Below are 72089 nucleotides of genomic sequence, written 5' to 3' on the forward strand. Positions count from 1 at the left end.
AAATTAAAAATTCAGGTGAATTGTGTTATCTGTTTTTAGAGTTTGTGCTCATTTCACAAAAATGTTGACTCTGTCAATGTGTCCTTAAGTGAGTAATTGCTTTTTTATATTTCATTTCCACATAAAACCACATGATTTGAGTCTGCCCACAGACATTTCATTAGATTTCAATTTGCTAAAAGAAAAAAATTGTTTTTCAACAAAAAAAATGCTGTGAATGTAGTAATGCAGAGATACCTAATATATAAGGATGACATTCCTTTCAACATTTCAAGCATTTGACATTACGATTACATCATTAACTATTAAACCATTTATGTGTAGTAGTAAAAAAAAAATAGCTATATCCAAAATATCGATGTCTTTTGACAGAGCATTTTACATCCAAATGACAGACCTGTGAAGCAGCTTTGTCACGGATCATGAAGAATAAACTGTTCAACAGATCAGGTTTTTACAAATGTTCTTCAGGCTTAATGCACAACTGACATGAACATTACTTGAATGACTACCAAATGTTTATGAGAAAATTTGAATAGTTAATGCACATTTGAATGTTGAGACAGATTTTATTTTTAATGCGTTTAACCCAGATGATGCCACTCATCATGGCTGTGAGCACTAAATCAAAATCCAGGCATCAAAGCATTTCTTCAGAATTCTCTACAGTTTGGACAACCGTAAAGCTCTGGTTGCATCTTTGCAGTGTTTCTGACCTTTCATGTGATTCTTTAACCTTTCTTGTCCCCGCTATACTAAACCTATATGACATGTGTGATAAGTGTACAGGGTGTGCTAACAGCATTCTCCAAAGGCTATTGTCAAAAACACCAATGATTGACAAATGAGTTGTCAACTATTTAAGTGTTTATTATTGCATTGCTCTGGACGTTTTATGAGAGTTCGGCAGGTTTGGAGTCTCTTTTACAGACAGTATCACATTCAGTTATTAAACAAAAAAAACAACTCAACATCCCCTTTAGATAATAAATGCTACGTGCACAAAGCTAGCTGGAGAGAACTGTGTGGTCCCAAGTTCACATGCTCCATTTCATAAACAGGCTTAAAGGGCACAGAGAAGTCAGTGTCACCTCGTTTTATCCTGGAATGCAACTAGGAAAAGCATAAATACCCTGCAATCGGCCAGAAAATAATAGACTGTGCTCCTGGAAAGAGTGGCTCATTGGTTTGGATTGAGGAATAGCATGTATTTACATGAGACACCCACACAGCCCTCCATAATCAATCTTCCAATCTCTCAGGGTGCAGATTCAGCCAAGAATCAGCGTGCGGGATGGAAGTCATGGTAAACAGCATGAATCGTTGCCAGCAGTCTATTTAAAACCTTTATTTATCCACAGAACTGAATCTTTTCCTGCAGTGTCATACTAAACATTAAAGTTATGCACATGCTGGCATTTGGGGATTTATGTTTGCCATCTTAGCCACAGACAGATGACAAGATTTCCATTTCATCTACGTGTCCACAGAGATAGAATACATAGGTTCGGGATGTGTTAAGCCCCTTCTGGAAGCAGACAAAACATACAAGACATTTCTTATTTACATTTTCTTTATCTTGTTTCCATAATACATCGAAGAGGATTTTCTTTACAGTTTTCTTTACAGTGCGCAAAATTGGGAACTGTTGTCGGAACAGCTGCTGTAGGTCAGGGAATAGCTTCAGTGTGAAAGCTAATTGCTCCTAAATCCACAATCGGGGTGAGAATATGTTGTCAATGAGCCTCTTCCTTCAAACTTGTTGAACGGGGGCAACGACATGTTCTGTCATCATTAAAAAGTGGTATTTTGCTTGTTTGAAATCTGATGTGTCCACAGATTCACTGACATGTAGAAAATAATCCGAAGGCATATTGAGAGATATAACTGGGAGGAAAAACATCAGCCTACCTCATCGCTCATCTCCATTTCTCTGAATGGCCAATGTAAACATCTCTCACCAATGCCAAGAAAGAAGAATATCAGGGGTTCACATGCAGCTGTGGTGACACACTGTCAGACACCAGCTAACTAGAATGCAATTTTCAGTATTTTCCAAGATCACTCTGAAGTACACATCTTATGAGGGAAACTGATGTTGAGCATTGAGAGCAGTACAATAACAGAGTGATCACCTATGGAGAAAAACCGCAGGATTAAGGGATGGAGGAACCGTATGAGAAGCAGAGACGCTAGTGGTCATTTAAAATGAGCAGTCATGAACACTTTAGGGTGAATGAGTTCTCTGGTGCAATTACAAAGCAAATCTCAGTGTGACTCACCAGAGCTTGGCTTTGTTGGCGCAATAATGGGCGACATGAGGGAAACATGAGTGTTCATGTGTAAAAAGTGAATGTTTTCCGTCTGCATAATGGAGATAGGTGGGTGAGAGAGTGGAACAGGTCAATGGTGTCACTAATAATTGCTTATCGCTTGATGTTCTTCTTGCTGTCTCCTTTTCTCTTGAGCTTAATTTTCTGTGACTCTGCTGTCACCTCCTTATGTCTCCCTTTCCTACTCTTTCCTTGTGCTTTCTTTGTCCTTCCCCCTAACTTCAGCGATGGGCAGCTCAGCAGACCATGCTTTTACATAATCTTAAAGCCAAACCACTAGAATTGCCAGTTGATACAGGGAGCTGTGTGCCAAACCGTTCAAACCAGATTTAAGACTTGGCACAATCAGCAGAGCTGACAAACTAATACCTGTTGTCTAATACTTCCAGTATCCAGTTCATTTTCTCATTCACATTTTGCCAAAGACCATTGGCAAATACATTTACAGTTGGTTTTGGCCTGTATGTGGCAGATAGTTGACAGCACTGTGAGCACCAATGAATTCGAATAACCTGCCTGGAAGTACATTGACCTATGACTGAAAGATTTGTTGTTCTTAAAGGTAATTTACAACCATTCGGTATTCCAACATAGTGAAACTCATCAGTTTGGTGGCAAAGAAACCTGTGAGACAAAGATTTTCACTCACAGGTTGTATTGTCATATTGTGTACATCAACAGGCAAAGAGTTCTTGAGTTTGCACTCTGGACTCCATAGTCTGTACGTCTCTCTAGATAAAAGTTGTTAAAATGTTAACATTGCTAATATTGGACCTATGTTTGCAGGGCAGACCAGAACAATTACTATCAATGTATTCAATTTGAGAAAAGAAATGCTGGAATTAGCGGTCCTCCAAATTATGTCTATGGCCTCTTGAATGACACATAGAAGCGTTTTCATTTCAGTCACGGCATAATTTGTCTGTGCCTGCCAAACCCATTAAAGCATTAGGTTAGGCACAAAAACAACTTGCTAAAAGCAACCCACTTGCTCAACTTTTCAAACCATTATAAACATATCTACTTTAAGACATTTTAACAATTTGAGACGAGTGTGAATAATTGAATTAATCTTGAAAACATTTATTTAACATCCATTTTTAAGGATAATTAACATATTCCACTGTCTAAATGCTTTTACATTTCAATGTTGCTTTTTTATATTTTTCTAGCCCAACGTCCACTTAAGTGAAATCTGCTTTGGTCTCTGTCCTTGAGTCTGTTTATTTTCATATCCATGACATTTTTAAGTTTGCTCAAATGAAAAAGTACAATATTTTCTTAATTTGTCCAAAGACTCGTTTGCGTATGTTTACTTCATTTTTTGTCAACCCTCCTGTTCTGGTTCCAGATGGAGCACTGCCAGCCAAGAAAGGTGTTCGTTACAAACCCAGCTGTGTAAATTGTTAATTTTGAATCCGTAAACAAAAACCTGAGTCGTCCGCTGAGGCAAATATGATAATTGTTTGCGGATTATGGAGATCTGGCTGGCAACTCGGTAGAGGCTGTGAGTAAACGGGAAGCAAGCTCAGCTCAAACAAATGCAGTTACTCAGCCAATGGAGCAGTATAAGGCTTATGGCACACACTGGCGTGATCCATGAGGGAATATCCAGCATGTGGGCTCAGGAGGGTTTCTGCTGGGATCATCAAGACACACATGAACATCTAAAAATAACTAGATTCTGTATGGACCCTTAAAGCTAAAAACAATTTTAATCTATGTGGTAAAACACAATCCTCAGATACTGGCAGGACAAAAGGCAGACTGAGAAAATGGCTGTTGTGGAAAAATCTAGAGAAACGAGAAAGGTGGGAAATCATCAACTTAAATTGTAGTATGTACTTGGAAATTAAATTTAGCACACATGGTATAGACGTAAGGAAAGGAAAGGGAAATAAACTGCTAACTAGCATTCAAATGTGCATTTGGATATTCAAGAACAATTTAAAATAGAGGGAATAATCCAACATTTTTGGAAATGCTTAATTTGCTTTCTTGATGAGAGAAGATGGATACCGATCACGTCTATACAGTAAATATTAAGATACAGCTAACACTGGATTAGCTTTTGTGTAAAGACTGTATATAGCTAGCCTGACTGGTGGTGGTTCACATGTTATATCTTGTTTATTTAATTTGTACAAAACTGTAAAAAAAAAAATCGGTTTTACGAGGGTTTATGTGCTGGACTATTTCTTGGCCGGGCACAGTTGCTTCCTGGCAACCAGCACAAACTCCAGGCCAAGAAGTAGTCCCTTACATAAACCCCTTGAAAGCCCCAATGTATCGCTTTTTTCACATTTTGTTTTTGAATAGATTGAACAAAAAATACATAACCTGTCAATTAGGGAAATTTAGAGGCTCTGGTAGGTAATATTTGTTACCTTTGGACAGAGCCAGACTAGCTGTTTCCCCCTGTTTGCAGTCTTTATGCTAAGCTAGGATCCCATCCTGGCCGTAGCTTCACATTTACCATACAGACATGAGTGTGTTATCAATCTTTTTTATCTAACTCTGAACAAGAAAGCTATGCCTATTTTCAAAGAAAGTCTGTTGCTTTAAAGGTGTTTTAAATGGAAATATGCAATATGCAATGGTTGCCAGCTGGAATTAAGTTGCAAAGTCAGGGTTATAATGTGCATCTTAAACTACTCAACCACTGGGACACACAATTGAGTGTTGAGGAAGCAACTTTGAAGTGAATCAACTTTGAGAAATACTGAACAAATTGTCTTCTGTACGCATTTACAATATGGAGTGTTTGCACAACCTGACGTTCGATCGCAAGTGATGCAGTAATATAATAAGTTTAGTGTTGCTGTTGTCATGCACGATCTTAAAGGGCCACACAGTGTTGTTTGGCTTTGTTTATTACGAACAGTATAAAGCTGGCAGTATAGCAGGGGATGGCATCTTCTCTATGACATCAGCCCACTCAAAAAATAATGCAATTCCATTATAAAATACCACAGGGAAAATTGAATCCACACAGAAAGCAACAGTCTGCTATTGGCTGCATAATGCAAACTTAGTCATTTTAAGCATGACTGACATCTTCCAATACAGCATCTACTGACCTTTAAAGTGGTTGTTGTGAATGGCTGCTCTTTAAAGAATAATTGTCTATCTGATCCTTTTCAAGAATTGCGATGGTTCTGTTTAGCGGTGAGACAATCTAATCTCTCCACCACTGGGGCCACATGTCCCAGCAAATCTTTGGATCAAAGCCTACTAGGGACTCCTCAACATGGTATCCCTTGATCGCCTTTTCTATCACAAAAACAAAATGCCCCCTGAGAGTGTGTGAACTGCCCACTCTGGGAAAAATGGAAGAGAGACTTTTATGTATGGATCGACGTAAGTAGAGTTGCTCGACACTCTTGTCATTGACACACAGCCGCTGTTGCTGTCTCTGTGTGAGGCAATGGTCTTCAAGGATGGGTGGTCCGTCTGGGGCTGAAATCGGACGTGTGTGTAGGGGTGTGTGAGTTCCCTTTATGTTAGGGGAGAGGGGCCTTTGTTCTCTTAACCAGAGAGGTGGGACCAACAGATTAAGCCTTTAGAAGTGCAACCGACCACCATGAGGGCACGCCACATGGGAGAATGAGTTTGCATGTTGGTGTGTCTGTGTGTGTGTGTGTGTGTGTGTGTGTGTGTGTTTATGTCTTTGTGTGTATGTATTGTATTTTCTGTATGCATGCACAGTATGGGTTGTGGAATAAGTGCGTAAGTAGTAACAAAAAAAGGAAAAGAGGAGAATATAGAGAAACCGACCAAAAGAAATGGAGGAAAAGTCAGAGTGAGCATTTGTACCAATTTGCATGCGAATTAGCATGAGTTAGTGAGAATCTGATGCAGGTCAGCAGGTCAATAGTTCTTATCCATCTGTCCTTCTGATGGCATGCCTCCCAGGTCAGTTTGATTCCTCTGTGAGGGAGCTAATCTCACCCCAGTGCTCAGTGAGCCTCTACAGCGTCCTCTGATCTGCTCCTTCAAACCCCTCTGCTCCCAACACACACAACAAAATGGGCCTGAGCTGAGGGGAGGAGGGAGACACTCACTCGCACACATACACACACACACTCACTCGCACACATACACACACACACACACACACACACACACACACACACACACACACACACACACACACTCACACATACACAAACAGATGGATAGTTAAGATACTAGTTTTTTTCCAAATGATTGACATGACAAGGTTCAGAATTACTATTTAAACAAAATTAAGACTTAATTAAGATTTCTTTAATGTGGTGCAGACATTTAGTAGCTGTTACTTCGAAAATAATATTTTTGTTAAAGCCTACTTCAAGCATCATCAGGGTTAAGGCCCCCAAAGAAGGACCCTTAAATTTCCTCACACTCTTGTCGTCCTGTGTGGTGTATTTCATCTTTTTAGACACTAAGAAGGTAACAACATATGTTAAGAATTATTTTTATACTGTTCGACCCATGTATGCAGAGAGCAAAGCTTTAGGGAATAGGACAAGCACACCATCTGTGTAGTCCTTCATCAGTCGTCTGTCTCATGAAACAGCTCAACCTCCTCCTCCTCCTCCTCCTCCTCCTCCTCCTCCTCCAGTTCTTCTTCCCTCTCTCTCGTTCTTCAGATTTCTTCCTTCCCAGTGTTCCTCCGTCTGTCATGGCGGCTGTCTGAACAAACAAACACACGAGGGTCCACGGCAAGCCAGACGGCGTGATGTGAGATTGTTTGCTTTGGTTGCTCCCGTGCGGGAGAAAGTTTTCTTAAGAGGCACACTGAGGTCTGGAGCTCTGCGGAGAGACCACAAAACAAATATTTACCCTCCAGCCTCCAGCGCCCGGGCCCTTTGCTATCTTCCTTAGACGAGGAACAAGAGAATGGACCCACTTTTGGTTCTGGATAGAGGAAGAGATGTGGTCAACAGATACAAAGAGGCTTGACTGTCAATTTCTGGGTTTTTATTGGTTTTCTAGATTATCAGTTGGCAGTTAATTCTGAACTCAACATAGAATGATCTTGCCGTCACACACATGATTCCTTGATTCTAAAAGGGACCAAACAACAGGGCTGTAATACTTGTTTTCCAGTCTCTAACCCCTTTCACTCAGTGATTCCTTTAAATATCCTGCCAGTCCTGCCATGCTCTTACTCTCCTACTTATAATCTCTACTCTTTCCATGCCTTCCTGGTATGATCAAACAGAAATCAACAGATATCACTATCCCTCCAATGCAGCCATTAAGCTCAGCCTCTATCTGAATTTAAAGTGTTTCTCCCGGCGCTCCCCTACCTGTAAATATGCACATGTTTGACTGCAGGGTCAGCGAGGAAGACAGGAACTGGGCAGTAATGCCTACTTCCTGGAGGAGACGGCAGCAGCAGGAGGGCTCTACCAATCATGCGTCAGCACAGATACATTCTCGGATGCACGCTGTCACACATCAGAGATGAACAATAAAGCGTATAAGGTGAGTGAGAGGGCGCTCACAGGAAGTGGATGATTTCACTTGTTGAGGTGTGAGGCCTTTGATGGACAGATATGCAGGTGTTAATATCCTGCAGAAAGGAAAGAGTTGTACGCCTTACTGACCTCCACCGAGCAGGTGGAGGTCCTCAGTTTGGGCACAGAATTCTTAATGCCTGGTTCTCCTTCAGACTACATAGTAACGCCAGACAAACTGCTGGGGCAGTGTTGACTATATTTTAGTGGATATATGAAAAATGGTGTGATGCTTTATATGTTTACAGCACAAAGCAGAAAAGACACTGAAACACATCTTTGTTTGTGTTCAACAGCATGGAGACCCTGAAGATCAGCCGAAGAACTGTAGCGCCCTCTTGTGTTATATAGTGGACCAACTTTGTTTCCAGAACCTTGACAGGCAAAGTTAGGCAGCCTGAGCATACCGTGGGCTGAGAGACTTTCTACAGGCAAAAACAAGAGGGGAGGAGTGTTTGGGCAATTTTGTCATCTTTTAGACTAGTGGAAAGAAAACAATTACAAAATACACATTTAGGTGTTTATTTTACTACACGTCTATTCACGCCTAAGTGAGCAACAAATAATGCCAAAGCTAATGAATTGACTTTCAAAGAGCAGATAGCGGATTAATGTTGGTGCCCCATACAGCCAAGTATATCCTCTGATATGCAGTGAAGTCCTCTCTCTATCCAACATCTATTTCAGTGATCTTAAACTTGCTTCACAGAACCACATATGATTCTTTTTCAGGTGTCTTTGATTCTTTTTTTCTACATTGGTTGCTCTCTAAAAAGAGAGTTTCTGTATGTGTTAAAGTCAGAAACTGAATACATGTCACCGTGTATCTTGTATAGTCATAAATTGCCCCCTAGCCTAGTGTTTTGGCCCAAATGCCTTGCAGCAACTGTTTGTGTTCCTTTAAATATTTAAAAGCAATCCAGTCAGAGTCACATCATTTCTTTTTTGTAAAACCGGGTGCTGATATGCCATACTATACTTAATGTTCAAAATATAATAAAGCTAACATGTGTCAAGCAATGGCAATGGTAAAAGAACAGTTAATTTCCATGCAGCTGGATTCCTGTTGCACCAGTGGGGGCAGCATTTCTTCTAGTGAGCTTTGTCCTTCAATCACAGAACCAGGGTTCATTGAACGCTGCTGATTGTCCTTCGACCAGACCAGGGAAGTGTTTCTTTATTTAATCCTGACATCAGATCACCCTGGAGGGTTGCAAACAAGATGAAACCTCCTTACCGGGATCAATAAAATACCTACAGAAAAAAGAGAGAAGTACTGTACAGCAGCTGGTAACTATTTTCACCACTAGGTGTCAGCTTAGTGTTACTGTACCGCAGAGGCACCGGCAAGAGTTTGAAATTATTACAGTTTTCAATGCACATTTTTTTTCAATATTTACATATCATCTACAACTGTCGATGTAAATCATCCATGCTGTACATACAGCATATAGTTATCTTTACATGTACTTACTGCACATAATAATCCAGTTCATGTATATCCATTATAATGTATTTCTTCAATCTGTTGCTTTGTTGTCCTTGTCCCTACTTGTTATTTCTATTTCTATATTTCAAGACTGAAATGAATTGCATTCTGAGGCGGCGTTGCTGGCACAGCTTCTTTCCACTTGCCATCACTCTGATGAACAATAAATAAGTCATACTGCACTACTACCTCTGTTTGCACTATTACCACCACTTGCACTATCACTCAATTCTATTGCCATTGTTGTTTATAGGTTTATGTTCACATGTGTGTGTGTGTGTGTGTATATATATATATATATATATATATATATATACGTATATATATATATATATATATACGTATATATATATATATATATACGTATATATATATATATATATGTATATATATATATATATATATATATATACGTATATATATATATATATATATATATACGTATATATATATATATATATATATATATATATATATATGTATACACTTTCTTTTGGATATATATTTATACTTATATTGTATATAGCTGTTAAATGTTTATACTTACATCTGTTCTACTTTTTTGCTGCCCTTTTTTATTCTTTATATATTTTTTCTTGTTTATTGTAAAATAGTGTTTGTACACTGACAGCGGAGTGGAAACCGGAGTCAAATTCTATGGATGCATATGCACACATGGCCAATAAAGCTGATTCTGATTCTGATTCTGATTCTGACATGCTAATAATTAGACATGTGTCAGACTGTTTGCGTTGGCCCAACTAGTTCACTTGCAATAATCTGAGAGACTCCTTTTTCCACATTCTTGTAATTTCAAAGCAATGAAAGTTCCTGTGTTTGTGGTTCCAGGGAATAAAAAAACAGTGCAACCAGCTCCATTTGGCTATTCTCTGGCTCTCCAAACTTTCTCAAAAATTTCTGTTGTTACAAATTGCATCCCATAGAATGGTGACAGTGGTGTGTCTTCTAGGTACGATGTCAGCGAGCCATGTGATGCTCCCCATTTGACCCCTCTGCACGAGAAAAACCAGAGGTGGTTTGGTTGCCTCCGCCTTGATCCAGTTCAGCACAACAGACACCTTCTGCAGTCAGACCTGACTTACTGGAAAAAAACCTGTGTTCCATCTTTCTCCACGGGTGCCATACCCCCCCCCACCCCACCCCACCCCACCCCACCCCATACTCATTCAAATGTTGTTGGACAGGTTTGGGAAGGCAAAGGTGGATCTGTTCACTTCACGACAGAATGTGTGGTTCTCCATGAACACACAAGACCACTCTCCACTAGGAGTAGATGTCTTCTTTCATAGACCATGGCCCCCCAGCTCCTCTGATTCATCAACTGTTAGCGCACATTCAGGAAGATAATTTAATGGGCACTGCCCTCTAAGCTGTGGGCCCCTCTGGCACCACCTATGGCAGCTAAAGGAATGCTAGTTTAAATTGGGAGCAGAACTATGGTGGTCGCACGGCTGTGCGGATGCGTGAGGGGACCCATGCAGGGGACAAGCCACAAAAAAATCTTAACAACTGCGCATGCGTGCAGGGATGAACCCAATAGTGACAGCTCTTAGAGGGCAACGCCCACACTCATAAAATCAAGAGTTACAGTATGTAACTATGTTTTGAAAAAGTACTCTGGAGATGGTGGGCTGGCAACAGAATCCTTGTATTCTGACACACCAATTACTGACAAGACCAAGAATCGTAAGTGAGAGCAAGAGATACTTATATTTCCCACAAGGGGGACAAACCAGACAGAAAGAAACAGGGAGAGACAGATAAACTAACACAAAGTAGATGTTTTTTCAGGGTAAAAAAAACAAGACAACACTGCATTCTTTGGCTTGTTGGTGGGTCACACACACACACACACACACACACACACACACACACACACACACACACACACACACACACACACACACACACACACACACACACCTCTGTTGTTACCATGGTAACAGACGTCCCTGTGGAAAAGGGTTCTGGCATAATCCCGGAGGCCAGTGTTTGATTGAATGGTTGTCAGGATGCAAGACGAATGATGACGTATAAGAGCACTACTGACAGCCACACTTCACACAGAGGCACAGTTAAAAGCAGTAAAAGGTTTGTGTGTGTGTGAGTATGCACAAGTGCAGGCGAGTGTGTGTAGCCTACATCATGTATTGAGGAGCAGGTCGCTGGGGGGGTTCTAGTAACAATTTTGCTGGTCTGAGAAAATATCAATGTGTCCTTACACTCCTATCTAGCTCATCTTCCTAGGAATACACTTTTGCATATTGTATGGCATTTATTCTCTCGGAATTAATTCATGCATCAATAAGATAACACATCACAACATGTACATGTATTGTAACGGGTGTAGTAAGGACCCAGGAGCAGTACGACAAACACCAGGGATGGTTTGAATCAAAGTTTTATTTTCTTCGGAACACACAACATGTAGAACATTCACAGGAATACAGCGGCAGGTTCTCGGGCCGGTCATGTAGGCCAATAATCCCATGCAATATAGCCCAATTGTGCCCATTCGTCCCCGGTGGGTCGGGATCAATTATGACGATTCGGTTACATCTTTTCTGGGATTCCGAATTGGCCCTTTTGTTCTCATACCTCCCTAACTATTCATAACACTTAGTACAAGTGCTTGGGCTCTCCCTTAGGCCAGTCATCACAACCCAAATGGCCCATTTGTTCTCATTACTCCCCAAATAATCATAGCACCCAGCACCAAAAAGTTACTAAAAGGAATTAACAACTGCACAATGCTCAAAGCAAGGATGCTTAAACTCTAGTGGAAGCATGTCTGGCTGGCTCGATTTCAAAGACTTGGAGTTGGTCCAATCTTTTTCATTTTCATACCATTGGATCTATTCTTTAAGGTGATTGTCCAGTCCAAATTTTAGCTTCCCAACCCAAAGGGTTGTGGAGATTTTAGAGACCCAAACAAGGCAAAGTGTGGCCCGACGATCCTGACCCAAAATGTCCCAATTTTCCCCAAAACATCCATTCCGTACAATTAAGCGTTGGTCCGAGACAGCTATGTTTCAAAGCGGGATATCAAATGGTTGAGGAGATATTGCAGTATAAAATATCGATCCGGCATCCCACATGGCCGCCTCCGAATTGGCCCAATTTGTGCCCATTACTCCCCACCAAATGGCTGTGCCAACATGCACAGGAATACAGCAGCAGGCTCTCGTGGTCAGGGACAGAAGGCTGAGTGAATTACCGGGGCAGAGGCAAGGCGGGGTAGTCCAAGACAGGCAGGGTCGGTAAATCGGGAATCAGTCCAAAGGGAAACGCTGGAAGGTCTTGCATGGAAGCGGAGAACGATCTGGCAGTGAGTGTGTGTGAGGCTGAGGTCTATATAGTCAGTGCAGCAGAGTAAGCAGGTGAGAGTGATGAGCTGATGAGGTGGGCATGACTGGCAGGTGCACTGAATAAACTGACTAGGTGAGTGAGAGATGGAAAAAACAGGATAGTAGTGGCAGAGCTGTGACAGACAAAAAAACCCCACAAAAACATCTCTCACGGGAGGGAGGGCGGTGGGGGCCTCAGAGGAGGGTTAGAACTCCTCCGAGGCCTCAGAGTCAGAGTCCCCAGCCGGGTGGGTGGGGGAGTCTGGTGTTAGGGCTCCTTTACCCTGGAGGAAGAACCCTCATAGTCCACACCAGGAACCTGCTGGGTCTTTCTGGCTGGCGTCTTGGTCCTGGATGGTTGTTCTGGGTGCTGCCGATGAAACCTGGCTATGGTTCAGGGGTCGGCGATGTTACGAGCCGGCACCCATTGCCTCTCTTCCGGACCGTATCCTTCCCAGTCGACCAGGTTTTGGAGACCTCAGCCCAACTCCACCAGCAAGGGTAGGTCCCGAGTTGACAACTAAACCCTCTGACCCACCTGGTTGATGGGGGCTGGAGTGCGGTGTTGATTAGTTGCAGTTGCGTAGCGGTCGGCAGACCGGAGCAGGGTTGCTCGGGCCTTCGTCCAGTATCATGTCAATAATCCCAACCCAAATGGCCCTTTCGTAGTCGAAATGGCCGTTTTTGGACTTATAAGGGATAGTCATAAGGGAACTCCAAAAATGGCTATTTCACATACATTTGTATGGGCCAACCATTTAGGCCAATAACCCCAACCCATGGCCTCTTCGTAGTCGAAATGGCTATTTTTGGATTTATAAGGGATTGTCAAAAAGGCACTTTTAATCCCATTTGTCCCAAGCAATATCTCCAGTGTGCTCTAGAATAGGAGGCTGAAAAGTGGGAAGGGGCATACCTGGGAAAAGCCTCCCAGCCCAAAGGGTTGTAGAGATATTAGAGGCCCAAAATTGGCAAAAAAAGGCATTTCTCCTACATTTGTATGGGCTGACTATTTAGTCCAATAATCCTAACCCAAATGGCCCTTTCGTAGTCGAAATGGCCGTTTTCGAGTTCCCTTAGGACTATTCCTTATAACTCCAAAAATGGCCATTTCTCCCACATTTATAAGGGCTGACCATTTAGTCCAAAAATCCAACCAATATAGCCCTTTTGTTCCCATTCCCCCCAAACAATATCTTCAGTGTGCTCTGGAATAGGAGGCTGAAACTTGGGAAAGGGCATACCTTGGAAAAGCATCCCAGCCCAAAGGGTTGTAGAGATATTAGAGGCCCAAAATTGGCAAAAACTGACAAAATGCCAAAGATTTATGGATGGAATTTCCCAAATCCATTCACACCATTGAATCTATGGGTAAAGAGAAAATGACACTCCAAATATCAGCACCTTAACCCAAATGACAGTGGAGATATTGTTTATGGGGAATGGGAATAAAATGGGATTATTGGCCTACATGACTGGCCCATGGAAATGTAGTCGAAATGGACGTTTTTCGAGTTACCTTAGGACTATCCCTTACAACTTCAAAGACGGCCGATTCTCCTACATTTGTATTGGCCAGTCATGTAGGCCAATAATCCTAACCCAAATGTCCCTTCCGTTGTCGAAATGTTATTACTGGCACGTCTAACCAGTACAGGCACATATTAACATGAATTATGGCACTCCGACCTTTAGCTTTAAATTAATTGATTATAACATATTTGTATCCCTGTTCTTAGGTCATGACGACTCTGGCTAATATCCAAAAAACACTGTCACCAACCATTACATGCAAAATGGAAAAACAAAAGTGTCCAATTCAACAAATAATCCTCCTATCTTATACAATTGCCAATTGCATGAGTGGTTCACTAATGCTATGGTTGATTGTATGACCCCCTAAACAGCCTGTTACATTAGAGGTGAGTGTTGAGCATTGGAAGTTGCATACAGTAGTCTTGCAATGCATTGTGAGACATGAGTCATGAGGAACATGAGCTGAGGAATTCAGTGCATACAAAAGTGTGTCTGTGCATGTCTGTGTCTGCTTTTAGTTTTATTCTGATGGGAACCTGCTTGAGTTTTAGACATTTGTGTATAAGTTTAGTCAAGGTATAGCACTGGCTTTAGGAGTAAAGTTGAAGGTAAGAATTAAAAATATGTATATAGAGTGGATAAAATAGATGAAGTGGAATACTTCTACTATTAGGAGTTATAACATATTAGCTACATATCACGATATGATACTCTACATTTGACATACAGTTCATGTATTTAAAATACTTGTAGTGCTATTTTACCCATATTAAAAAAAGACAGAACTATCTTGTTTGTGCAGATAACTTTGGTGTTATTTGTCCAGGAGGTGAATGGAATTGTGTTTGTGGTGCATACAGCACTGACTACGTATACATTTAATGCATCTACAATCAATATTTTTATATTTTTAAATGGATCACCAGACCACTTTTATGTGAAAGATAACACTTTAAGGGATGAACCTACAGAGTTTTGCAACAATAATGTGGCCAAGGCATCAAAATACAAAAGTACACAATAATATCAATATGAAAATGAACACAACATTACGACATTAATATAATAATGATGTATTTCTATAGAGGTCATTGAGGGGTCGTTAAACTCTTTGAAACAAACACAGACACACACACACACACACACACACACACACACACACACACACACACACACACGTCACAGGCGCCCTCCTTTTTACACATAGATGCACTAAAGTGACCAGAGACGAATGGTGGAGTTGCACACATTATCACCAAACATTGTTTTGTTATTAATTTACTTTATTCAGCTTCAACAAAAACATTGCAAACCGTCGTGTGCTCTCTCATGCTGCCCGGCTCCTCGGAGCACACGCAGTCCAGCGTCCACAATACAGTCAGACTCTGACTCTGACAGACAATTTACAGCTGTGCCAACCAATTAAACTCACCCTGGCACTGTTCCCCTCCACTCCCATACATCTCTCCCCTGAGCACAGACCATGCCCACTACCACAATCTTGCTCAGTTTTTTTGAATGAATTGTGTAAGGCTTTCTGTGGGTGAGGTCTGCAGCACGTAATTCCAGTGAGCGTGAGGGTTTACCAGTCACAGTATTTAAATTGCTTCCAAAACCATGTCTGATTGGAGAAACCGGAGAGACAAGAGAAACAGAAGAAACAGAAAAAAGGGGAGAAACAGATGGAACAGAAGAAACAGGAGAAACAGGAGAGGCTTGTTAACCCACATTGAGGTGCTATAAAACCAAGCTGTTCAGCTGAGAGGTACTGTGGTGAAGACTCTGCAGAGAAAGGTAACGTAGTGTCTCTTCTGAACTTAAGTTTTAGATTGTATTGTAATTTCATAGATACTCTTATTTAACAATGTATGTCTTAGTGTCATTTTTTTAAATTGTGACTATATGTTTGAATGAAAATGTATTTAAAATTGACATGTTAAATAAAGACAATACATTTGAAACATCGTATGTCAATGAATATTCATATTATTTCGTCCACGTCTTATTTTGATAATGGACAATTGTATTCATATTCCTAAATGCAAACAACTTTCCTTACAGGTTTGAAGATCCAGTATCTGCAATCATGATCAACTTGGTAATGTATTATATTTTTCTTTTTTGTCAATGCAGATTTACATGTTCTGTATGCAGTATGCCATATTCTGTGTTTGTAACCCTCTTGTTTTCTTTTATAGTTAAGTGTTGCCATTTTGGCCGGATTCTTCTTCGGTAGGCTCATCTCAATAACTGCAGTGGTCAAGATCAAATGTACAAAGTTTGACTGCTCTATAATCATCAATATACACAGTCACAGTGAACTCTATTTTTCCTAAATTACCTTTAACAGAAAGTGGACAGCAGCAGACTCCTGGCCCCTTGCGTGTCCCCCTAGGTAAGAGATTATTTTCAGTGGCAATCCTGATATTTAAAGTACAAACCAAACCATTCATTGCTTCACTTGGTATAAAGATGTCATTCATTGTTTTGATTTTGTATAACTCCATTCACCGTGGCCTTGCTACTATCCCAAACATATTCATAAGGAGATTCCACCTTTTTGTTTTTACATTTATTTCATCTGTCTTGGTATCTATCTTTTACATTAGACCGATCACAACATGTGCAATTATTGAAAGATGTCAAATGTCTTGTTGGTAATTTGTCTAAATTCAAAATCTTTGGTCCAGAATGCTGGACAGAGTGGTTTGACAGAGATGACCCCAGTGGAACTGGGGACTGGGAAAATCTCGTCAGTCTTCGCAGAGCGAACCCAGGAAAGATCTGTCCAAGACCAGGAAAAATTCAGGTCCAAACTCTAACTGGGCTCACAGTGGCTCAAACAGGGGATGTGATTTATAGGTAAGTTCTGACCGAGTATAAATAATGTCAATGTGTTTAATGCAATTACTCATATTGTGTTCTACTGAATGTGATGCGTTAATGTTGCTACATGATGTGTTTGTGAGACCAAACATATTTCCACATTCTATTCTGTTCTATTGATCAGTCATGTACTTGCTAACCAATGAGCATCAGGAAATGGCAGCATATGTAGAAAAACTATTCATCTACTTCTGTGGTGGAACAATATAAATATTTCTTCTATTAAGAAAGTGACATTTAGTCAATGAGCAGTCACACTAGAATAGTATGTTTGATATTGAATATGTTTCAATTTAAAAAGATATATTCATTTTGTGTTATACCACACTAATAAAACATTAGGCTCTGTGAGGCTGTAGGAACAGTGGTGGTTTGAGCTGAACTCTAACACAATGACAAAGGGAACATGCTGATTATTAAGCAGGTATAATTTTTACAATGTGCATCATCTTAGTTTAGCATGTTTGTTCACATGCTAACATTGGCTAATTATCACTGAACACGTCGTACAGCTGAGGCTGATAAGAATGTCATTAGTTTTGGCCGTTAAATACAAATTTTGACCTGATGATGATGATGATGATGATGATGATGATGATGATGAAGATGGGATCACTAAATTGATTTCACTTAATGAATGTGTTTACTAAATGTAGATGTTATTCGTCCAATAGCTATCAAAATATTACACTCAACACCACGAATGTCAACTTTCTGGTTGCGCTGATGGAAGGTGGTCAGGGGATCACCAAAGTTGGGAGGAATCATCCTCTGGGGACCAGGAATGGTTTTATTAAGTGCCACTGTGTTTGTTTTTTTCAGAAGTGACACAACTACAGGATTCGTCTGCAGAAACAGAGACCAATCGGGGAAGAACTGTAGTGATTATCGCGTTCGTTTCAGCTGCCGTCCCCCTTTCTGTACTGTACAAGGTACTGAGTGAGCACATTCATGTTCAAAGTAAAGCTACTAATGGAAAGATGATTTCCCCTTCTCTTCATCGTTTTTTGTGCATAAGCGTTCTTTTAGAATGTTGCTTTTGCTCTGCAGTTTCCCACCAGTCATTGTCTTTCTTTTATTGCTCTGTGCAGTGTGCTGGACTGACTGGTTTGACAGAGATAACCCCAGTGGAACAGGAGACTGGGAAACTCTCTTACATCTTCGCAAAGCGAACCCAGGAAAGATCTGTCCAAAACCAGCACAAATTGAGGTCGAAACTCTAACTGGACTCACAGTGGCTCAAACAGGGGATGTGATTTATAAGTAAGTTCTGACCGAGTATAAATAATTTCAATGTGTTTAATTCAATTATTCATATTGTGTTCTACTGAATGTGATGCGTTAATATTGCTACATGATGTGTTTGTGAGACCAAACATATTTCCACATTCTATTCTGTTCTATTGATCAGTCATGTACTTGCTAACCAATGAGCATCAGGAAATGGCAGCATATGTAGAAAAACAATGTATCTATTTGTGTGGTTGAACAATATAAATATTTCTTCTATTAAGAGAGTGACATTTAGTCATTGAGCAGTCACACTAGAATAGTATGTTTGATATTGAATATGTTTAAATTTAAAAAGATATATTCATTTTGTGTTATACCACACTAATAAAACATTAGGCTCTGTGAGGCTGTAGGAACAGTGGTGGTTTGAGCTGAACTCTAACACAATGACAAAGGGAACATGCTGATTATTAAGCAGGTATAACGTTTACAATGTGCATCATCTTAGTTTAGCATGTTTGTTCACATGCTAACATTGGCTAATTATCACTGAACACGTTGTACAGCTGAGGCTGATAGGAATGTCATTAGTTTTGGCCGTTAAATTAAAATGTTGACCTGATGATGATGATGATGATGATGATGATGATGATGGGATCAACAAAGTGATTTAACTTAATGAATGTGTTTTCCAAATGTAACTGTTATCCATCTAATAGCTATCAAAACATTACACTCAACAACACAAATGTCAACTTTCTGGTTGCGCTGATGGAAGGTGGTCAGGAGATCACCAAAGTTGGGAGGATTCATCCTCTGAGGACCAGGAATGTTTTTATTAAGTGCCACTGTGTTTCTTTTTTTCAGAAGTGACACAATTACAGGATTCGTCTGCAGAAACAGAGACCAAAGGTTAAATCGTCGCTGTAGTGATTATCGCGTTCGTTTCAGCTGCCGTCCCCCTTTCTGTGCTGGAAAAGGTACTGAGTGAGCACATTCATGTTCAATGTAAAGCTACTAATGGAAAGATGATTTCCCCTTCTCTTCATCGTTTTTTGTGCATAAGCGTTCTTTTAGAATGTTGCTTTTGCTCTCCAGTTTCCCACCAGTCATTGTTTCTCTTTTATTGCTCTGTGCAGTGTGCTGGACTGACTGGTTTGACAGAGATAACCCCAGTGGAACAGGAGACTGGGAAACTCTCTTATATCTTCGCAAAACGAACCCAGGAAAGATCTGTCCAAAACCAGGAGATATTGAGGTCGAAACTCTAACTGGACTCAGTGTGGCTGCAACAGGGGATGTGATTTATAGGTAAGTTCTGAACGAGTATAAAAAATGTCAATGTTTTTAATGCAATTATTCATATAGTGTTCGACTGAATGTGATGCGTTAATGTTGCTACATGATGTGTTTGTGAGACCAAACATATTTCCACATTCTATTCTGTTCTATTGATCAGTCATGTACTTGCTAACCAATGAACATCAGGAAATGGCAGCATATGTAGAAAAACTATTCATCTACTTGTGTGGTGGTACAACATAAATATTTCTTCTATTATTAAGAGAGTGACATTTAGTCATTGAGCAGTCACACTAGAATAGTACGTTGGATATAGAATATGTTTAAATTTAAAAAGATATATTCATTTTGTGTTATACCACACTAATAAAACATTAGGCTCTGTGAGGCTGTAGGAACAGTGGTGGTTTGAGCTGAACTCTAACACAATGACAAAGGGAACATGCTGATTATTAAGCAGGTATAACGTTTACAATGTGCATCATCTTAGTTTAGCATGTTTGTTCACATGCTAACATTGGCTAATTATCACTGAACATGTTGTACAGCTGAGGCTGATAGGAATGTCATTAGTTTTGGTTGTTAAATTAAAATGTTGACCTGATGATGATGATGATGATGATGATGATGATGATGATGGGATCACGAAAGTGATTTCACTTCATGAATGTGTTTACCAAATGTAATTGTTATCTATCTAATAGCTATCAAAATATTACACTCAACACCACAAATGTCAACTTTCTGGTTGCGCTGATGGAAGATGGTCAGGAGATCACCAAATTTTGGAGAATTCATCATCTGGGAACCAGGAATGTTTTTATTAAGTGCCACTATGTTTCTTTTTTTCAGAAATGACACAACTACAGGATTCGTCTGCAGAAACAGAGACCAAAGAGGGAAGATCTGTAATGATTATCGCGTTCGTTTCAGCTGCCGTCCCCCTTTCTGTGCTGGAAAAGGTACTGAGTGAGCACATTCATGTTCAATGTAAAGCTACTAATGGAAAGATGATTTCCCCTTCTCTTCATCGTTTTTTGTGCATAAGCGTTCTTTTAGAATGTTGCTTTTGCTCTGCAGTTTCCCATCAGTCATCATCTCTCTTTTATTGCTCTGTGCAGTGTGCTGGACTGACTGGTTTGACAGAGATAACCCCAGTGGAACAGGAGACTGGGAAACTCTCTTACATCTTCGCAAAGCGAACCCAGGAAAGATCTGTCCAAAACCAGCACAAATTGAGGTCGAAACTCTAACTGGACTCACAGTGGCTCAAACAGGGGATGTGATTTATAAGTAAGTTCTGACCGAGTATAAATAATTTCAATGTGTTTAATTCAATTATTCATATTGTGTTCTACTGAATGTGATGCGTTAATATTGCTACATGATGTGTTTGTGAGACCAAACATATTTCCACATTCTATTCTGTTCTATTGATCAGTCATGTACTTGCTAACCAATGAGCATCAGGAAATGGCAGCATATGTAGAAAAACAATGTATCTATTTGTGTGGTTGAACAATATAAATATTTCTTCTATTAAGAGAGTGACATTTAGTCATTGAGCAGTCACACTAGAATAGTATGTTTGATATTGAATATGTTTAAATTTAAAAAGATATATTCATTTTGTGTTATACCACACTAATAAAACATTAGGCTCTGTGAGGCTGTAGGAACAGTGGTGGTTTGAGCTGAACTCTAACACAATGACAAAGGGAACATGCTGATTATTAAGCAGGTATAACGTTTACAATGTGCATCATCTTAGTTTAGCATGTTTGTTCACATGCTAACATTGGCTAATTATCACTGAACACGTCGTACAGCTGAGGCTGATAGGAATGTCATTAGTTTTGGCCGTTAAATTAAAATGTTGACCTGATGATGATGATGATGATGATGATGATGATGATGGGATCAACAAAGTGATTTCACTTAATGTATGTGTTTTCCAAATGTAACTGTTATCCATCTAATAGCTATCAAAACATTACACTCAACAACACAAATGTCAACTTTCTGGTTGCGCTGATGGAAGGTGGTCAGGAGATCACCAAAGTTGGGAGGATTCATCCTCTGAGGACCAGGAATGTTTTTATTAAGTGCCACTGTGTTTCTTTTTTTCAGAAATGACACAACTACAGGATTCGTCTGCAGAAACAGAGACCAAAGAGGGAAGATCTGTAGTGATTATCGCGTTCGTTTCAGCTGCCGTCCCCCTTTCTGTGCTGGAAAAGGTACTGAGTGAGCACATTCATGTTCAATGTAAAGCTACTAATGGAAAGATGATTTCCCCTTCTCTTCATCGTTTTTTGTGCATAAGCGTTCTTTTAGAATGTTGCTTTTGCTCTCCAGTTTCCCACCAGTCATTGTCTCTCTTTTATTGCTCTGTGCAGTGTGCTGGACTGACTGGTTTGACAGAGATAACCCCAGTGGAACTGGAGACTGGGAAACTCTCTTATATCTTCGCAAAACGAACCCAGGAAAGATCTGTCCAAAACCAGGAGATATTGAGGCCCAAACTCTAACTGGACTCACAGTGGCTCAAACAGGGGATGTGATTTATAGGTAAGTTCTGAACGAGTATAAAAAATGTCAATGTTTTTAATGCAATTATTCATATTGTGTTCGACTGAATGTGATGCGTTAATGTTGCTACATGATGTGTTTGTGAGACCAAACATATTTCCACATTCTATTCTGTTCTATTGATCAGTCATGTACTTGCTAACCAATGAACATCAGGAAATGGCAGCATATGTAGAAAAACTATTCATCTACTTGTGTGGTGGTACAACATAAATATTTCTTCTATTATTAAGAGAGTGACATTTAGTCATTGAGCAGTCACACTAGAATAGTACGTTGGATATAGAATATGTTTAAATTTAAAAAGATATATTCATTTTGTGTTATACCACACTAATAAAACATTAGGCTCTGTGAGGCTGTAGGAACAGTGGTGGTTTGAGCTGAACTCTAACACAATGACAAAGGGAACATGCTGATTATTAAGCAGGTATAACGTTTACAATGTGCATCATCTTAGTTTAGCATGTTTGTTCACATGCTAACATTGGCTAATTATCACTGAACATGTTGTACAGCTGAGGCTGATAGGAATGTCATTAGTTTTGGTTGTTAAATTAAAATGTTGACCTGATGATGATGATGATGATGATGATGATGATGATGATGATGATGATGATGGGATCACGAAAGTGATTTCACTTCATGAATGTGTTTACCAAATGTAATTGTTATCTATCTAATAGCTATCAAAATATTACACTCAACACCACAAATGTCAACTTTCTGGTTGCGCTGATGGAAGATGGTCAGGAGATCACCAAATTTTGGAGAATTCATCATCTGGGAACCAGGAATGTTTTTATTAAGTGCCACTATGTTTCTTTTTTTCAGAAATGACACAACTACAGGATTCGTCTGCAGAAACAGAGACCAAAGAGGGAAGATCTGTAATGATTATCGCGTTCGTTTCAGCTGCCGTCCCCCTTTCTGTGCTGGAAAAGGTACTGAGTGAGCACATTCATGTTCAATGTAAAGCTACTAATGGAAAGATGATTTCCCCTTCTCTTCATCGTTTTTTGTGCATAAGCGTTCTTTTAGAATGTTGCTTTTGCTCTGCAGTTTCCCATCAGTCATCATCTCTCTTTTATTGCTCTGTGCAGTGTGCTGGACTGACTGGTTTGACAGAGATAACCCCAGTGGAACAGGAGACTGGGAAACTCTCTTATATCTTCGCAAAGCGAACCCAGGAAAGATCTGTCCAAAACCAGGAGATATTGAGGCCGAAACTCTAACTGGACTCAGTGTGGCTCAAACAGGGGATGTGATTTATAGGTAAGTTCTGAACGAGTATAAATAATGTCAATGTTTTTAATGCAATTATTCATATTGTGTTCTACTGAATGTGATGCGTTAATGTTGCTACATGATGTGTTTGTGACACCAAACATATTTCCACGTTCTATTCTGTTCTATTGATCAGTCATGTACTTGCTAACCAATGAGCATCAGGAAATGGCAGCATATGTAGAAAAACAATGTATCTATTTGTGTGGTGGTACAACATAAATATTTCTTCTATTATTAAGAGAGTGACATTTAGTCATTGAGCAGTCACACTAGAATAGTACGTTGGATATTGAATATGTTTCAATTTAAAAAGATATATTCATTTTGTGTTATACCACACTAATAAAACATTAGGCTCTGTGAGGCTGTAGGAACAGTGGTGGTTTGAGCTGAACTCTAACACAATGACAAAGGGAACATGCTGATTATTAAGCAGGTATAATGTATACAATGTGCATCATCTTAGTTTAGCATGTTTGTTCACATGCTAACATTGGCTAATTATCACTGAACACGTCGTACAGCTGAGGCTGATAGGAATGTCATTAGTTTTGGCTTTTAAATTAAAATGTTGATCTGATCATGATGATGATGATGATGATGGGATCACGAAAGTGATTTCACTTAATGAATGTGTTTACCAAATGTAAATGTTATCCATACAATAGTTATCAAAATAATACACTCAACACCACGGATGTCAACTTTTTGGTTGCGCTGATGGAAGGTGGATGGATGGATTTGAAGTATTCATCCTCTGGGGGTCAGGAATGTTTTTATTAAGTGCCACTGTGTTTCTTTTTGTCAGAAGTGACACAACTACAGGATTCGTCTGCAGAAACAGAGACCAAAGGTGGTTTCGCCGCTGTAATGATTATCGCGTTCGTTTCAGCTGCCGTCCCCCTTTCTGTGGTGGAAAAGGTATTGTGTGAGCACATTCATGTTCAGTGTAAAGCTACTTATAGTTTTTGTGTTTTGTTTAAGCGTTCTTTTAGAATGTTGCTTTTGCTCTGCAGTTTCCCATCAGTCATCATCTCTCTTGTTTTGCTCTGTGCAGTGTGCTGGACTCAGTGGTATGACAGAGATGACCCCAGTGGAACAGGGGACTGGGAGCTTTTGGTTTACCTGAGGAGAAGTTACCCAGGACAAATTTGTGACAAACCTCTGCACATTGAGGCTGTTACCACTGACACAAATACTCCAGCCACCGCCACAGGAGATGTCATCTATATGTAAGTGGCCTCATAGGACAATACTTTAAAATGTTGCTAACAACCACCAAATAATGAATCTATACTTCTCAAAATTAAAACTTCTTTCCCAAAGTATCCAAATCATCATGATGTACTGCCTGGAGCTGCTGCTTAAGCAGTGAATAGAAACATTGTAGATGCACATTTACATTAGATAAGATGACATTTTAATGAGCCCCATGAGGAAACACATAATGTCTAAAGGTTTTAGCTGAGCTTCACTTTATTCTTGTGCTCACAGCTTTGTTTGAGATTACATTATTTGTGGTCTGGAGAGTAAGAAACACTCATAACCCAATTTATTGGTCTTCCTTATTCATGATTACTTTCTTTTAACTGTGTTGGCTATCTAAGATATTTTTAATTTTAAAAGAATCTACACCTGGCATCAAGAAAAAAACTTTGAACATTTGTGTACAGTACTTTCATTAGCTAGATCATGTTTTTATCATAGATAAACAATAATGTACTGTATGTTTCAACATTGTGCACCACTAAAATGAAGTTCTTGTTTAATTTCAATATGGTTTCCTTGTTTTAAATATTATATTGACCTTCTGTTTGGAATCATATTTCAGCTCCAGTCCAACCAAGGGATTTGCTTGCCGCAAACGGGACCAGAGATATCGCGTGTGCCGTGACTACAAAGTCCGGTTTGGGTGCCCATGCTAGAAAAAAGCCCTGACTCCAAACACTGCGATGGATAAGAAGAGACAACGTTCACATTTTGATTACTTGAATTTTTGTCCGATTTTTCTTTCATGTTATATTTTTTTTCTTCTTTTCTCAGGTGGAGGAAGTACATGTATAATAGACCTTTTTTTACAGCAGACATTTTGACTTTTGACTTGTAGGAAAAGTAAAGATGAATCAATGATGGATCTGTTCTATACCAGGACCCTATGGAGCTCAGCCATAGTTCATTCCATTATTTAAGCTTCTGCTTTTACCATTCCAAAACGTTTTGTGGAAAAAGGCCCATATTATGTGCTTTATCAGTCTATTCTCTTTTCTTTCTAGTGATTATGAAATCATTATCTTGTATTGTAAGAAGTCAACAGTAAAAAGCAATAAAACTGCTAATCAACAGCAAATCCTTTTTGTCATTAAGTTTTATTTGTCAACTCTGCCCGTGTTTTTAGGAATTTATTAGAAAGTTATGATTTGGTGTGTTTAGAACAGATGGTGGGAGCAGTTATGATATACAGACAGCAGGAGGTGCTGGATAGCAGTTCATCACTAATGTTAGATGTAAGAAAAACATACAGTATGGTCAGATTTCAGCAAAAGGTTTCGGAGCCCTGCTTTTTTAATATGTTGTAGCCACGCCCAAATAAGGAACATTCATGTTAGATGGCACTTCCTAGCATGTAGCATGTCTGCGCGGGAGGAGGGACAGTTGGACTACATTTGAATGGTAGTTTTTATCAGATACATTTAATGGAAGACAATACCCCAAAAGTCTTTCCTTCAAACAGTCATAACTTCTCAGGACATAGTTGAAAATGCTTGGAAATGGCATGAAACATTTGATTTGAGGACTTGAATGAGCATCTTTATCAGCAAGTCTGCAGACCCTCTGGAAAGCTATCTTCTTCTAACAACATGCTAATGACTTGAAACTACTTGAACCTTAAAACGTGTCCTCTTGTGTCCACCATATGTCAATTTCATGTGTTTTTATAGGACCCAAGTACTGAATCTGGAGTAACCTTTCAAAAAAGGCCCGTTTCCTAATATCCCAAAAATGGCCGTTTTGACTAAATTTGTATTGGCTTATCATGTAGGCCAATAGTCCCCCTCCTTCAAATGGCCATAACTTCTCAGAGCATGGCTGAAACTTCTTGGAAATGCCATGAAACCTTCCCCTTGATGACTTGAATGAGCCCATTAAGCAGCAAGTCTGCACAGTCTTGTGAAAGCTATCTTTCTCCAGGAACTTTCTATTGAGCTAAAACCAAGTGATTCTTAAAGACTGTCGTCTGTTGTACACTATTTTTGATGGAAAATCAATTACATGGGAAATCAGGTCTAAAAGGCCTAAAGAGTTGACCCTGTTCCATTTTTAATTTGTCCTTTTTGGAAGCATTTGGTACATCAACTGACGTGTCCATGGTCGAACTAGGCATCGCACGGTGATAACTGACACATTTCCATGTTTTCCAATGAAAGTCGTACTTCAAAACCATAAAAGGACACATTCGGCACTTAGTCCAACCTTTTCCTAGGTTTCCAATGAAAGTCGTACTTAAAAACCATAATACACACAGGCGCCTGGTACACGACAACAGGAAACATGTCCTCCATCTTTAATTTTGAATGAGAATGTGATTGTGGAAGTTTAACACGTGCTATGTTGTATTTTAAAAAGTGTGCAGAGTAACCAGAATGAGAACACATATCACCTATCAAGTGTCATTTTCCATAATAACAATTCTGATCATAACTCAAATTCCTAAAATAACAGGAAGATATGACAGAGCTCTGATGAAAAACTATGACATGTTTCTTATTTGGGCGTGGCTACAACATATTAAAAAAGCAGGGCTCCGAAACCTTTTGCTGAAATCTGACCATACTGTATGTTTTTCTTACATCTAACATTAGTGATGAACTGCTATCCAGCACCTCCTGCTGTCTGTATATCATAACTGCTCCCACCATCTGTTCTAAACACACCAAATCATAACTTTCTAATAAATTCCTAAAAACACGGGCAGAGTTGATAAAAAAAACTTAATGACAAAAAGGATTTGCTGTTGATGAGCAGTTTTATTGCTTTTTAGTGTTGATTGATTTCTTACAATACAAGATAATGATTTCATAATCACTAGAAAGAAAAGAGAATAGACTGATAAAGCACATAATATGGGCCTTTTTCCACAAAACGTTTTGGAATGGTAAAAGCAGAAGCTTAAATAATGGAATGAACTATGGCTGAGCTCCATAGGGTCCTGGTATAGAACAGATCCATCATTGATTCATCTTTACTTTTCCTACAAGTCAAAAGTCAAAATGTCTGCTGTAAAAAAAGGTCTATTATACATGTACTTCCTCCACCTGACAAAAGAAGAAAAAAAATATAACATGAAAGAAAAATCGGACAAAAATTCAAGTAATCAAAATGTGAATGTTGTCTCTTCTTATCCATCGCAGTGTTTGGAGTCAGGGCTTTTTTCTAGCATGGGCACCCAAACCGGACTTTGTAGTCACGGCACACGCGATATCTCTGGTCCCGTTTGCGGCAAGCAAATCCCTTGGTTGGACTGGATCTGAAATATGATTCCAAACAGAAGGTCAATATAATATTTAAAACAAGGAAACCATATTGAAATTAAACAAGAACTTCATTTTAGTGGTGCACAATGTTGAAACATACAGTACATTATTGTTTATCTATGATAAAAACATGATCTAGCTAATGAAAGTACTGTACACAAATGTTCAAAGTTTTTTTCTTGATGCCAGGTGTAGGTTCTTTTAAAATTAAAAATATCTTAGATAGCCAACACAGTTAAAAGAAAGTAATCATGAATAAGGAAGACCAATAAATTGGGTTATGAGTGTTTCTTACTCTCCAGACCACAAATAATGTAATCTCAAACAAAGCTGTTAGCACAAGAATAAAGTGAAGCTCAGCTAAAACCTTTAGACATTATGTGTTTCCTCATGGGGCTCATTAAAATGTCATCTTATCTAATGTAAATGTGCATCTACAACGTTTCTATTCACTGCTTAAGCAGCAGCTCCAGGCAGTACATCATGATGATTTGGATACTTTGGGAAAGAAGTTTTAATTTTGAGAAGTATAGATTCATTATTTGGTGGTTGTTAGCAACATTTTAAAGTATTTCCCTATGAGGCCACTTACATATAGATGACATCTCCTGTGGCGGTGGCTGGGGTATTTGTGTCAGTGGTAACAGCCTCAATGTGCAGAGGTTTGTCACAAATTTGTCCTGGGTAACTTCTCCTCAGGTAAACCAAAAGCTCCCAGTCCCCTGTTCCACTGGGGTTATCTCTGTCATACCACTGAGTCCAGCAAACTGCACAGAGCAAAACAAGAGAGACGATGACTGATGGGAAACTGCAGAGCAAAAGCAACATTCTAAAAGAACGCTTATACAAAACACAAAAACCATTAGTAGCTTTACACTGAACATGAATGTGCTCACACAATACCTTTTCCACCACAGAAAGGGGGACGGCAGCTGAAACGAACGCGAAAATCATTACAGCGGCGAAACCACCTTTGGTCTCTGTTTCTGCAGACGAATCCTGTAGTTGTGTCACTTCTGAAAAAAAGAAACACAGTGGCACTTAATAAAAACATTCCTGATCCCCAGAGGATGAATCCTCCCAACTTTGTTGATCTCCTGATCACCTTCCATCAGCGCAACCAGAAAGTTGACATCCGTGGTGTTGAGTGTAATATTTTGATAGCTATTGGACGGATAACAATTACATTTGGTAAACACATTCATTAAGTGAAATCACATTGGTGATCCCATCATCATCATCATCATCATCATCATCATCATCATCATCATCATCATCATCAGGTCAACATTTTAATTTAAAAGCCAAAACTAAAAACATTCCTATCAGCCTCAGCTGTACGACGTGTTCAGTGATAATTAGCCAATGTTAGCATGTGAACAAACATGCTAAACTAAGATGATGCACATTGTAAACGTTATACCTGCTTAATAATCAGCATGTTCCCTTTGTCATTGTGTTAGAGTTCAGCTCAAACCACCACTGTTCCTACAGCCTCACAGAGCCTAATGTTTTATTAGTGTGGTATAACACAAAATGAATATATCTTTTTAAATTTAAACATATTCAATATCCAACGTACTATTCTAGTGTGACTGCTCAATGACTAAATGTCACTTTCTTAATAATAGAAGAAATATTTATATTGTACCACCACACAAATAGATAAATAGTTTTTCTACATATGCTGCCATTTCCTGATGTTCATTGGTTAGCAAGTACATGACTGATCAATAGAACAGAATAGAATGTGGAAATATGTTTGGTGTCACAAACACATCATGTAGCAAAATTAACGCATCACATTCAGTCGAACACAATATGAATAATTACATTAAAAACATTGACATTTTTTATACTCGTTCAGAACTTACTTATAAATCACATTCCCTGTTGCAGCCACACTGAGTCCAGTTAGAGTTTGGGCCTCAATATCTCCTGGTGCTGGACAGATCTTTCCTGGGTTCTCGTTGCGAAGATGTAAGAGAGTTTCCCAGTCTCCAGTTCCACCGGGGTTATCTCTGTCAAACCAGTCAGTCCAGCACGCTGCACAGAGCAATAAAAGAGAGATGATGACTGGTGGGAAACTGCAGAGCAAAAGCAACATTCTAAAAGAACGCTTATGCACAAAAAACGATGAAGAGAAGGGGAAATCATCTTTCCATTAGTAGCTTTACACTGAACATGAATGTGCTCACTCAGTACCTTTATCCTCGCAGAAAGAGGGAGGGCAGCTGAAACGAACGCGATAATCATTACAGCGACGATTCCACCTTTGGTCTCTGTTTCTGCAGACGAATCCTGTAGTTGTGTCACTTCTGTAAAAAGAAACACAGTGGCACTTAATAAAAACATTCCTGGTCCCCAGAGGATGAATCCTCCCAACTTTGTTGATCTCCTGACCACCTTCCATCAGCGCAATCACAAAGTTGACATTTGTGTTGTTGAGTGTAATATTTTGATAGCTATTGGACGGATAACATTTACATTTGGTAAACACATTCATTAAGTTAAATCACTTTAGTAATCCAATTATCATCATCATCAGGTCAAAATTTGTATTTAAAGGCCAAAACTAATGACATTCCGATGAGCCTCAGCTGTACGACGTGTTCAGTGATAATTAGCCAATGTTAGCATGTGAACAAACATGCTAAACTAAGATGATGCACATTATAAACGTTATACCTGCTTAATAGATGAAATCTCTATATATTGTACCACCACACAAATAGATACATTGTTTTTCTACATATGCTGCCATTTCCTGATGCTCATTGGTTAGCAAGTACATGACTGATCAATAGAACAGAATAGAATGTGGAAATATGTTTGGTCTCACAAACACATCATGTAGCAAAATTAACGCATCACATTCAGTAGAACACAATATGAATAATTGCATTAAACACATTGACATTATTTATACTCGTTCAGAACTTACTTATATATCGCATCCCCTGTTTGAGCCACTGTGAGTCCAGTTAGAGTTTGGACCTGAATTTGTGCTGGTGCTGGACAGATCTTTCCTGGGTTCTCGTTGCGAAGATGTAAGAGAGTTTCCCAGTCTCCAGTTCCACCGGGGTTATCTCTGTCAAACCAGTCAGTCCAGCACACTGCACGGAGCAATAAAAGAGAGATGATGACTGATGGGAAACTGCAGAGCAAAAGCAACATTCTAAAAGAATGCTTATGCACAAAAAACGATGAAGAGAAGGGGAAATCATCTTTCCATTAGTAGCTTTACACTGAACATGAATGTGCTCACTCAGTACCTTGTACAATACAGAAAGAGGGAGGGCAGCTGAAACGAACGCGATAATCACTACAGCGACGATTCCACCTTTGGTCTCTGTTTCTGCAGACGAATCCTGTAGTTGTGTCACTTCTGTAAAAAGAAACACAGTGGCACTTAATAAAAACATTCCTGGTCCCCAGAGGATGAATCCTCCCAACTTTGTTGATCTCCTGACCACCTTCCATCAGCGCAACCAGAAAGTTGACATCCGTGGTGTTAAGTGTATTATTTTGATAGCTATTGGACGGATAACATTTACATTTAGTAAACACATTCATTAAGTTAAATCACTTTAGTAATCCCATCATCATCATCATCATCATCATCATCATCATCATTATCATCATCATCATCATCAGATCAACATTTTAATTTAAAAGCCAGAACTAAAAACATTCCTATCAGCCTCAGCTGTACAACGTGTTCAGTGATAATTAGCCAATGTTAGCATGTGAACAAACATGCTAAACTAAGATGATGCACATTGTAAACGTTATACCTGCTTAATAATCAGCATGTTCCCTTTGTCATTGTGTTAGAGTTCAGCTCAAACCACCACTGTTCCTACAGCCTCACAGAGCCTAATGTTTTATTAGTGTGGTATAACACAAAATGAATATATCTTTTTAAATTTAAACATATTCAATATCCAACGTACTATTCTAGTGTGACTGCTCAATGACTAAATGTCACTCTCTTAATAATAGAAGAAATATTTATGTTGTACCACCACACAAATAGTTACATTGTTTTTCTACATATGCTGCCATTTCCTGATGCTCATTGGTTAGCAAGTACATGACTGATCAATAGAACAGAATAGAATGTGGAAATATGTTTGGTCTCACAAACACATCATGTAGCAACAATAACGCATTACATTCAGTAGAACACAATATGAATAATTGCATTAAAAACATTGAAATTATTTATACTCGGTCAGAACTTACCTATAAATCACATCCCCTGTTTGAGCCACTGTGAGTCCAGTTAGAGTTTGGACCTGAATTTGTGCTGGTGCTGGACAGATCTTTCCTGGGTTCTCGTTGCGAAGATGTAAGAGAGTTTCCCAGTCCCCAGTTCCACCGGGGTTATCTCTGTCAAACCACTCTGTCCAGCACTCTGGACCAAGGATTTTGAATTTAGACAAATTACCAACAAGACATTTGACATCTTTCAATAATTGCACATGTTGTGATCGGTCTAATGTAAAAGATAGATACCAAGACAGATAAAATAAATGTAAAAACAAAAAGGTGGAATCTCCTTATGAATATGTTTGGGAAAGTAGCAAGGCCACGGTGAATGGAGTTATACAAAATCAAAACAATGAATGACATCTTTATACCAAGTGAAGCAATGAATGGTTTGGTTTGTACTTTAAATATCAGGATTGCCACTGAAAATAATCTCTTACCTAGGGGGACACGCAAGGGGCCAGGAGTCTGCTGCTGTCCACTTTCTGTTAAAGGTAATTTAGGAAAAATAGAGTTTACTGTGACTGTGTATATTGATGATTATAGAGCAGTCAAACTTTGTACATTTGATCTTGACCTTTTCAGTTATTGAGATGATACTACTGAAGAAGAATCCGGCCAAAATGGCAAAACTTAACTATAAAAGAAAACAAGAGCGTTACAAACACAGAATATAGCTTAGTGCAATCTCTTACCTTCAGTCACTGGAATCAAGGGGCCAGTAGTCTGCTGCTGTTCGATTTCTGTTAAAGGTAATTTAGGAAAAATAGAGTTTACTGTGACTGTGTATATTTCTGATTGTAGAGTTGTCAAAATTTCTACATTTGATCTTGACCATTGCAGTTATTGAGATGATTCTATTGAAGAAGAATCCGGCCAAAATTGCAAAACTTAACTATAAAAGAAAACAAGAGAGTTACAAACACAGAATATAGCTTTGTGCAATCTCTTACCTTCAGTCACTGGAATCAAGGGGCCAGTAGTCTGCTGCTGTTCCCTGCCTGTTAAAGGTAATTTAGGAAAAATAGAGTTTACTGTGACTGTGTATATTTCTGATTGTAGAGTAGTCAAAATGTGTACATTTGATCTTGACCATTGCAGTTATTGAGATGATTCTATTGAAGAAGAATCCGGCTAAAATGGCAAAACTTAACTATAAAAGAAAACAAGAGGGTTACAAACACAGAATATAGCTTTGTGCAATCTCTTACCGACAGTCACTGGAATCAAGGGGCCAGTAGTCTGCTGCTGGTCGCTTGATGCTAAAGGTAATTTAGGAAATATAGAGTTTACTGTGACTGTGTATATTTGTGATTGTAGAGTAGTCAAAATTTCTACATTTGATCTTGACCATTGCAGTTATTGAGATGAGCCTACCGAAGAAGAATCCGGCCAAAATGGCAACACTTAACTATAAAAGAAAACAAGAGGGTTACAAACACAGAATATGGCATACTGCATACACAACATGTAAATCTGCATTGACAAAAAAAGAAAAACATAATAAATTACCAAGTTGATCATGATTGTAGATACTGGATCTTCAAACCTGCAAGGAAAGTTGTTTGCATTTAGGAATATGAATACAATTGTCCATTATCAAAATAAGAAGTGGATGAAATAATATGAATATTCATTGACATTTACAATGTTTCAAATGTATTGTCTTTATTTAACATGTCAATTTTAAATACATTTTCATTCAAGCAAATAGTCACAATTTAAAAAATGACACTAAGACATACATTGTTAAATAAGAGTATCTATGAAATTACAATACAATCTAAAACTTAAGTTCAGAAGAGACACTACGTTACCTTTCTCTGCAGAGTCTTCACCACAGTACCTCTCAGCTGAACAGCTTGGTTTTATAGCACCTCAATGTGGGTTAATAACAAGCCTCTCCTGTTTCTCCTGTTTCTCCTGTTTCTTCTGTTTCTCCTGTTTCTTCTGTTTCATCTGTTTCTTGTTTCTCCTCTTTCGTCTGTTTCTTCTGTTTCTCTTGTCTCTCCGGTTTCTCCAATCAGACATGGTTTTGGAAGCAATTTAAATACTGTGACTGGTAAACCCTCACGCTCACTGGAATTACGTGCTGCAGACCTCACCCACAGAAAGCCTTACACAATTCATTCAAAAAAACTGAGCAAGATTGTGGTAGTGGGCATGGTCTGTGCTCAGGGGAGAGATGTATGGGAGTGGAGGGGAACAGTGCCAGGGTGAGTTTAATTGGTTGGCACAGCTGTAAATTGTCTGTCAGAGTCAGAGTCTGACTGTATTGTGGACGCTGGACTGCGTGTGCTCCGAGGAGCCGGGCAGCATGAGAGAGCACACGACAGTTTGCAATGTTTTTGTTGAGGCTGAATAAAGTAAATTAATAACAAAACAATGTTTGGAGATAATGTGTGCAACTTCGCCATTCGTCTCTGGTCACTTTAGTGCATCTATGTGTAAAAAGGAGGGCGCCTGTGACGTGTGTGTATGTGTGTGTTTGTGTGTGTGTGTGTGTGTGTGTGTGTGTGTGTGTGTGTGTGTGTGTGTGTGTGTGTGTGTGGAAGAACGAGAGAGAGAAAGAGAGAGAGAGTGAGAGAGAGAGAGAGCTCCTAAAATGTAAAACAGTCGATAAAATAAATAAGGAACATTTATTTTGACGAATTCAACTTTATAATCCAAGATTTCAGAGTTTAATTACCTCTCAATTACCTTTCAAAAATGATTATATTACAATTGTAATGTTGTGTGTGTGTGTTAATGTTCATATTGATATTGTGTATTTTTGTGTTTCGATGCATTGGCCACATTGTTTTTAGAAACTTTAATACCGATAAAGTTTTAATTAAATAAAATTAAATTAAATAAAATTGTGAGAGCGAGAGAGATGGATGGATGGATGAATAGATGGATTGATGTGCTTTACAGAACGATGGGTGACGGCTGAAATTGCAAAGCGAATGCCATAATCCAGACAGAAATGTGGCTGCCTCTTGCAGTTAAAGGCAGCTGTCACGCCATCTCTGCAATTATAAAAGGGTGATTCAGGTGCAAGCGGCTGATAGGAATAAGGGCTTATAGCACCTGTAACAGCATTACAGTTATTTTTAGAAAGTGTAGTAGGTGTGTGGATAATTTGTAACAGTACTTCTTTAAGGCCTGGGTACATCAAAAGTCATTCCGTTTGAGAGGTTAAACTAAACTGGTTTCGTTAAGATCTTCCTGGGTTCTACTTTCAAACAATGACATGTTCATGTATTTAACATAAGTTTGAAAAGAGCAAACCTTTGCACAGTAGGTCGACAGGTCCGCAGGAGAATACCAAGGCTAGAGAATATAGAAAAACCTCGTGCACACTGTCTTCTTCACTTGCATTCAGAGATATTTAGTGACAACGTTTTGGTTCATATGAACCAAAACTAAACCGGGTGCTGATTTCTTTCAACCAAAGTTGAAGGCTGCTAACCAAAATAATACACCAAAGGTTGCTATGAAGTTCCATTGAGCTCTGAGGAAATGCAGAGTTGGGCGTCAAAACTCTGTAGGTTCATCCCTAAAAGTGTTATCTTTCACATAGAACTGGTCTGGTGATCCATTTAAAATATAGAAATATTGATTGTAGATGCATTAAATGTATACTTATTCAGTGCTGTATGCAACACAAACACAATTCCATTCACCTCCTGGACAAATAACACCAAAGCTATCCGCACAAACAAGATAGTTCTGTTTTCTTTTAATATGGGTGAAATAGCACTACAAGTATTTTAAATACATGAACTGTATGTAAAATGTAAAGTATCATATAGTGATATGTAGCTAATATGTTATAACTCCTAATAGTAGAAGTATTCCATTTCATCCATTGTATCCACTCTATATACATATTTTTAATTCTTACCTTCAACTTTACTCCTAAAGCCAGTGCTATACCTTGACTAAACTTATACACAAATGTCTAAAACTCAAGCAGGTTCCCATCAGAATAAAACTAAAAGCAGACACAGACATACACTTCACACTTTTGTATGCATTGAATTCCTCAGCTCCTTCAGCACTAAAGGTAATGTTCCTCATGACTCATGTCTCACAATGCATTGCAAGACTACTGTATGTGACTTCCAATGCTCAACACTCACCTCTAATGTAACAGGCTGTTTAGGGGGTCATACAATCAACCATAGCATTAGTGAACCACTCATGCAATTAGCAATTGTATAAGATAGGAGGATTATCTGTTGAATTGGATCCTTTTGTTTTTCCATTTTGTATGTAATGGTTGGTGACAGTGTTTTTTGGATATAGCCAGAGTCGTCATGACCTAAGAACAGGGATACAAATATGTTATAATCAATTAATTTAAGGCCAAAGGTCAGAGTGCCATAATTCATGTTCATATGTGCCTGTACTGGTTAGACGTGCCAGTAATGACAGCCATGAACTGAAGTCTATTTTCTCTGTGTACACATTATATCCTTTGAAAGAAGCTTTGTCTTCAGTATCCAGCTGTTCAAAGTAGAATGTGGCCTGAGGATAATTATGTAAAGTAGAGGTAAGGAGATGAAAATGTGGAAAGGCTTTAATTATCACCAGAAATGAAATAAAGGCTAGAGACAGACAAGGCACTTATGAGACACAGGTTTTGATAATGTGCCATTTAAATGCATCGCCCTGTGTCGGGCACATGCCCGGGTTGCACAAAATATTCTTCTTCCGATATCTTGTTGCTTATTTATAGGTATTGCTTTATTAGTGTGTGCAAGCAAGAAGTTGACAAGAAACAGGAGAACCATTCAGACTGTATACTGTAACTGATAGCAATACTTTTTGCTATCAGCTTCACAATTGGGCTGGGAAGCTGAAATTTGGACTGGACAATCACCTTAAAGGATAGATTCAATGTATGAAAGGACCAACTCCAAGTCTTTGAAATCTAGCCAGCCAAACATGCTTCCACTAGCGTCCTTGCCTTGAGCATTGTGCAGTTGCTAATTCCTTTTAGTAACTTTTTGGTGCTGTGTGCTATGATTATTTGGGAAGTAATGAGAACAAATGGGCCATTTGGGTTGTGATGACTGGCCTAAGGAAGAGCCCAAGCACTGGTACTAAGTGCTATGAATAGTTAGGGAGGTATGGGAACAAAAGGGCCAATTCGGAATCCCAGAAAAGATGTAACCGAATCATCATAATTGATCCCGACCCGCCGGGGACGAATGTGCACAATTGGGCCATATTGCATGGGATTATTGGCCTACATCCAAAATGGCCGTTTTTGGAGTTGTAAGGGAACTAATCCTTATAACTCAAAAACGGCTATTTCTACTACATTTCTATGGGCTGGTCATGTAGGCCAATTATCCCAACCTAAATGGCCGTTTTAATCCAATCCCCCACAAACAATATCTCCACTGTCCTTTGGGCTAAGAAGCTGATATTTGGACTGTAATTCTCTCTTTACCCATAGATTGAAAGGTGTGAATGGATTTGGGAAATTCCATCTAGAAAGTTTTGGCATTTTGCCAATTTTTGCCAAATTTGGGCCTCTAATACCTCCAAAAGCCTTTGGGCTGGGAGGCTGAAATTTGACTGTACTCCTCATAGTCTAGATCCAACAGTATGAAAATGAAAAAGGATTGGAAAAAGTAATTTTTTGGGAATTCTCAGTCAATTAAACCCCAAGCACTGATTTGCCTGATTTGACTGAAAATTCGAAGTCCTCCGATATATATCCGGTTATAAGGAGAGCAGGGTCGCCTTTCAATCAGAGGGTTGGCGGTTCGATCCCCGGCTTCTGCTTTGCTAGTCTCATGTCAATGTGTCCTTGAGCAAGATACTTAACCCCAAAATTGCTCCCGTAGCTGCGTCTACAGTGTATAGATACTGAATTGTAAGTCGCTTTGGATAAAAGCATCTGCTAAATGACCGTAATGTAATGTAATGTAATGTCCTAAAGGAACTCAGGAAAAACAAAGAAAATAATGCGACCTACAATTCTACAATGTCAATGTTCACACCATTCTGCATGTAAAACTTGACTTTGGTTGGACTCAATACTAAAAGCTCAGAGTTTATCTCCTGGTAAATTTATTATTTCTGCATGAAGGGATTAACTCAAGCAGGATTAACAACTGCCGTTTGTCATGAAATACAGTATCTAAAGGGCAACCCTGGTGGGACTCGAACCCACAACCTTTGAATGTCTTTCTTAGAGTCCAACTAGAAGTCCAACGCACTGTCCATTGCACCACAGAGTCACTTACTGCTAGCAAAAATTCATCTAAAAAAAGAAAATAAGAAAAACGAAGAAAATAATGCTCCCTACAATTATACAATGTAAATGTTCACACCATTCTGCATGTAAAACTTGACTTTGGTTGGACTCAATACTAAAACCTCTGAATTTTCTCCTGGTAAATTTATTATTTAAGCATGAAAGGATTAATTCATGAAGGAATTACGAAGATTCACAACTGCCGTTTGTCATGAAATACAGTATCTAAAGATCAACTCTGGTGGGACTCAAACCCACAACCTTTGAATGTCTTTCTTAGAGTCCAACTAGAAGCCCAACACCCTGTCCATTGCACCAGAGAGTATTTACACCTGGTAAAAATTCGTCAAATAAAAGAAAATATCAAAAGTGAAGTCAATGATCCGATTTACAATTCTAAAGTGTAAATGTTAACGCCATGCTGCCTAACAAAATATGACCTTGAAGGGACTCAAACCAAAAACCTCTGAGTTTAACTAGAGGTAAATTCATTATTTCAGCATTAGGGATTAATTGGAGCAGGAATTACAAAGGTTAACTCCTGCCATTTGTCATGAAGTGTAGTATCTAAAGGTCAATTCTGGTGGGACTCGAACCCACAACCTTTGCATGTCTTTCTTAGAGTACAACTAGAAGTACAACGCGTTGTCCATTGCGCCACAGAGTCATTTGCACATGGTAAAAATTCATGTGAAGGAAGAAAATAGGAAAAACAAAGAAAATAATGCGCCCTACAATTCTACAATGTAAATGTTCACACCATTCTGCATGTAAAATTTGACTTTGGTTGGACTCAATACTAAAACCTCTGAATTATCTCCTGGTAAATTTATTATTTAAGCATGAAAGTATTCAAGCAGGAATTACAAAGATTCAACAATGCCTTTAGTCACGAAATACAGTATGTAGGAGTCAACTCTGGTGGGACTCGAACCCACAACCTTTGAATGTCTTTCTTAGAGTCCAACTAGAAGTCCAACGCGCTGTCCATTGCGCCACAGAGTCACTTACTGCTAGCAAAAATTCATCTAAAAGAAGGAAAATAAGAAAAAAGAAGAAAATAATGCTCCCTACAATTCTACAATGTAAATGTTCACACCATTCTGCATGTAAAACTTGACTTTGGTTGGACTCAATACTAAAACCTCTGAATTTTCTCCTGGTAAATTTATTATTTAAGCATGAAAGGATTAATTCATGCAGGAATTACGAAGATTCACAACTGCCGTTTGTCATGAAATACAGTATCTAAAGATCAACTCTGGTGGGACTCAAACCCACAACCTTTGAATGTCTTTCTTAGAGTCCAACCAGAAGCCCAACACCCTGTCCATTGCACCAGAGAGTCTTTTACACCTGGTAAAAATTCATCAAATAAAAGAAAATATCAAAAGTGAAGTCAATGATCCGATTTACAATTCTAAAGTGTAAACGTTAACGCCATGCTGCCTAACAAAATATGACCTTGAAGGGACTCAAACCAAAAACCTCTGAGTTTAACTAGAGGTAAATTCATTATTTCAGCATTAGGGATTAATTGGAGCAGGAATTACAAAGGTTAACTACTGCCATTTGTCATGAAGTGTAGTATCTAAAGGTCAATTCTGGTGGGACTCGAGCCCACAACCTTTGCATGTCTTTCTTAGAGTACAACTAGAAGTACAACGCGTTGTCTATTGCGCCACAGAGTCATTTGCACATGGCAAAAATTCATGTGAAGGAAGAAAATAGGAAAAACGAAGAAAATAATGCTCCCTACAATTCTACAATGTAAATGTTCACACCATTCTGCATGTAAAACTTGACTTTGGTTGGACTCAATACTAAAACCTCTGAATTATCTCCTGGTAAATTTATTATTTAAGCATGAAAGTATTCAAGCAGGAATTACAAAGATTCACTAATGCCGTTAGTCACAAAATACAGTATGTAGGCGTCAACTCTGGTGGGACTCGAACCCACAACCTTTGAATGTCTTTCTTAGAGTCCAACTAGAAGTCCAACGCGCTGTCCATTGCTCCACAGAGTCACTTACTGCTAGCAAAAATTCATCTAAAAGAAGGAAAATAAGAAAAAAGAAGAAAATAATGCAACTTACAATTCTACAATGTAAATGTTCACACCATTCTGCATGTAAAACTTGACTTTGGTTGGACTCAATACTAAAACCTCTGAATTTTCTCCTGGTAAATTTATTATTTAAGCATGAAAGGATTAATTCAAGCAGGAATAACAAAGGTTCACTGCTGCCATTTCGACCACGGAAGGGACATTTGGGTTAGAATTATTGGCCTACATGACTGGCCAATACAAATGTAGGAGAATTGGCCGTTTTTGGAGTTTTAAGGGACAGTCCTATGGTAACTCGAAAATGGCCATTTCAACCATGAAAGGGCCATTTGGGTTAGGATTATTGGACTAAATGGTCAGCCCATACAAATGTAGGAGAAATGGTCATTTTGAGTTATAAGTATTCGTTCTAAAGGAACTCAAAAATGGACATTTCGACAACGGAAGGGACATTTGTATTAGAATTATTGGCCTACATGACTGGCCAGTACAAATGTAGGAGAATCGGCCGTTTTTGGAGTTGTAAGGGATAGTCCTAAAGTAACTCGAAAAACGGCCATTTTGACTACATTTTCATTGGCCAGTCATGTAGTCCAATAATCCCAACCCGAATGGCCCTTTTATTCCCATTCCTCCCAAACAATATCTCCACCGTCCTTTGGGTTAAGACGATGATATTTGGACTGTAATTATCTTTTTACCCATAGATTCAATGGTGTGAATGGATTTGGGAAATTCTATCTAGAAACTTTTGGCATTTTGCCAATTTTTGCCAATTTAGGGCCTCTAATATCTCAACAACCTTTTGGGCTGGGAAGCTGAAATTTGGACAATCATCTTAAAGTATCCAATGGTATGAAAATCAAAAGGATTGGAGAAGGTACATTTTTTTGAATTCTCAGTCAATTAGGCCCGAAGCATGGATTTCCCTGAATTGACTGAAAATTCATGGCACCCGTGGAGAAAGATGGAACACAGGTTTTTTTCCAGTAAATCAGGTCTGACTGCATAAGGCGTCTGTTGTGCGGAACTGGATCAAGGCGGAGGCAACCAAACCACCTTTGTTTTTTCTTGTGCAGAAAGGTCAAATGGGGAGCATCACTGAAATTACAAGAATGTGGAAAAGGAGTCTCTCAGATTGATGCAAGTGAACTAGTTGGGCCAACGCAAACAGTCTGACACATATCTAATTATTAGCATGTCAGAATCAGAATCAGAATCAGCTTTATTGGCCAAGTGTGTATATGCATCCATAGAATTTGACTCCGGTTTCCACTCCGCTGTCAGTGTACAAACGCTATTTTACAATGAACAAGAAAAAATATATAAAGAATAAAAAAGGGCAGCAAAAAAGTAGAACAGATGTAAGTATAAACATTTAACCGCTATATACAATATACAATATAAGTATAAATATATATCCAAAAGAAAGTATAGTATATATATATATATATATATATATATATATATAAATCTATATATATATATATATATATATATATATATCACATGTATATACATATATACATGTGAACATAAACCTATAAACAATAATGGCAATAGAATTGAGGTGATAGTGCAAGTGGTGGTAATAGTGCAAACAGAGGTAGTAGTGCAGTATGACTTATTTATTGTTCATCAGACTTACAGAATGCCTTGCAAGGGCTGGTGCTGGCCGTGCTGCTGAAAACACATGACAGCATCAGCGTTCAAGTCTGTGTGTCCCAACCAAAGGTCAAAGGTTGTGCTGGGATATTAGTAACTCAGCCTGATGCGTGGGAGGTGGTTGAAAGTCAGTAATGCACATTTTAAACAAATAGTTGTTTCTCATGAAAATATGAGGAAGTGACTGGGCTGTGCCTGCTGCATTGTGACTTGTTTGTGGGGCGGCCGGGTTGGACCAGGTAACAGGTGCAACATGTGAAACCAGATCTACGAGAACTACAAGATTTTATCTCAAGTTGAGATATTTCAGTCTGGATCAAAGTGGTAGACCGACTGGCTGATCGACATCGTATATCAAAATAAATTAAATTAAAATGACTTGAATAGCTTAAATTCTGTATTTAAATTAAAAACATACGGCACACTAAAAGCCAAAGATAAAGATGCAGTGATGATCCCAACTCGCTGGCCTCGGTGCAAGCTATCGCTATAGCTAATGGATCTGCCTTGGGGTTAACCGGTGCACAATTGAAAAACCATCCACACCAGCTTGATTTAGAGTTGTATTGACTGATTATTCAGGTCAAAACTGCTGACTCAGTCCGGTTATGATCCAGGGAACGAGAGACAGAGAGCAAAGGTTCATAAGGAGACTCGATGTTTGGCACAAGAGGAAAAAAGGCTGTAATAATCCTATAATGTGAATGTGAGCTGTCTACCTATATGGTTTTATGGTATGTCAATATGGCTGAAATGCAACTAAAATGTACATTTTACAAAGTGTGATGCATGTCTGGATTATCTATATTTGTCTATTCTACTGGAGAGCAGGGTGGCAAAGTAAACAACAAAACAGTCCCTCACCATCCAGTTCAAGTTTATGCTGCTGATGTGTCCTCAAGCAAGACGCAGAATCCCTGCGAGGCAGCAGAGCTGGAAAGTCACTCGGAAGTGAATCTGTCCTCTGGGAATCAAGCAGGTCTCAGTGAAAAAAAGATTTAACAAAATTTATTTTGAGGACATTTCGGCTTCATCACATAGAGCTCAGTGAAGAGACAGGACGTCCTATAGCAAGAACTCACATTTCAATCCGTGATGTGCTGAGTACAGTGTTTTCACCTTAATATTGCTGCTTCACTCTGTTGCGCATTATGAATCATTTCATTGTAAACATCCCGCAGTAGTGCTTCAAATTCCAGATTTGATACAACAGCCTGAAGTAGTTTGTGTGTTGAAAGCTCTGCCTTTGTGCAGCACTACTGATGCTATTCTGGTGGGGAACAGCACATACACTAGCAGCAATATCAGTCAATGTTTTATAATAGGAACAAGGCAGGAGAAGTACCGTATTTTTCGGACTATAAGGCGCACTTAAAATCCTTACATTTTCTCAAAAATTGATAGTGCGCCTTATAATCCAGCGCGCCTTATGTATGGTTACTTGTTGTGCTTATTGATCGATTTTATGTGGTACAATGTGCTCAAAAATCTGCCGAAATGTGTAAGTACGACTTTGGTAAGCAACGAAGCCGCTCCGCTCAATGGATATTCGGAGCATTACGGTACGCTGTGTCACTACCTGATCGGCCCCGTAACAGGAATGTAATGTCTAAACTAAAAGTCAAAATCGATCAATAAGCACAACAAGTAACCATCGGTCGCAACCGTCGTCCGAGCTTTCACGAAAGCTGGAATCATCACTGAACAGCCAAGTACCGATAACGGCAACAAGACTGACTCGGAAAATGACGAGAGGGATTCGGGCATTCTTGATGCCGAAATCGCACAGCTGTTTCACTCAGACACTGAAGATGAAGAATTCAATGGATTTGTGGAAGAGGAATGTATCGATAAGTGAGTGTATTTTTCTGTACCGGTATTTGTTGTTACAACTGAGTTGAATAAAGTTTGATTTACCGGACTGTGTTGTTTTGCTTAATGCGCCTTATAATCCGGTGCGGTTTATGTGTGAACATAGACACGTTAATTCACAGTGCGCCTTATAATCCGGTGCGCCTTATAGTCCGAAAAATACGGTAATACATCCATAAACCCTCCCTCTCTCCTTTAAACAAATGTGCACGTTACACAGGGACACATGAACACACACACACACACACACACACACGAGTATCCCTCTTGGCTTGCGTTGCAAATCTATGATAGAAAGAGGTCTCACTCCAGGGGTGCAGTATTGCATTGTCAGAGGTGTGTGACAGATATTAATGTCATAGAGGAACATGATGGATGGAATTCCTTTATGAAGTGTTCCCCTCCACTCCCATACATCTCTCCCCTGAGCACAGACCATGCCCACTACCACAATCTTGCTCAGTTTTTTTGAATGAATTGTGTAAGGCTTTCTGTGGGTGAGGTCTGCAGCACGTAATTCCAGTGAGCGTGAGGGTTTACCAGTCACAGTATTTAAATTGCTTCCAAAACCATGTCTGATTGGAGAAACCGGAGAGACAAGAGAAACAGAAGAAACAGAAGAAACAGACGAAAGAGGAGAAACAAGAAACAGATGAAACAGAAGAAACAGGAGAAACAGAAGAAACAGGAGAAACAGGAGAAACAGGAGAGGCTTGTTATTAACCCACATTGAGGTGCTATAAAACCAAGCTGTTCAGCTGAGAGGTACTGTGGTGAAGACTCTGCAGAGAAAGGTAACGTAGTGTCTCTTCTGAACTTAAGTTTTAGATTGTATTGTAATTTCATAGATACTCTTATTTAACAATGTATGTCTGCGTGTCATTTTTTAAATTGTGACTATATGCTTGAATGAAAATGTATTTAAAATTGACATGTTAAATAAAGACAATACATTTGAAACATCGTATGTCAATGAATATTCATATTATTTCATCCACGTCTTATTTTGATAATGGACAATTGTATTCATATTCCTAAATGCAAACAACTTTCCTTGCAGGTTTGAAGATCCAGTATCTACAATCATGATCAACTTGGTAATGTATTATGTTTTTCTTTTTTTGTCAATGCAGATTTACATGTTGTGTATGCAGTATGCCATATTCTGTGTTTGTAACCCTCTTGTTTTCTTTTATAGTTAAGTGTTGCCATTTTGGCCGGATTCTTCTTCGGTAGGCTCATCTCAATAACTGCAATGGTCAAGATCAAATGTAGAAATTTTGACTACTCTACAATCACAAATATACACAGTCACAGTAAACTCTATATTTCCTAAATTACCTTTAGCATCAAGCGACCAGCAGCAGACTTTTGGCCCCTTGATTCCAGTGACTGTCGGTAAGAGATTGCACAAAGCTATATTCTGTGTTTGTAACCCTCTTGTTTTCTTTTATAGTTAAGTTTTGCCATTTTGGCTGGATTCTTCTTCAATAGAATCATCTCAATAACTGCAATGGTCAAGATCAAATGTAGAAATTTTGACTACTCTACAATCAGAAATATACACAATCACAGTAAACTCTATTTTTCCTAAATTACCTTTAACAGGCAGGGAACAGCAGCAGACTACTGTCCCCTTGACTCCAGTGACTGAAGGTAAGAGATTGCACAAAGCTATATTCTGTGTTTGTAACTCTCTTGTTTTCTTTTATAGTTAAGTTTTGCCATTTTGGCCGGATTCTTCTTCAGTAGAATCATCTCAATAACTGCAATGGTCAAGATCAAATGTAGAAATTTTGACAACTCTACAATCAGAAATATACACAGTCACAGTAAACTCTATTTTTCCTAAATTACCTTTAACAGAAATCGAACAGCAGCAGACTACTGGCCCCTTGATTCCAGTGACTGAAGGTAAGAGATTGCACTAAGCTATATTCTGTGTTTGTAACGCTCTTGTTTTCTTTTATAGTTAAGTTTTGCCATTTTGGCCGGATTCTTCTTCAGTAGTATCATCTCAATAACTGAAAAGGTCAAGATCAAATGTACAAAGTTTGACTGCTCTATAATCATCAATATACACAGTCACAGTAAACTCTATTTTTCCTAAATTACCTTTAACAGAAAGTGGACAGCAGCAGACTCCTGGCCCCTTGCGTGTCCCCCTAGGTAAGAGATTATTTTCAGTGGCAATCCTGATATTTAAAGTACAAACCAAACCATTCATTGCTTCACTTGGTATAAAGATGTCATTCATTGTTTTGATTTTGTATAACTCCATTCACCGTGGCCTTGCTACTTTCCCAAACATATTCATAAGGAGATTCCACCTTTTTGTTTTTACATTTATTTTATCTGTCTTGGTATCTATCTTTTACATTAGACCAATCACAACATGTGCAATTATTGAAAGATGTCAAATGTCTTGTTGGTAATTTGTCTAAATTCAAAATCCTTGGTCCAGAGTGCTGGACAGAGTGGTTTGACAGAGATAACCCCGGTGGAACTGGAGACTGGGAAACTCTCTTACATCTTCGCAAAGAGAACCCAGGAAAGATCTGTCCAGCACCAGCACAAATTCAGGTCCAAACTCTAACTGGACTCACAGTGGCTCAAACAGGGGATGTGATTTATAGGTAAGTTCTGACCGAGTATAAATAATTTCAATGTTTTTAATGCAATTATTCATATTGTGTTCTACTGAATGTGATGCGTTATTGTTGCTACATGATGTGTTTGTGAGACCAAACATATTTCCACATTCTATTCTGTTCTATTGATCAGTCATGTACTTGCTAACCAATGAACATCAGGAAATGGCAGCATATGTAGAAAAACAATGTAACTACTTGTGTGGTGGTACAACATAAATATTTCTTCTATTATTAAGAGAGTGATATTTAGTCATTGAGCAGTCACACTAGAATAGTACGTTGGATATTGAATATGTTTCAATTTAAAAAGATATATTCATTTTGTGTTATACCACACTAATAAAACATTAGGCTCTGTGAGGCTGTAGGAACAGTGGTGGTTTGAGCTGAACTCTAACACAATGACAAAGGGAACATGCTGATTATTAAGCAGGTATAACGTTTACAATGTGCATCATCTTAGTTTAGCATGTTTGTTCACATGCTAACATTGGCTAATTATCACTGAACACGTTGTACAGCTGAGGCTGATAGGAATGTCATTAGTTTTGGCTTTTAAATTAAAATGTTGACCTGATGATGATGATGATGATGATGATGATGATGATGATGATGGGATTACTAAAGTGATTTCACTTAATGAATGTGTTTACTAAATGTAAATGTTATCCATACAATAGCTATCAAAATAATACACTTAACACCACGAATGTCAACTTTCTGGTTGCGCTGATGGAAGGTGGTCAGGAGATCAACAAAGTTGGGAGGATTCATCCTCTGGGGACCAGGAATGTTTTTATTAAGTGCCACTGTGTTTCTTTTTACAGAAGTGACACAACTACAGGATTCGTCTGCAGAAACAGAGACCAAAGGTGGAATCGTCGCTGTAGTGATTATCGCGTTCGTTTCAGCTGCCCTCCCTCTTTCTGTATTGTACAAGGTACTGAGTGAGCACATTCATGTTCAGTGTAAAGCTACTAATGGAAAGATGATTTCCCCTTCTCTTTATCGTTTTTGTGCATAAGCGTTCTTTTAGAATGTTGCTTTTGCTCTGCAGTTTCCCATCAGTCATCATCTCTCTTTTATTGCTCCGTGCAGCGTGCTGGACTGACTGGTTTGACAGAGATAACCCCGGTGGAACTGGAGACTGGGAAACTCTCTTACATCTTCGCAACGAGAACCCAGGAAAGATCTGTCCAGCACCAGCACAAATTCAGGTCCAAACTCTAACTGGACTCACAGTGGCTCAAACAGGGGATGCGATATATAAGTAAGTTCTGACCGAGTATAAATAATGTCAATGTGTTTAATGCAATTATTCATATTGTGTTCAACTGAATGTGATGCGTTAATGTTGCTACATGATGTGTTTGTGAGACCAAACATATTTCCACATTCTATTCTGTTCTATTGATCAGTCATGTACTTGCTAACCAATGAGCATCAGGAAATGGCAGCATATGTAGAAAAACAATGTATCTATTTGTGTGGTGGTACAATATATAGAGATTTCATCTATTAAGCAGGTATAACGTTTATAATGTGCATCATCTTAGTTTAGCATGTTTGTTCACATGCTAACATTGGCTATTTATCACTGAACACGTCGTACAGCTGAGGCTCATCGGAATGTCATTAGTTTTGGCCTTTAAATACAAATTTTGACCTGATGATGATGATAATTGGATTACTAAAGTGATTTAACTTAATGAATGTGTTTACCAAATGTAATTGTTATCCGTCCAACAGCTATCAAAATATTACACTCAACAACACAAATGTCAACTTTGTGGTTGCGCTGATGGAAGGTGGTCAGGAGATCAACAAAGTTGGGAGGATTCATCCTCTGGGGACCAGGAATGTTTTTGTTAAGTGCCACTGTGTTTCTTTTTACAGAAGTGACACAACTACAGGATTCGTCTGCAGAAACAGAGACCAAAGGTTGAATCGTCGCTGTAATGATTATCGCGTTCGTTTCAGCTGCCCTCCCTCTTTCTGCGAGGATAAAGGTACTGAGTGAGCACATTCATGTTCAGTGTAAAGCTACTAATGGAAAGATGATTTCCCCTTCTCTTCATCGTTTTTTGTGCATAAGCGTTCTTTTAGAATGTTGCTTTTGCTCTGCAGTTTCCCACCAGTCATTGTCTCTCTTTTATTGCTCTGTGCAGTGTGCTGGACTGACTGGTTTGACAGAGATAACCCCGGTGGAACTGGAGACTGGGAAACTCTCTTACATCTTCGCAACGAGAACCCAGGAAAGATCTGTCCAAAACCAGGAGATATTGAGGCCCAAACTCTAACTGGACTCAGTGTGGCTGCAACAGGGAATGTGATTTATAAGTAAGTTCTAAACGAGTATAAAAAATGTCAATGTTTTTAATTCAATTATTCATATTGTGTTCTACTGAATGTGATGCGTTAATGTTGCTACATGATGTGTTTGTGAGACCAAACATATTTCCGCATTCTATTCTGTTCTATTGATCAGTCATGTACTTGCTAACCAATGAGCATCAGGAAATGGCAGCATATGTAGAAAAAGTATTCATCTATTTGTGTGGTGGTACAACATAATTATTTCTTCTATTATTAAGAGAGTGACATTTAGTCATTGAGCAGTCACACTAGAATAGTACGTTTGATATTGAATATGTTTAAATTTAAAAAGATATATTCATTTTGTGTTATACCACACTAATAAAACATTAGGCTCTGTGAGGCTGTAGGAACAGTTGTGGTTTGAGCTGAACTCTAACACAATGACAAAGGGAACATGCTGATTATTAAGCAGGTATAACGTTTACAATGTGCATCATCTTAGTTTAGCATGTTTGTTCACATGCTAACATTGGCTAATTATCACTGAACACGTTGTACAGCTGAGGCTGATAGGAATGTCATTAGTTTTGGCTTTTAAATTAAAATGTTGACCTGATGATGATGATGATGATGATGATGATGATGATGATGATGATGATGATGGGATCACCAATGTGATTTAACTTAATGAAAATGTTTACCAAATGTAATTGTTATCCGTCCAATAGCTATCAAAATAATACACTCAACACCACGGATGTCAACTTTCTGGTTGCGCTGATGGAAGGTGGTCAGGAGATCAACAAAGTTGGGAGGATTCATCCTCTGGGGATCAGGAATGTTTGTATTAAGTGCCACTGTGTTTCTTTTTTTCAGAAGTGACACAACTACAGGATTCGTCTGCAGAAACAGAGACCAAAGGTGGTTTCGCCGCTGTAGTGATTTTCGCGTTCGTTTCAGCTGCCGTCCCCCTTTCTGTGGTGGAAAAGGTATTGTGTGAGCACATTCATGTTCAGTGTAAAGCTACTAATGGTTTTTGTGTTTTGTATAAGCGTTCTTTTAGAATGTTGCTTTTGCTCTGCAGTTTCCCATCCGTCATCGTCTCTCTTGTTTTGCTCTGTGCAGTGTGCTGGACTAAGTGGTATGACAGAGATAACCCCAGTGGAACAGGGGACTGGGAGCTTTTGGTTAACCTGAGGAGAAGTTACCCAGGACAAATTTGTGACAAACCTCTGCACATTGAGGCTGTTACCACTGACACAAATACCCCAGCCACCGCCACAGGAGATGTCATCTATATGTAAGTGGTCTCATAGGACAATACTTTAAAATGTTGCTAACAACCACCAAATAATGAATCTATACTTCTCAAAATTAAAACTTCTTTCCCAAAGTATCCAAATCATCATGATGTACTGCCTGGAGCTGCTGCTTAAGCAGTGAATAGAAACATTGTCGATGCACATTTACATTAGATAAGATGACATTTTAATGAGCCCCATGAGGAAACACATAATGTCTAAAGGTTTTAGCTGAGCTTCACTTTATTCTTGTGCTAACAGCTTTGTTTGAGATTACATTATTTGTGGTCTGGAGAGTAAGAAACACTCATAACCCAATTTATTGGTCTTCCTTATTCATGATTACTTTCTTTTAATTGTGTTGGCTATCTAAGATATTTTTAATTTTAAAAGAATCTACACCTGGCATCAAGAAAAAAACTTTGAACATTTGTGTACAGTACTTTCATTAGCTAGATCATGTTTTTATCATAGATAAACAATAATGTACTGTATGTTTCAACATTGTGCACCACTAAAATTAAGTTCTTGTTTAATTTCAATATGGTTTCCTTGTTTTAAATATTATATTGACCTTCTGTTTGGAATCATATTTCAGCTCCAGTCCAACCAAGGGATTTGTTTGCCGCAATCGGGACCAGAGATCTCGCGTGTGCCGTGACTACAAAGTCCGGTTTGGGTGCCCATGCTAGAAAAAAGCCCTGACTCCAAACACTGCGATGGATAAGAAGAGACAACGTTCACATTTTGATTACTTGAATTTTTGTCCGATTTTTCTTTCATGTTATATTTTCTTTCTTCTTTTCTCAGGTGGAGGAAGTACATGTATAATAGACCTTTTTTACAGCAGACATTTTGACTTTTGACTTGTAGGAAAAGTAAAGATGAATCAATGATGGATCTGTTCTATACCAGGACCCTATGGAGCTCAGCCATAGTTCATTCCATTATTTAAGCTTCTGCTTTTACCATTCCAAAACGTTTTGTGGAAAAAGGCCCATATTATGTGCTTTATCAGTCTATTCTCTTTCTTTCTAGTGATTATGAAATCATTATCTTGTATTGTAAGAAATCAACAGTAAAAAGCAATAAAACTGCTAATCAACAGCAAATCCTTTTTGTCATTAAGTTTTATTTATCAACTCTGCCCGTGTTTTTAGGAATTTATTAGAAAGTTATGATTTGGTGTGTTTAGAACAGATGGTGGGAGCAGTTATGATATACAGACAGCAGGAGGTGCTGGATAGCAGTTCATCACTAATGTTAGATGTAAGAAAAACATGCAGTATGGCAGTGAAACTGTATTTCCTATCAACACACCCGTGCACTAACAGCCACAGTTATGACTCTAAATACTTTAAATGAGTGGAGAAAACGTGTGTACTTTGGATGTTTCGCTAATACTTGCACTGCATCGATATTTGTACCCTTTAGTGGAATTCCGCTTGAAGTATGCTTGTCTGTCCTCCAGTAAGACCATGTTTCAGTAGGGAAAAGAAAAGACACAGAAGAGGAGGGAAGGAGTCAACTGAATCTGGGGGAATTTCCCTCTTCACTTTTTTTTTTTAGGAGAAGTAAAATTAAATCTGAACTGAACAGAAGTACAACCAAAGTGTTGAAGTTCAGCACATTATGGTGTTCCATTAATCTACCAATATTCCATGGCTGTGAAGGCCTATTTATAGACCAGGGGATGATTAAGTGAAGTACTGTGCCACACAGGGAACCAAGCTCATGTTCTCTTCCCATTCTCTCTCTTACTCATTCTCTACCTACTTCTCTTTCTTTCCCTCCCTCTGCGACTTTATCTTCTTTCTCACTATCTTCTCTCTCTTCCTCTCAGTCCTCCTCTCCTTTCATGAGCATTTACAGTTTATTATACACCAACCTCATTTCACATAGTTTAGTTGCTATGCAGTGAAATCATGTTAGACTCAAGGGGGTACGGATTACGGATTACAGGTTAATAGAAGTGTTAATTGTTATGAGGCGACACAAGGAAGAGTGACAGCCTTAACAAGAGAGGGTAAAGCCCCTTCCGGCATACATTAATCGCTAAGTCAAGCTGGAACAAGACTGAATGGTGTCCATTTGAAATGCAGGAGGAAAATATGCACAGAGAGATGCTTCTTATACCTGCTATTTCAAGGTGTCCTTGAGTGGAAGTAGAGCGCTGCACGGGAAGAAGGGTTAAGCTCAATTTCATGTGTTCATGCTGAAGGCACTGGGTGTGGAGGGGCTGTCTTGGATGACACGTCTCTTCAACATTGTGTGGAGGTCTGGGACGGTGCCTAGGGAGTGGCAGACCGGGGTGGTGGTTCCCCTGTTCAAAAAGGGGGACCAGAGGGTGTGTGCCAATTACCGCGGTATCACACTACTCAGCCTCCCTGGTAAAGTCTACTCCAAGGTGCTGGAAAGGAGGGTTCGGCCGATAGTCGAACCTCGGATTGAAGAGGAACAATGCGGATTCCGTCCTGGCCGTGGAACAACGGACCAGCTCTTCACTCTCGCAACGATCCTGGAGGGGGCTTGGGAATACACCCATCCGGTCTACATGTGTTTTGTGGACCTGGAGAAGGCGTATGACCGGGTCCCCCGGGAGATACTGTGGGAGGTGCTGCGGGAGTATGGGGTGAGGGGGCCACTTCTGGGGGCCATCCAATCCCTGTACGCCCAAAGCGAGAGCTGTGTCCGGGTCCTCGGCAGTAAGTCGGACTCGTTTCCGGTGAGGGTTGGCCTTTGCCAGGGCTGCGCTTTGTCACCAATCCTGTTTGTGGTCTTCACGGACAGGATATCGAGGCGTAGTCGTGGGCAGGAGTGTTTACAGTTCGGTGGGCTGAGGATTGCATCGCTGCTGTTTGCAGATGATGTGGTCATGATGTCTTCATCGGGCTGTGACCTCCAGCAATCACTGGATCGGTTCGCAGCTGAGTGTGAAGCGGTTGGGATGAGGATCAGCACCTCTAAATCTGAGGCCATTGTTCTCAGCAGGAAACCGGTGGATTGCCCACTCCGGGTAGGGAATGAGTCCTTACCCCAAGTGAAGGAGTTCAAGTACCTTTGGGTCTTGTTCGCGAGTGAGGGAACAATGGAACGTGAGATTGGCCGGAGAATCGGAGCAGCTGGGGCGGTATTGCAGTCGCTCTACCGCACTGTTGTGACGAAAAGAGAGCTGAGTCGCAAATCAAAGTTCTCTATCTACCGGGCAATCTTCGTTCCTACCCTCACCTATGGTCATGTGGACTGGGTCATGACCCAAAGAATTAGATCGCGGGTACAAGCGGCCGAAATGGGTTTCCTCAGGAGGGTGGCTGGCATCTCCCTTAGAGATAGGGTGAGAAGTTCGGTCATCCGTGAGGGACTCGGAGTAGAGTCGCTGCTCCTTTGCGTGGAAAGGAGCCAGTTGAGGTGGTTTCGGGCATCTGGTAAGGATGCCACCTGGGCGCCTCCCTAGGGAGGTGTTCCAGGCACGACCAGCTGGGAGGAGACCCCGAGGGAGGCCCAGGACCAGGTGGAGGGACTATATCTCCAAACTGGCCTGGGAGCGCCTCGGGATCCCCCAGTCAGAGCTGGCTGATGTGGCCCGGGAAAGAGAAGTTTGGGGTCCCGTGCTGGAGCTGTTGCCCCCGCGACCCGATCCCAGATAAGAGGTCGAAGATGAGATGAGATGAGATGAGATGTATAAAAGCTATGCACGAAAAACATAAAACACACAATATTGGTCACACATTAAAAGCAGTTCTGAAAAGGTGGGTTTTGATTTGGGATTTGAATATGGAAAGATCGGTGCAGTCTCGGATGTGTTTGGGGAGAGAGTTTCAGAGGGAAGGGGCAGCTATGGAGAAGGCTCTGTCACCCCGTGTCCGGTGCTTGGTCCTGAGTGGAAGGGACAGGAGGTTAGCATCAGAGGAGCGGAGTCAACGGGATGGAGTGTGGTGGCGAAGCAGGTCGGTAAGGTAGGTAGGGGGCCTGATTATGGAGGGCTTTGTGAGTAGGACTTTATATTCGATCTGTTGTGGGACGGGGAGCCAGTGGAGATTCTGGAGAACAGGGGTGATGTGATCACAGGAGCGGGAGTGGGTGAGCAGGCGGTTCTGGATATACTGGAGTTTATTCAGGATTTTGGATGATGTGCCATGGAGAATGCTGTTGCAGTAGTCGATTCTGGAGGTGATGAAGGCGTGGATCCGACTTTCAGCAGCAGCTAAGGAGAGTGATGGGTGGAGATGGGCTATGTTTTTTAAGTGGAAAAAGGCAGTTCTGGTGATTTGTTTGACGTGGCGCTCGAAGGAGAGGTTGCTGTCAAACATGACTCCGAGGTTAGGGATGTGTGGGGAGGGAGACAGAGTGGAGTTGTCGATGGTGAGGCAGAAGTTGTGACTGGTTTTAGTGAGGGATTTGTCATATAGACATTCTGACTTTTTACACCAAGCTTTGCAATCCAGTGTGAATTGGTGTGAACCTAAACTGACTTTTCAGCCCCACCTATGTGTTTTGTACTCAAAATGTAGGGTTTTGAGTATTCCATAGTGGCAAAAAAGTATGTTTCAGAAAAGACAGCCAGGGTCATCATTTGTAAATGTTGGATAAACAGTCTGTTGGCTTGTATTTTGAACTTTTGTGCAAACATATAAGGGTCTTTTAAGCCTATAAAGCATAATCTTTTATTTGTAGCCTTGGATACAGTTTCCCACTTCTCCCGTTATTTCTCGCTGTCTCTTTCCCTCCATCCACTTCCCTCTCCCTACATCCCATCCCTCTCTCTTTTTCATTTCTTTCTATTTGTATATGCATCTCTCTTCTCCTAGATTCCTATTTCTGTCAGATTCTCATTGCTTTCTGTGGCCGATATACAGGTGTGCTGTGTCTCTGCCCATGGTGCTGAATAGCGATCTTACACTAAAGCGAAACATATTAAAAAAAATATTATATATATATATATATATATATACATTGTAAAATATAGGTTGCTGTTTCCCCTTACCACGAGCAACTTCATTACAAGTTGACCACACTTTATTTTCATCATCATATAGATTTACCCATCAAAGATGCTTTGCTTTTGTAAATGGATCCATATGTGGTGGTAATCGGAAGGCTTGCACATTATGGGGGCTACGGGTTCACGCTGAAGTTACTGCTGTGTGCATCTGAACGATTGCATCGTTACTGACACGTCTCAAAATGCATGGGAGCTTGACGGGAAGTTTTGGGGCTAACAGAGAAACTGGGATAAAGTTCCCCGCTTCTCCTTCCCTCCATCCACCTCCCTCTCCCTACATCCCCTCCCTCCCTCTTTTCCATTTCTTTCTATCTGTATATTCATCTCCCTTCTCTCTCCCTTCTCTCTCCCTCACTCGCCCCCTCTCTCTCCCTCTCTCTCTCTCTCTCTCTCTTGGTGCGCGTTCACAACACTAACCTTGGCTCGACGTCAGAGCCTGTGCAGCAGTGCAGTATAATGGGAGCGCAAGCAACCCAGAGCGCCTCATAGGGGGCTGTGTATCGCTGCTGTATCCTATGCGTGGTGCTCTGTAGCCCCTCTCCAACCCTCTCCAGTACCTTACCTACAGCCCATGCTTGGGCTCCCCCCTCCCCACTGGATCCGTACCCCTCGACATGGATGTCCCGCCGTCCCTCGACCCGAAGGATTGTTGCTTCTTGGCGCAGTGAAGGAGAAGGAGAAGGGGAAGGAATCATGCCGGGACTGCTAATGGATTTAGGGAAAGCGCGAGTGACCATGCCGTGATCTTGCGCATCCAGGGCCGCCGTCACCCTGCCTTGCCCAACGAGCGTAAAATAATTACGGGGGAATCAAACCCGCGCACCGGGGGGATTAAACCACTGTGCATTTTTTTCAAACAACATGAAGATTACCTCCCATCATCTGATGATAAGCAGTCTCGTTTTCAGGTCCAACCTCAGGCTGATCCCGCTTCTGCTGCTGTTTCTTGGTCACTCTCGCGGGATGCCACACGTTTTAAGATTTGGTAAGAATCTGTTTGTTTATAATACGGTATCATCTGTAACGATGTCTGGCCGCACGCTGCCTGGATTGTCGACAGCGAATGCATGAATTCACGGACCGCAATAAGCAGATGTATCGAGACATTTCGTCCCACTCTTGCCTTGTTTTAGTTGGCAAAACAATTTGACCAGCACTCTAAAGATTCACGTTCGTTGATGAATAGTTGACAGTTGTTTCATTGTAATCTCATAATGTTTGTAATTATATTTTGAAGGCATTTTACACCGCCAAAGATATAGTGAAAGATGTTACAGTAACTTTGAACGAAAATCCACTGTAGCTAACCCGTAAAAGAAGGAGCACACATATGCAACAGTTCATTAGCCTAAACATTGATTAGTCACTTCTCTTTAAGATCTATAGCGCCTGGTGGCAGAATTAATGATGAGTATTAAAGTAGTTATTCAACAGTTACCACTACATTGCATTGTTGCTGATTCACAACCTCAAAATGCTGCTATTAACGTCTGTGTTCCCACCAAATCACGGCCTCCTGAGGTTAATACACAAAAATGACAATATTTTAAAATGTCATACTTTTGTACAGGTGCTTCACATTTTTTTTTCATAATACACAAGGGGACAGAAGAGAATGATATGCAACGTCTGCCCTGCAAAGGACTGCAAAACAGCAAGACAACCTGCTGCAAATGTGGGAAAACACGTGCACGTTGCACACACGTAAAGTTTCCTACCACTACGTTGAATGCAATAATAAATAGTTTATAATAAGCATTTTATTATGTAATGTGTTGTGTTCTAAGTGGTAAATGTTGAATTAATATTGATAATTAGGATTTCTTATGATATAGCAGTGAGGACAGCATTTAATGGTTGCAATGATTAAACATGGTTATATTATAAATTCCAACTGTTCCAGAATGTTCATGCCATTTTCAAATTCAATAAAATATATTTAAACCATTATGGCTTTTATGTTTTTCTGTCTTATGTAAAACAGGACATGTGTAATAGTAGATGTTTTTCTCCAAAAACGAATGTTGTAAAACTTAAAAAATACACTATCCCTGCTCTCTGAAACATGTATTAAGGATTAATCATACATTTATTAATGAGACATTAAACATTCTAAATAGATCTGTAGTTTACAATTTGGTATTCACTTACTATGAGGGAATTCTTGGTCTGGGTCAAAATTGACAGTCATTTTCAGTGATCCTTGGGAGACAACAAAAGTCCCTGCATGGTAGCATTTGACACAAAACTTTCCATTCCGGCAAACAAGGAGTAGATTCCTGGGAGAACCGATGTCGGGGGAAAATGATAAGACATTTGTTACACCTCGGGGGGGAATTTGGGTAATTGATATCACGGTAATTTGATAAAGTCAAACAGTATCAGATTAGATTCGGACTCATTAGTTGACTGTACGTCGCCATGCCAAATATATTGCATGCTGAAACCCTGCAAGGCATCCGGCATCAGGGAAAATAATCATGCGAGATAAGAGGCGATCCATGTCACCTCATGCCTGATTTTGCCTGTGCTCTGGGGGCAGGAGCGGCTGAAACGAGGCTAAACATAGGCGGGTCTCTGTCCGTGGTCCTGCTAGTGCGACCAAACAAGCCACTGAACCGCCTGTTCAGGACCACGGACAGAGCACACACACACAAACACACACACACACACACACACACACACACACACACACACACACACACACACACACACACACACACACTCACAAACAGATGGATAGTTAAGATACTATTTTTTTTCCAAATGATTGACATGACACTTCTTCAGAATTACTATTTAAACATAATTTAGACTTTAAATCTCTTAATTGTAGTGCAGACATTTGGTAGCTGTTACTTCTAAAATAATATTTTTCTTTAACCCTACTTCAAGCATCATCAGGGTTAAGGCCCCCAAAGAAGGACCCTTAAAAAAGAGGCTTGACTGTCAATTTCTGGGTTTTTATTGGTTTTCTAGATTATCAGTTGGCAGTTAATTCTGAACTCAACATAGAATGATCTTGCCGTCACACACATGATTCCTTGATTCTAAAAGGGACCAAACAACAGGGCTGTAATACTTGTTTTCCAGTCTCTAACCCCTTTCACTCAGTGATTCCTTTAAATATCCTGCCAGTCCTGCCATGCTCTTACTCTCCTACTTATAATCTCTACTCTTTCCATGCCTTCCTGGTATGATCAAACAGAAATCAACAGATATCACTATCCCTCCAATGCAGCCATTAAGCTCAGCCTCTATCTGAATTTAAAGTGTTTCTCCCGGCGCTCCCCTACCTGTAAATATGCACATGTTTGACTGCAGGGTCAGCGAGGAAGACAGGAACTGGGCAGTAATGCCTACTTCCTGGAGGAGACGGCAGCAGCAGGAGGGCTCTACCAATCAGAGATGAACAATAAAGCGTATAAGGTGAGTGAGAGGGCGCTCACAGGAAGTGGATGATTTCACTTGTTGAGGTGTGAGGCCTTTGATGGACAGATATACAGGTGTTAATATCCTGCAGAAAGGAAAGAGTTGTACGCCTTACTGACCTCCACCGAGCAGGTGGAGGTCCTCAGTTTGGGCACAGAATTCTTAATGCCTGGTTCTCCTTCAGACTACATAGTAACGCCAGACAAACTGCTGGGGCAGTGTTGACTATATTTTAGTGGATATATGAAAAATGGTGTGATGCTTTATATGTTTACAGCACAAAGCAGAAAAGACACTGAAACACATCTTTGTTTGTGTTCAACAGCATGGAGACCCTGAAGATCAGCCGAAGAACTGTAGCGCCCTCTTGTGTTATATAGTGGACCAACTTTGTTTCCAGAACCTTGACAGGCAAAGTTAGGCAGCCTGAGCATACCGTGGGCTGAGAGACTTTCTACAGGCAAAAACAAGAGGGGAGGAGTGTTTGGGCAATTTTGTCATCTTTTAGACTAGTGGAAAGAAAACAATTACAAAATACACATTTAGGTGTTTATTTTACTACACGTCTATTCACGCCTAAGTGAGCAACAAATAATGCCAAAGCTAATGAATTGACTTTCAAAGAGCAGATAGCGGATTAATGTTGGTGCCCCATACAGCCAAGTATATCCTCTGATATGCAGTGAAGCCCTCTCTCTATCCAACATCTATTTCAGTGATCTTAAACTTGCTTCACAGAACCACATATGAGTCTTTTTTCAGGTGTCTTTGATTCTTTTTTTCTACATTGGTTGCTCTCTAAAAAGAGAGTTTCTGTATGTTTTAAAGTCAGACACTGAATACCTGTCACTGTGATAAAGGTTGGTGGACCAGTAACAACGATGGAAGTCCCGCCTTTGTTTCTTCATTCCTGACAAAGTCTGGTATCTTGTATAGTCATAAATTGCCCCCTAGCCTAGTGTTTTGGGCCAAATGCCTTGCAGCAACTGTTTGTGTTCCTTTAAATATTTAAAAGCAATCCAGTCAGAGTCACATCATTTATTTTTAGTAAAACCGGGTGCTGATATGCCATACTATATTTAATGTTCAAAATATAATAAAGCTAACATGTGTCAAGCAATGGCAATGGTAAAAGAACAGTTAATTTCCATGCAGCTGGATTCCCGTTGCACCAGTGGGGGCAGCATTTCTTCTAGTGAGCTTTGTCCTTCAATCACAGAACCAGGGTTCATTGAACGCTGCTGATTGTCCTTCGACCAGACCAGGGAAGTGTTTCTTTATTTAATCCTGACATCAGATCACCCTGGAGGGTTGCAAACAAGATGAAACCTCCTTACCGGGATCAATAAAATACCTACAGAAAAAAGAGAGAAGTACTGTACAGCAGCTGGTAACTATTTTCACCACTAGATGTCAGCTTAGTGTTACTGTACCGCAGAGGCACCGGCAAGAGTTTGAAATTATTACAGTTTTCAATGCACATTTTTTTTCAATATTTACATATCATCTACAACTGTCGATGTAAATCATCCATGCTGTACATACAGCATATAGTTAATTTAACATGTACTTACTGCACATAATAATCCAGTTCATGTATATCCATTATAATGTATTTCTTCAATCTGTTGCTTTGTTGTCCTTGTCCCTACTTGTTATTTCTATTTCTATATTTCAAGTAACATTGACAGAGATGCAAACGAAGGAGTCAAATAAGTTCCTTGTATGTGCATAGAAAGGTGATTCTCATTCTGATATAAATGAACATGTTTGTATTGATATAAATGTATTTATGGGATGCAGTTGCCTATATTTAAAGGCAACAGGTAGCAATCAGTTGCCAAACAATCTTTCTTTTAATCAGTAACCATTTAGTTAATGGCCATGTAATCAGTACAGACAACACTTATCAAGAAGTGATTATAAACACTGTCTATCAACCAGCAGTTTCCCAATCTTCTCTCAGTATAATTAACATGGGTTATGCATAAACATTATTACACATAATCAATATTAAGGGGTGTGATATGAGCATGACAGATAGACACATGATACTTATTTGTGTATAATAGATGAACAGACTGTGTCATAGTTTTTCATCAGAGCTCTGTCATATGTTCCTGTTATTTTAGGAATTTGAGTTATGACCAGAATATTATTATGGAAAATGACACTTGATAGGTGATATGTGTTCTCATTCTGGTTACTCTGCACACTTTTTAAAATACAACATAGCACGTGTTAAACTTCCACAATCACATTCTCATTCATAATTAAAGATGGAGGACATGTTTCCTGTTGTCGTGTACCAGGCGCCTGTGTGTTCTGACTTCCCCCATCTCCCTCGGAGTCAGTGCCCGCCAGACCGTTTTTAGGCAAAGAGGCTGCTAAGGAAGGGCTGTCAGCGGATATGGATGCTTCCAGAGCTCATTAAAGGGCTGTCTGCGGCATGCCAGGCTCTGGGACACAGAGCCGGAGATAGAAAAGCAACTTCATAAAGGAATTCCATCCATCATGTTCCTCTGTGACATTAATATCTGTCACACACCTCTGACAATGCAATACTGCACCCCTGGAGTGAGACATCTTTCTATCAGAGATTTGCAACGCAAGCCAAGAGGGATACTCGTGTGTGTGTGTGTGTGTGTGTGTGTGTGTGTGTGTGTGTGTGTGTGTGTGTGTGTGTGTGTTCATGTGTCCCTGTGTAACGTGCACATTTGTTTAAAGGAGAGAGGGAGGGTTTATGGATGTATTACTTCTCCTGCCTTGTTCCTATTATAAAACATTGACTGATATTGCTGCTAGTGTATGTGCTGTTCCCCACCAGAATAGCATCAGTAGTGCTGCACAAAGGCAGAGCTTTCAACACACAAACTACTTCAGGCTGTTGTACCAAATCTGGAATTTGAAGCACCACTGCGGGATGTTTACAATGAAATGATTCATAATGCGCAACAAACAGAGTGAAGCAGCAATATTAAGGTGAAAACACTGTACTCAGCACATCACGGATTGAAATGTGAGTTCTTGCTATAGGACGTCCTGTCTCTTCACTGAGCTCTATGTGATGAAGCCGAAATGTCCTCGAAATAAATTTTGTTAAATCTTTTTTTCACTGAGACCTGCTTGATTCCCAGAGGACAGATTCACTTCCGAGTGACTTTCCAGCTCTGCTGCCTCGCAGGGATTCTGCGTCTTGCTTGAGGACACATCAGCAGCATAAACTTGAACTGGATGATGAGGGACTGTTTTGTTGTTTACTTTGCCACCCTGCTCTCCAGTAGAATAGACAAATATAGATAATCCAGACATGCATCACACTTTGTAAAATGTACATTTTAGTTGCATTTCAGCCATATTGACATACCATAAAACCATATAGGTAGACAGCTCACATTCACATTATAGGATTATTACAGCCTTTTTTCCTCTCGTGCCAAACATCGAGTCTCCTTATGAACCTTTGCTCTCTGTCTCTCGTTCCCTGGATCATAACCGGACTGAGTCAGCAGTTTTGACCTGAATAATCAGTCAATACAACTCTAAATCAAGCTGGTGTGGATGGTTTTTCAATTGTGCACCGGTTAACCCCAAGGCAGATCCATTAGCTATAGCGATAGCTTGCACCGAGGCCAGCGAGTTGGGATCATCACTGCATCTTTATCTTTGGCTTTTAGTGTGCCGTATGTTGCCTGCTGCATCCATTCCATGAAATGTATCCTTTTTGTTGTTAATCTTTTTCAGGCAGCGTCTTGTTAAAGGATGCGTTGACAGAAATTGATTGAATGTCTGTTACAGGGAATGATCCGATGCAGTTTGTGCTTTGTAGTGAACTTTTTAAGGTTTTATTTTGTGAACATTCTTCTCTCTGTTCCTCAGCCCCCCCCCCACCCATTATCTCCTAAGATTCATGCAGCAGCACAGCGCTGACTGGCTCTGACAGGACTCTCCTTGGACTCTCCTCCGGGCCATTTGTCAGCAGGCAAGCCCCGCACAACAGTACAGATTGGCAGTCGGCTGCAACACGGTTCACAGCCCTAACGGTGCCTAGGCACCGTTAGGGCTGCATCATCCTAGGCACCGTTAGGGCTGTGGATGAGAAATAACACAGATCGGAGCTGAGTAAACATGATCCTCCGGCGTAATGAATCAGGTCGTAGCACTTGCTTGACAACAGAGGCCTGTCGGGTATGAATGAAAACACATGAAAAAATACTCTCCCTAGTTAATATTCTATCAGTTATACACGCTCTGCAGCCGCAAGAAACACCAAATGTGATGAACCAGCATCCGTCTGAACGGTGACCATATGTTGTTCCACATTTCTTCTGTGAGAAGCACGGCTTGTTTTTACAAGTCTCTTCTCCCAAGGTGATTAATCATAATTTCAGAGATAACACTGACGTGAAAAAACACCTTCATTCTCCTGAGTGTTGTTTTGTTTGCTGTTCAGCACCCTTGAAACTCCAGCAGCAAAAGGGTTTCATTCAACAGCATTCTGCAGCAGGATACTAATCGCAGCTGGTGTTAAAGCATGGGTGACGAGTGTTTTTATAGATGAGAATGGAAATATGTGCTTCTAATTAGACCACTGGCTATCTCAGCGGACCTCCTGTCACTGGCGTTGCCCAAATGCTCGCTTTAATTACTCAAAGACAAAAGAGGATGTCAAGTGAAAATAATAAGTAGGCTTCATGTAAGACTTGCTGGATGACTTCAGACTACAGCACTGGAAAGGATTCTTCAGACATGCAATCCATCACAAAGAGCTGAATGCAACTTTGAAATTATAATTATTGTTGAAGCATAAAATGGTTTTTAATTTAAATACAGAATTTAAGCTATTCAAGTCATTCTAGTTTCATTTATTTTGATATACGATGTCGATCAGCCAGTCGGTCTACCACTTTGATCCAGACTGAAATATCTCAACTAGAGATAAAATCTTGTAGTTCTCGTAGATCTGGTTTCACATGTTGCACCTGTTACCTGGTCCAACCCGGCCGCCCCACAAACAAGTCACAATGCAGCAGGCACAGCCCAGTCACTTCCTCATATTTTCATGAGAAACAACTACTTGTTTAAAATGTGCATTACTGACTTTCATCCACCTCCCACGCATCAGGCTGAGTTAGTAATATCCCAGCACAACCTTTGACCTTTGGTTGGGACACACAGACTTGAACGCTGATGCTGTCATGTGTTTTCAGCAGCACGGCCAGCACCAGCCCTTGCGAGGCATTCTTCCCTTAGGCTGCAGGGAACCAACACTTGATTCACACAGCGGGGAAGAATGCTACAAGCCGGCTGCAAACTAGTTCAACAGACGCCACACAGACATGCGTGCCTGCTTACGGAGCACAGCAGCTACCCATGTATGCATGGATGTTTGGTTAGTTTTCAAGAAACTACACGCTCCAGTTTGCCGGTCTGGCAGAGCTTCTGAGTAAGGAAGCGATCTCCCACGTCCTTCCAGGAGAGGACATCAAGGGGTTATTCTCCTACCATTTTCTCACACCAAAGAAAACAGGTGGGCAGAGGCCGGTTTTGGACCTGAAACCTGAAAACAGGTGCCTTCTGAGGTGGCGTTGCTGGCACAGCTTCTTTCCACTGGCCGTCACTCTGATGAACAATAAATAAGTCATACTGCACTACTACCTCTGTTTGCACTATCACCTCAATTCTATTGCCATTATTGTTTATAGGTTGTTGTTCACATGTGTGTATATATATATATATATATATATATATATATATATACACATATATATATATATATATATACACACATGTGAACATATATATATATATATATACATACATTATACATATATATGTATACATTTTCTTTTGAAATGTATACATTTTCTTTTGAATATATATTTATACTTATATTGTATATAGCTGTTAAATGTTTATATTTACATCTGTTCTACTTTTTTGCTGCCCTTTTTTATTCTTTATATATTTTTTCTTGTTTATTGTAAAATAGTGTTTGTACACTGACAGCGGAGTGGAAACCGGAGTCAAATTCCATGTATGCATATGCACACATGGCCAATAAAGCTGATTCTTATTCTGATTCTGACATGCTAATAATTAGACATGTGTCAGACTGTTTGCGTTGGCCCAACTAGTTCACTTGCAATAATCTGAGAGACTCCTTTTTCCACATTCTTGTAATTTCAAAGCAATGAAAGTTCCTGTGTTTGTGGTTCCAGGGAATAAAAAAACAGTGCAACCAGCTCCATTTGGCTATTCTCTGGCTCTCCAAACTTTCTCTAAACTTTCTGTTGTTACAAATTGCATCCCATAGAATGGTGACAGTGGTGTGTCTTCTAGGTACGATGTCAGCGAGCCATGTGATGCTCCCCATTTGACCCCTCTGCACGAGAAAAACCAGAGGTGGTTTGGTTGCCTCCGCCTTGATCCAGTTCAGCACAACAGACACCTTCTGCAGTCAGACCTGACTTACTGGAAAAAAACCTGTGTTCCATCTTTCTCCACAGGTGCCATACCCCCCCCCCCCCCCACCCCACCCCACCCCACCCCACCCCATACTCATTCAAATGTTGTTGGACAGGTTTGGGAAGGCAAAGGTGGATCTGTTCACCTCACGACAGAATGTGTGGTTCTCCATGAACACACAAGACCACTCTCCACTAGGAGTAGATGTCTTCTTTCATAGACCATGGCCCCCCAGCTCCTCTGATTCATCAACTGTTAGCACACATTCAGGAAGATAATTTAATGGTCATTCTAGTGGCACCAAGCGCATCATGGTTCCCCAACCTGGTGCAGCTGCTGGCGGAGAAACTCCAGATTCTATGAGTATAGGTGAAGCCCTCTAAGCTGTGGGCCCCTCTGGCACCACCTATGGCAGCTAAAGGAATGCTAGTTTAAATTGGGAGCAGAACTATGGTGGTCGCACGGCTGTGCGGACGCGTGAGGGGACCCATGCAGGGGACAAGCCACAAAAAAATCTTAACAACTGCGCATGCGTGCAGGGATGAACCCAATAGTGACAGCTCTTAGAGGGCAACGCCCACACTCATAAAATCAAGAGTTACAGTATGTAACTATGTTTTGAAAAAGTACTCTGGAGATGGTGGGCTGGCAACAGAATCCTTGTATTCTGACACACCTGTGGCACATCACAATTACTGACAAGACCAAGAATCGTAAGTGAGAGCAAGAGACACTTATATTTCCCACAAGGGGGACAAACCAGACAGAAAGAAACAGGGAGAGACAGATAAACTAACACAAAGTTGATGTTTTTTCAAGGTAAAAAAACAAGACAACACTGCATTCTTTGGCTTGTTGGTGGGTCGCACACACACACACACACACACACACACACACACACACACACACACACACACACACACATCTCCGTTGTTACCATGGTAACAGACGTCCCTGTGGAAAAGGGTTCCGGCATAATCCCGGAGGCCAGTGTTTGATTGAATGGTTGTCAGGATGCAAGACGAATGATGACGTATAAGAGCACTACTGACAGCCACACTTCACACAGAGGCACAGTTAAAAGCAGTAAAAGGTTTGTGTGTGTGTGAGTATGCACAAGTGCAGGCGAGTGTGTGTAGCCTACATCATTTATTGAGGAGCGGGTCGCCGGGGGGGTTCTAGTAACAATTTTGCTGGTCTGAGAAAATATCAATGTGTCCTTACACTCCTATCTAGCTCATCTTCCTGGGAATACACTTTTGCATATTTTATGACATTTATTCTAGAACGGAGGACATCCCATTGTTCCGTTGTCCCCAAATAAGGACTTTGGGGCAAAATGTGTACACAATTATCATATGGTTTATCAATTATTATATGGTTTTTAAGTACGACTTTCATTGGAAACTTAGGAAAAGGTTGGACTAAGTGCCGAATGTGTCCTTTTATGGTTGTGAAGTACGACTTTCATTGGAAAACATGGAAATGTGTCAGTTATCACCGTTCGATGCCTAGTTCGACCATGGACACGTCAGTTGATGTACCAAATGCTTCCAAAAAGGACAAATTAAAAATGGAACAGGGTCAACTCTCCCAAATGCGCCACTGCCTTTTAGACCTGATTTCCCATGTAATTGACTTTCCATCAAAAATAGTGGACAACAGACGACAGTCTTTAAGAATCACTTGGTTTTAGCTCAATAGCAAGTTCCCGGAGAAAGATAGCTTTCACAAGAGTGTGCAGACTTGCTGCTTAATGGGCTCATTCAAGTCATCAAGGGGAAGGTTTCATGGCATTTCCAAGAAGTTTCAGCCATGTTCTGAGAAGTTATGGCCATTTGAAGGAGGGGGACTATTGGCCTACACCAGGGGTATTCAATTAAAGTTTAGCGAGGTCCAGTTGGAGAGAATTTCCTCATCCAAAGGTCCGGAACACCAAATAATGTCTTAACTTGCGCTGTGATTTAGTCCCATGTATATTGAAGTAGCCAACAGTTGTATTAACGTCTGTAAGTAGTCAACATCTGACTGTCAAATCAAATAAAGAAAGTTTAATTGAATAATATCTAAACAATATGTATTGTCACATTTCAAATTGAACTGGATTAATTATAAATAATATATCCTCTAATAATAAATAACTGTTCTCTTAAGTAAGATGTAGGCTGCATTAAAAAATGAAATACATATCAGTAAGCTTTTGAAAATTGTGACTCTTAAAATAAAGTACTTCATTTTAGAAAATTAATCAAAAAAGCCCCGATATCCATATTCATTTCTTCTAAAAAGAGAAATTAGTGTGCAGGGACTTTAACTGTGGTTATTGTTACCACTTGTTTCTGCTCTATTCCTCTCTGTTAACATCATTGTTGGACGGTGAATTCATGTGTTAGGATTCTGATCTTTTTGGGCTCTTAGATTGTTTATTTTTTGTACCTTCATTTTGGATTTGAGTGGCTACGTTTGAAATAACTTCTCTAACTCATGTACTTCTCCGACTGGAGTTGCGACGCTTATAGGAATACACATACAGTATATGATTTACAACGCATGTAATTGGTCTGTGTGTTTCCTGGACCGGTGCATGAGTGCCGTAAAGACTGGAAAAGCTGTTCCGGTAAAAATAAAAGCACTCTGTTAGAATGTATTAATTATCAACTATCGGTTTTAGGTACGGGTCCACATACAACAGCGTTTGGGTCCGGAACCGGACCGCGGTCCGCCTATTAGTGACCCCTGTCCTACATGATAAGCCAATACAAATTTTGTTGAAACGGCCGTTTTTGGGATATTAGGAAACGGGCCTTTTTTGAAAGGTTACTCCAGATTCAGTACTTTGTTCCTATAAAAACACATTAAATTGACATATGGTGGACACAAGAGGACATTCTTCAAGGTTCAAGTAGTTTCAAGTCATTAGCATGTTGTTAGAAAAAGATAGCTTTCCAGAGGGTCTGCAGACTTGCTGATAAATATGCTCATACAAGTCTTCAAATCAAATGTTTCATGCCATTTCCAAGCATTTTCAACTATGTCCTGAGAAGTTTTTGGGGGCCTTTAACTTGCAGCAACGAGCACCAAATTTTAGGTATTTAATGTTCACATGCCCCTCTTTGAATATGACAAGGTTCCATTTCATTACCTTGCTTTAAAGTAGAAAAAGTAAGAGAAAATAATGGTAAAAACTGGCCTGCTGGCATTTGGGAGTTTTGGGGTAAGACTATTGGCCTACATGACCAGCCCATCCAAAGTGTAGTAGAAAAGGCCATTTTTGGAGTTATCAGGGAACTAATCATTATAACTAAAAAACGGCCATCTCTCCTACAATTGTATGGGCCAACCATGTATCATGTCAATAATCCCAACCCACATGGCCATTTCAACTACGAAATGGCCTATATGACTATAGGTTTTTGGACTTATAAGGTATAGTCATAAGGGAACTCCAAAAATGGCCATTTCACCTACATTTGTATGGGCCAACCATTTAGGCCAATAATCCCAACCCAAATGGCCCTTTCATTGTCTAAATGGCCGTTTTGGGATTTATAAGGGATTGTCATGAAGGCACTTTTAATCCCATTTGTCCCGAGCAATATCTCCAGTGTGCTCTGGAATAGGAGGCTGAAACTTGGGAAGGGGCATACCTGGGGAAAGCCTCCCAGCCCAAAGGGTTTTGGGGTTATTAGAGGCCCAAAATTGGCAGAAATTGGCAAAATGCCAAAAATTTCTAGTTGAAATTTTTCAAATCCATTCACACCATTGAATCTATGGGTACAGGGAGAATTACAGTCCAATTATCAGCTTTTTAGCCCAAAGGACAGTGGAGATGTTGTTTCTGGGAGACGGAAAAGGCCCTTTTGTTCCCATTCCCCCCAAACAATATCTCCAGTGTGCTCTGGAATAGGAGGCTGAAACTTGGGAAGGGACATTTCTGGAAACAGTCCTCTAAGTGTGCAGAGATTCAAGCAAATCAGAGAACTTTGAATTTTCAGTCAATTCAAGGAAATCCATGCCTCGGGCCTAATTGACTGAGAATTCAAAAAAATTTACTTTTTTCAATCATTTTGATTTTCATACCATTGGATACTTTAAGATGATTGTCCAGTCAAAATTTCAGCTTCCCAGTCCAAAAGGTTGTTGAGATATTAGAGGCCCTAAATTGGCAAAAATTGGCAAAATGCCAAAAATTTCTAGATGGAATTTCCCAAATCCATTCATACCATTGAATTTATGGGTAAAAAGAAAATTACAGTCCAAGTATCATTGTCTTAACCCAAAGGATGGTGGAGATATTGTTTGGGAGGAATGGGAATAAAAGGGCCATTCGGGTTGGGATTATTGGACTACACGTTTTTCGAGTTACTTTAGGACTATCCCTTACAACTCCAAAAACGGCCGATTCTCCAACATTTGTACTGACCAGTCATGTAGGCCAATAATCCTAACCCAAATGTCCCTTCCATTGTCGAAATGTCCGTTTTTGAGTTCCTTTAGGACGAATACTTATAACTCAAAATGGCCATTTCTCCTACATTTGTATGGGCTGACCATTTAGTCCAATAATCCTAACCCAAATGGCCCTTTCATGGTTGAAAGGGCCATTTTCGAGTTACTTTAGGACTTCATTCATTCATTCATTCATTCATCTTCGTCCGCTTATCTGTGATCGGGTCGCGGGGGCAACAGCTCCAGCAGGGGACCCCAAACTTCTCTTTCCCGGGCCACACCAGCCAGCTCTGACTGGGGGATCCCGAGGCGCTCCCAGGCCAGTTTGGAGATATAGTCCCTCCACCTGGTCCTGGGCCTCCCTCGAGGTCTCCTCCCAGCTGGTCGTGCCTGGAACACCTCCCTAGGGAGGCGCCCAGGTGGCATCCTCACCAGATGCCCGAACCACCTCAACTGGCTCCGTTCCACGCAAAGAAGCAGCGGCTCTACTCAGAGTCCCTCACGGATGACCGAACTTCTCACCCTATCTCTAAGGGAGATGCCAGCCACCCTCCTGAGGAAACCCATTTCGGCCGCTTGTACCCGCGATCTAATTCTTTGGGTCATGACCCAGTCCACATGACCATAGTTGAGGGTAGGAACGAAGATTGCCCGGTAGATAGAGAGCTTTGCCTTGCGGCTCAGCTCTCTTTTCGTCACAACGGTGCGGTAAAGCGACTGCAATACCGCCCCAGCTGCTCCGATTCTCCGGCCAATCTCACGTTCCATTGTTCCCTCACTCGCGAACAAGACCCCGAGGTACTTGAACTCCTTCACTTGGGGTAAGGACTCATTCCCTACCCGGAGTGGGCAATCCACCCGTTTCCTGCTGAGAACCATGGCCTCAGATTTAGAGGTGCTGATCCTCATCCCAACCGCTTCACACTCAGCTGCGAACCGATCCAGTGAGTGCTGGAGGTCACAGCCCGATGAAGACATCAGGACCACATCATCTGCAAAAAGCAGCGATGCAATCCTCAGCCCACCGAACTGTAAACACTCCTCCCCACGACTACGCCTCGATATCCTGTCCATGAATACCACAAACAGGATTGGTGACAAAGCGCAGCCCTGGCGGAGGCCAACCCTCACCGGAAATGAATCCGACTTACTACCGAGAACCCGGACACAGCTCTCGCTTTGGGCATACAGGGATTGGATGGCCCCCAGAAGTGGCCCCCTCACCCCATACTCCCGCATCACCTCCCACAGTATCTCCCGGGGGACCCGGTCATACGCCTTCTCCAGGTCCACAAAACACATGTAGACCGGATGGGCGTATTCCCAAGCCCCCTCCAGGATCCTTGCAAGAGTGAAGAGCTGGTCCGTTGTTCCACGGCCAGGACGGAATCCGCATTGTTCCTCTTCAATCCGAGGTTCGACTATCGGCCGAACCCTCCTTTCCAGCACCTTGGAGTAGACTTTACCAGGGAGGCTGAGTAGTGTGATACCGCGGTAATTGGCACACACCCTCTGGTCCCCCTTTTTGAACAGGGGAACCTCCACCCCGGTCTGCCACTCCTTAGGCACCGTCCCAGACCTCCACACAATGTTGAAGAGACGTGTCATCCAAGACAGTCCCTCCACACCCAGTGCCTTCAGCATTTCTGGACGGATCTCATCAATCCCTGGGGCTTTGCCACTGTGGAGTTGTTTGACTACCTCAGTGACTTCCACCAGGGAAATTGATGATGCTCCGCCATCAGCCTCCAGCTCTGCCTCTACAATAGAGGGTGTATTAGTCGGATTCAGGAGTTCCTCAAAGTGCTCCTTCCACCGCCCGATTACCCTCTCAGTTGAAGTCAACAGAGTCCCATCCTTACTGTATACAGCTTGGAGTTTCCTTGTTTTCCCCTCCTGAGGTTCCGGATGGTTTTCCAGAAACACCTTGGTGCCGACCGAAAGTCCTTCTCCATGGCCACTCCGAACTCCTCCCACACCCGCTGCTTTGCCTCCTTCACGGCAGCGGCTGTAGCCCTTCGGGTCTGTCGGTACCTTGCAACTGCCTCAGGAGTCCTCCGGGATAACATATCCCGGAAGGCCTCTTTCTTCAGTCGGACGGCTTCCCTGACCACCGGTGTCCACCACGGTGTTTGAGGGTTACCGCCCCTTGAGGCACCTAAGACCTTGAGACCACAGCTCACCGCCGTAGCTTTGGCAATAGAAGCTTTGAACATCGTCCATTCCTGTTCGATGCCCCCAACCTCCACAGGGAT

At 40.4% G+C, this 72089-nt stretch overlaps 3 protein-coding genes, 1 long non-coding RNA gene and 3 other non-coding genes across 7 annotated transcripts in view; 3 read left to right on the forward strand and 4 right to left on the reverse strand.

Annotated features, from left to right (window-relative positions):
* Positions 1-27967: 27967 nt before the first annotated feature.
* Positions 27968-33867, reverse strand: LOC137872316 (uncharacterized). The gene is made up of 10 exons (XM_068710511.1): positions 33856-33867; positions 33721-33754; positions 33555-33605; positions 33297-33344; positions 33039-33086; positions 32784-32828; positions 32317-32488; positions 30274-30386; positions 28661-28835; positions 27968-28061 (listed from the first exon to the last, which is right to left on the reverse strand). Exons 1-10 carry the CDS (start codon positions 33865-33867, stop codon positions 27968-27970), a joined length of 792 nt encoding a protein of 263 aa, XP_068566612.1.
* Positions 33868-34528: 661 nt separating this feature from the next.
* On the forward strand, positions 34529-51175 carry LOC137872320 (cartilage intermediate layer protein 2-like). The gene is made up of 5 exons (XM_068710516.1): positions 34529-34559; positions 49032-49203; positions 50059-50171; positions 50308-50482; positions 51082-51175. The coding sequence occupies exons 1-5, from the start codon at positions 34529-34531 to the stop codon at positions 51173-51175; spliced, it is 585 nt and encodes a 194-aa protein (XP_068566617.1).
* On the reverse strand, positions 39178-39269 carry trnar-ucu (transfer RNA arginine (anticodon UCU)). The gene is given in 2 exon segments: positions 39178-39213; positions 39233-39269. It is a non-coding gene; the product is annotated as a tRNA-Arg (tRNA).
* trnar-ucu (transfer RNA arginine (anticodon UCU)) lies at positions 39516-39607 on the reverse strand. The gene is given in 2 exon segments: positions 39516-39551; positions 39571-39607. It is a non-coding gene; the product is annotated as a tRNA-Arg (tRNA).
* trnar-ucu (transfer RNA arginine (anticodon UCU)) lies at positions 40540-40631 on the reverse strand. Its single transcript is given in 2 exon segments — positions 40540-40575; positions 40595-40631. It is a non-coding gene; the product is annotated as a tRNA-Arg (tRNA).
* Positions 51176-55919: 4744 nt separating the features above from the next.
* On the forward strand, positions 55920-60478 carry LOC137872313 (uncharacterized). The gene is made up of 3 exons (XR_011102863.1): positions 55920-56470; positions 58810-58914; positions 59243-60478. It is a non-coding gene; the product is annotated as an uncharacterized lncRNA (long non-coding RNA).
* Positions 60479-72087: 11609 nt separating this feature from the next.
* Positions 72088-72089, forward strand: part of LOC137872321 (mucin-5B-like) — an 11728-nt gene continuing 11726 nt past the window's right edge. The window contains exon 1 of the mRNA XM_068710517.1: positions 72088-72089. This exon is cut by the window's right edge and continues 101 nt beyond it. Coding sequence (XP_068566618.1) covers positions 72088-72089 — 2 coding nt within the window.

This window comes from Cebidichthys violaceus, unplaced genomic scaffold (genome assembly GCF_023349555.1).
Source record: "Cebidichthys violaceus isolate CVI_PGR_0920_01 unplaced genomic scaffold, fCebVio1.0.p SCAF_158, whole genome shotgun sequence".
Classification (NCBI taxonomy): Eukaryota; Metazoa; Chordata; class Actinopteri; order Perciformes; family Stichaeidae; genus Cebidichthys; species Cebidichthys violaceus.

Excerpts from the sequence above, each read along its gene's own strand:
- LOC137872316 (XM_068710511.1), bottom strand. Across the intron at positions 28,836-30,273 it reads CTCTTTCTGCGAGGATAAAG|TTTGCTGGACTCAGTGGTAT; the intron begins GTACTGAGTGAG and ends TGCTCTGTGCAG. Across the intron at positions 28,062-28,660 it reads ACAGGAGATGTCATCTATAT|ATCCAGTCCAACCAAGGGAT; the intron begins GTAAGTGGCCTC and ends ATCATATTTCAG.
- LOC137872320 (XM_068710516.1), top strand. The coding sequence starts at position 34,529 with ATGTATGGGAGTGGAGGGGAACAGTGCCAGG. Across the intron at positions 34,560-49,031 it reads TGGAGGGGAACAGTGCCAGG|TGTGCTGGACTGACTGGTTT; the intron begins GTGAGTTTAATT and ends TGCTCTGTGCAG. Across the intron at positions 50,172-50,307 it reads CCCTTTCTGTGGTGGAAAAG|TGTGCTGGACTAAGTGGTAT; the intron begins GTATTGTGTGAG and ends TGCTCTGTGCAG.